Source organism: Erigeron canadensis, chromosome 1, assembly GCF_010389155.1.
Source record: "Erigeron canadensis isolate Cc75 chromosome 1, C_canadensis_v1, whole genome shotgun sequence".
Classification (NCBI taxonomy): Eukaryota; Viridiplantae; Streptophyta; class Magnoliopsida; order Asterales; family Asteraceae; genus Erigeron; species Erigeron canadensis.
Genome location: NC_057761.1, coordinates 41,435,164 through 41,507,252, shown reverse-complemented (window position 1 = coordinate 41,507,252; position 72,089 = coordinate 41,435,164). Strand labels below are relative to the sequence as shown.

The 72,089-nt window shown below is 32.7% G+C and overlaps 6 protein-coding genes and 1 long non-coding RNA gene across 9 annotated transcripts in view; 5 read left to right on the top strand and 2 right to left on the bottom strand.

The window, feature by feature from the left end:
* Positions 1 to 612: 612 nt before the first annotated feature.
* LOC122585652 lies at positions 613 to 7,480 on the top strand. 2 transcript variants are annotated; one of them, XR_006321751.1, is made up of 3 exons: positions 613 to 1,193; positions 1,298 to 1,385; positions 6,559 to 7,480. It is a non-coding gene; the product is annotated as an uncharacterized LOC122585652 (long non-coding RNA). The 2 variants fall into 2 exon arrangements; XR_006321750.1 differs by having other exon boundaries at positions 613 to 1,205.
* A 27,184-nt stretch (positions 7,481 to 34,664) lies between these two features.
* On the top strand, positions 34,665 to 36,263 carry LOC122592624 (plasmodesmata-located protein 6-like). The gene is made up of 3 exons (XM_043764907.1): positions 34,665 to 35,379; positions 35,628 to 35,801; positions 35,990 to 36,263. Exons 1-3 carry the CDS (start codon positions 34,665 to 34,667, stop codon positions 36,226 to 36,228), a joined length of 1,128 nt encoding a protein of 375 aa, XP_043620842.1. The 3' UTR covers positions 36,229 to 36,263.
* Positions 36,264 to 37,017: 754 nt separating this feature from the next.
* LOC122592615 (plasmodesmata-located protein 7-like) lies at positions 37,018 to 37,746 on the top strand. The gene has a single exon (XM_043764894.1). It carries the CDS (start codon positions 37,018 to 37,020, stop codon positions 37,744 to 37,746), a length of 729 nt encoding a protein of 242 aa, XP_043620829.1.
* A 6,919-nt stretch (positions 37,747 to 44,665) lies between these two features.
* On the top strand, positions 44,666 to 47,416 carry LOC122579382 (plasmodesmata-located protein 6-like). Its single transcript, XM_043751553.1, has 3 exons — positions 44,666 to 45,458; positions 45,690 to 45,797; positions 47,093 to 47,416. Exons 1-3 carry the CDS (start codon positions 44,723 to 44,725, stop codon positions 47,101 to 47,103), a joined length of 855 nt encoding a protein of 284 aa, XP_043607488.1. The 5' UTR covers positions 44,666 to 44,722; the 3' UTR covers positions 47,104 to 47,416.
* Positions 47,417 to 58,421: 11,005 nt separating this feature from the next.
* On the bottom strand, positions 58,422 to 59,871 carry LOC122592609 (glutathione S-transferase T3-like). The gene is made up of 2 exons (XM_043764884.1): positions 59,488 to 59,871; positions 58,422 to 59,082 (listed from the first exon to the last, which is right to left on the bottom strand). Exons 1-2 carry the CDS (start codon positions 59,869 to 59,871, stop codon positions 58,606 to 58,608), a joined length of 861 nt encoding a protein of 286 aa, XP_043620819.1. The 3' UTR covers positions 58,422 to 58,605.
* A 1,539-nt stretch (positions 59,872 to 61,410) lies between these two features.
* On the top strand, positions 61,411 to 63,948 carry LOC122579057 (probable inactive receptor kinase At1g48480). The gene is made up of 2 exons (XM_043751149.1): positions 61,411 to 62,937; positions 63,235 to 63,948. The coding sequence occupies exons 1-2, from the start codon at positions 61,665 to 61,667 to the stop codon at positions 63,777 to 63,779; spliced, it is 1,818 nt and encodes a 605-aa protein (XP_043607084.1). The 5' UTR covers positions 61,411 to 61,664; the 3' UTR covers positions 63,780 to 63,948.
* A 5,269-nt stretch (positions 63,949 to 69,217) lies between these two features.
* Positions 69,218 to 72,089, bottom strand: part of LOC122584812 — a 5,164-nt gene continuing 2,292 nt past the window's right edge. For both annotated transcript variants that reach the window (XR_006321600.1, XM_043756874.1), the window contains 2 exons: positions 70,478 to 70,781; positions 69,218 to 69,845 (listed from right to left, as the gene is read on the bottom strand). The gene's annotated coding sequence lies outside the window, so the exon portion shown is untranslated. The remainder of the gene's footprint in view (positions 69,846 to 70,477; positions 70,782 to 72,089) is intronic.

Here is a 72,089-nt window from a genome sequence, read left to right as displayed (position 1 = left end):
TGATCACTCGTTTTGAATTCTCTTGTACTTTGAGGCTTGTACCGGAGGGTTTCATCTTGTGTATTCAGGTGGTGGTTGTAGCGAGGATTGTTTTAGCTTTTGACTTCCCGACTTTGTGTTTTTGATATCTTTAATCAAGGGGTTACATATGGCTCTAAACTTTTTATTTGCTTCTATATTATCAACTTTATTACAACACCTAATCACACGTTTCAGCATCTCTTGTACTTTGAGGGTTGTACTTGAGGTTTGATCTATGGTATTTAGGTAGTTGTTGTAGTAAGAATTGTTTTAGCTTTTACCTCTTATACTTTATGTGTTTTTGACATTTTCTGTATTGGGGAACTTTTCAATTGCTTTTGTATTCCCGTATCAGAACACCTGAACACATGTTTCAACTTCTCTTGTACTTTGAGGCTTGTACTTGAGGGTTAATCATGTGTATGCAGGATGTTCTTGTAGTGGGCATTGCATTTGCTTTTGAATTCCCCTGTTTTATGTGATTTTTTACACTTTTCTTGTTGGGGTGACATATTCTACTGAAATTTTCAATTGCTTTTGAAATCCCCTACTAGAAGAACCGTATGTAGTCAGTCAATCGCTTGTGCAACATTTAAACTAAAGATTTGCAACTCGATATCATCTAGACTTGGTTTTAAAAGAAAAATAAGTCAAACTTGATATAAGGCAAGTTTAGCTTTGTGGTATACAGACAAACATGAGATCAGGTTAAATAGATAGAGTAAAAATGGACTTTTCGATATCATCTAGATTTTAATTTAGTACTACACAAAATCTTCAAAATTTTGATAATGCAAGTGCTTGTTTTGCTATATTAACATGGATTTGGAATTGGTTTCAATAGATCCACACCAGAAATGGATAATTTCATATTATGTCAAATGCATACGGAGTTTTTACCTTCATAGTATTAGTTTGGCATGTCAATTGAGCCACAATATGGATTTCTTGCGCTTTTAACTGGTTATTACTTGCAATTAGCTGATTATAAAGCCCCAGCCCTGGTACAAATTGTTTTTAATCTATTCTATTTCAATGCGAGGTGTATGGACTATTTCAACCTGTATGACAGAGATCAAATGTGAAGCCTCTCTCTTTGCTGATTCATATGGGGGATAACAACTGCCTAGAGTGTTCCTCCTTCCATCAAGATTAGGGCTTTTTTATTCGTTGTATGTATATGGGTATACTCTGTTATTCTTTCATTTGTTATTTGTTATTATATATTTATTTATTCAAATTTATTTTTTTGTATCTAATGTCAACGATTTTGTAGGGTTGTGCTGGCTGAGAAGGTTATCCGTGGCGATCTAAATATCTCATTTCCTTGCAATTGGATGATTGTGCTCAATCAATATTAACAGGTAAATTTTCTGATAAAAAAGTTTTTATTCTTAAAGTCAAGTTATGAATTTCTCTGCTTATGTCTAAGTAGCTCTTGATAATAGATTCATGGTTGTAAATCTCAGTTATCTCGGCCGATATCACTGATATATCGCTTATCGGTGGTCGACCGAGATGATATATTCCCAATATATCCCTGATAAATCCCCGATTTATCGCTTATCGATGGTCGACCGAGACGATACCGAAAAGCGATATTTACAACCTTGAATAGATTGGTGGTATATAAAAATCTCTTAAACTTAGGACTAGTTCATTGAGGAATGAGTTTTTGTGGCTGATTTGTGGTTTTGTGAATTCTTCGTTAGGTTTATGTTTCTTTCATAGTTAAATGGTTGTCTTATTGCTTAGAGTCTTTGGACAGATAAAGTTTTTACTAGTAGTGGCTCTCTTTAGCTACAGTTTTTTGAAGCTTATCATATCACTATAATAGAGGTTGTTGTTGGTTTAGAAAGATCCCTGGCCATCAGTTCCTGTGACTTCCTTGTAACTGGATGGTTGTCGAAGAGCTTCTTTGTTCTACTTGCTTTAGTTACTTTTTATAATTTGCAATTGGAATATCGATTTTGCACAACTATTTTGTAGAGCTTGATTAGGTTATTGATTTACAGGTTATTATTTAAGAAGTTCATGAAAACTGATTATAGGTATCATTATTTTATTGCGATAGTTTGACTAAATACAAGCACCTTTATAACACTATGCATCATGGCTTAATGTAAAATCAATGTTTATGCTTTGTTTGATACATCGTCATCAGAAAGCGTTGCCATAATAGCTCATGACCAGTTTGTCATACCTGGTGTTGATCAATATATAAAGCATGACTGTGGGTTCTATCCTGTGTATCATTATAAGTTGGGTGGTATAGTAATCTGTTATTAGATGGATGTCATCACTCATCATTGTGAGGTAATATAGTTACTTATATGTTCTTGTTTTTAACATATCATTATGTTCATAGGCCTTTCTTAGGTTTATGGTTATTATATAGGCTCTCTTAGTGGGCATATCAAGGGAGCTAGAGTACTTGCTAGATAGGATGTTCTTGTGTCATTCTACAAGTGGGGGGTGACTAGCTTGCTACTAACTTCCGATTATTATATAGGTTCTCATTTGTAGTACTTTATTGTATATAGCGTTTTGTAGGCCTCTGTTTGGTTGATGGTTATATAGGTTTTTCTTAGTGGGCAGATCAAGGGAGCTCAGGTACTAGTTAGATAACATGTTTATGCGGCACTCTCCAAGTGGGTGTTTGGTTTCTTTGGCCAATGGGGTTGGTTTGTTTATATTGTATTACATTTAGTTTTTGTAAGAAAGAGGGGAAGGTCTATGTTCTTTGTTTTGTTGATAGGTTGTTGATGAGCACGGTCCTTGTTGCCATGCGAATGGTATTCCTTACTAAGTTTTGGGTTTATATTTAGAATGTGTAGGACTTGTGTCATCCCTGACCACTGGTACTTAATGTATTATCTAACCTAGTGTAATGTCGGTTAGGTTTCGACCATATGACAGTTGCTTAGACCTTTGCTGTTGTTTGCTTGTTTAAACAAAGGTTAAACTTTAGATCTATTGTGTATTGTTGTGTTATTGGTTTCTTTTATTTCTCTAGAGGCATAAAATCTTGTTACTTTTCATGTTTACATATATATTTGGATACCTTCGTAATACAGCTTCATCAAGATTATGGCTCTAGTTATAATTAGTTGTCTTTATACTGATTAAAAATCCGTGTATATTGTTATATTAGTTTATCTTTCGTTGACATGTTGGCTTGGGTTATGTTGTCACAAGTCACTTGGATCTTTTGAGTCAACAGAGAATGTGTTGTTGATTTGTTTTGCGTTTTTTGGGTTTGCTTGGCAACTAAACTGCAATGATTGGTACTTCTGTGTTTTTTTTTCTCGTAGTCTTTCTGTACATGGGTTTTGTTTCAGTCACGGGTAAGATGTTTCTTTTCCTGTTTTTATGGCAGGTTATGCATGTTGAAATAGGTTGTCTATATTCGTTCATCACACACTTTTTTGTGCTTTAGTTTTATTGGTATTTTAACCGAGACAACGGCTTACCTTAAAAGCTTGGTGACACAGGCGATATGCTTTCATGACGAGTTTCTGTCAATTGCTGTATACCATTGGGTAAAGTTTTCACTTTTTTTTGGATTCACTTTTGAAAACACATGTATATAGCAGGCTACACCGGCACACCTCCCCTGTAAAAGAGGGTTGTTTGTTATCTGTGTGTCACTGTTAGGCTTTTGGTTTCTGATAGTTCTCGATGGGTAGGCAGAGCATGAGGGGCTCTAGTGTTTGTTCGACACAGTATTATTGCCGCATTCTCCCAGCGAGGCAGTGACTAACCTCTCCACTATCTTCAAATTTTGTGGTTATAAATATGGGTTCCTGGTTTCCTTCCCCAGCAGGTATGGTTATTGTTATTGTGTTCATTTTTGCTATTGTTATTGTTGTATTGCTGCCATCCGGGGCCTTATTCTTGACCATCACTCTGTTTTAAACAGTGTAATGTGTAGCGCCATGTTAATTCCTATATTGGTATCTACTATCGTAGTATTGTTTATAGGTGTTAAAGAGAATATTGCTTATTTGGATTTTGTTATTGGATTTCCCATGACCCTTGCTACTATCGGCATTTTTCTCTCTTTTCATGCGGTGAGACACGATTGGATTTATATTTCTTAGAGTAGCATACATAAGGGTTAGGTTTCTGGTATCTTTTAGAGAGGGAACAATCGGATCATCTCCCATTGACTTTTTAAGAAAGGTAAGCTTTTGGCTTGTAATTTGCTTGGGTTATTATCTCTGCCTCTGATGGCGCTCATAGAACATACAAGGATTGGCCTTTTTATGGTGGATATTTCTAGTTGGGTTATAGTCTTCGCTGCAGATTGGCAAGCCATTTGTTATGGTGGATATATTCGGGTTATGGATTCACTGCGTGATGACTAGATGGTTAACCAGGTATCTTTGGTAATAAACTGATTTTAAATGAAATCTATTTTCTATGTGAATAATTCATTGTTTTTGGTCCATAGATGTAACGATAGCCAGCCAAATATCACTCTGATATTTTGGCTTGCGTTCTTTGGTCCGCTATGATGTTCCGAGTTCTGACTATCATGATTAGCAATGTAGGAGTATATATGTGTTAGGAGTTAAACGGTTCTTGATCTCACTTCGAGCATTTCTGTTTAGCTCGATTTTTTGTGTGCTTCTGTAGTTCGGATACCGTTGTGTATCTGTCACGCTTTCTTTGTGATTCTGTGGTTCATTTTGTATGGGTTTTTATTTTGTGCTTTGCCGTTGCAAATTTGCAATGGTGATTTTGGGTGGACTATGTTGTAGATAGATTTGAATTGGCTAACTCGGTTAAATTAGACATAGTTTTGCCAGTTTGCGTATGTATTTACCATTAGTGGTGCTTCTATGGTTTTTTTTTCTAGTCTTAACGGGTCATGCTTTTCTTTTCCTCTCCTTTTTGGCAAGTTCTAAGTCATGCACTATTAGTAGGATGTTCCGTGTACTTCTATTACAGGCTGGTCAGAACCTCCATTTAATCAGTAATCAAACCGAGACTTTTTTTTTTTTTTTCCTTTTTGTGTTTACCTTTAAAGCTTGGTGGCACAAGTGATATACTTTATGACCAGTTTATGTCAATTGTGCACTTTGAATAATGCTTACTTTGCCGATGTAATAAGTTTGCTTAGTAGTCTATCTGTAATGAATTTGTCGCTTTTTCTTTGTTTGGAGGTCATCTTTGACATCTTGCTGTACTTGTTTTTTATCTTGAGGCTGCTGGTTTAGCAAGAAGCTTGTTTTGTGCTGTTTGTTAATCTTCAGAGTGCATGATTAGAACATGTTTCATGGCTACAGAGCTCATTGGCTTTTTACAATTTCAGTCTATATTCAAAGGTAAAATGATTTATTTTCCTGCAGTAGTAATAGAGGTAATCAGTTTGTCAATCTGTTTTTTGCCATCTCTTATTAGCCTTTGCTGAGACGCATTATGTGACATGGTTACATCTTCATGTCAAGATAGAACTCAAAATGATTGGATCATTGTTGGTGATGGTGGTCGGTGGATAACCAACATGTGTCTTTTCTCCTTTGCTTCTATTATGTTCATTTTTTCCCTTCCTTTCTCATCTTCTCTGTGTGTAAATCTTGTATTAACAGGCTATCTTTAATTTTTTGGTTTGTTAAATACATCGGTCCTATAGGATTAAAGGTCCAATGGAGGAAGTACCACATGCTTGGTATCTAAGAATAGCTCCATGGATCTCATCGGAAATGTTTGATGTTTCTTGGCTTTATTTTACTTCTAAAATTTTGTTATCTAGGTACTTTGTTACTCTATTTGAAAGTTGTAGGCTATGGAGTACCTGTGTTAGCAGAATTGCAGAAAGTGTCATTTTCGAACTCTTTGTGTGCTTCTATCTCATCTTTCTCATTATGCTTCTGATATTTTGTTTTTTTTTGTTCACGTAATGTTATCATCTAGTTAATTGTGTTATTATTGGTGGTACATGATTGGCAGAATTATAGTTTGTGTTATTATTCAGCTTTGTTTGCTTGAAACAAGGTGCATGTGCTTCTTTTCCCGGGAGCTATGTATTTGTAGCTTGGGCATTGGCCATGGCTTATATGATAACATAGTTTAGATGACACGTGTGGATTGTGACTTCTTTCTGTATATAATGATTACGTTTCCGATATCTTTTTGAGAAGCAACAACCATATCAAGTCCCTGGTAGGGTGATTGAATGGAGGTATGACTTTGTTAGTTTCGTTTCAGAGTTTTGCTAATAAGACATGCAAGTATTGACCTTTCACAAGACTTGCTTGAGACCATTGCTCTCTTTGATTTTCAAAGCATATCATCTTCAATACCATATAACTGCTTAGTATCTACGACCACCATTTTAAATCTGTAAACAGGAAGATGAATACATCCAATTATAGAGCGGGTATGTTGTGTGATTTTATGCCTTGCAAAAAAACCTAGACTAGGTCTGAATGTATGTGTGTTCAGCACTTCTTTGTTTGTTTCCATGTTGGTAGATTTTTATGGAGTAAACCTTGGTATAGTTTTATGATGTTGTAATGGTGCACACAGGACAATGTAATGCTCTACATGAGTGGCGTGGCTCTGTAGCAGCGCCAAGTGGGTTGGTTTTCTTGCCAGATGCCGGGTGTTTCATTTCTTAATTTGTTGGTATTCATAGGTTTTAACTCTACCTAATGTGTATAGACTCAGTCGGTCCCAAGCTCAGATAAAGCAAGGAGGGTTGGAAGAGGTAAAACACTTTCACTAAAATTTGAATACTTGCTTGTTTCTACTAGTGCAGTTGTTAGTAGCATATAAGTCTGGGTATCGCCTATGTCAACTACAGCATAAGTCACACTAAAGGAGTATAGGGCCCTGCATTATAAGTGGTTGGTTTAGCATGTAAATGTAATCTTGGCTATAAGTCTTCCCAAAAACAATTTGTGAGCAATCAATCAAGACATGGTTGTCATTATTGGCAATGGTTGAAATGGTATGGTTCAATGGGTATAATGGTGGTTTTTTTTCTTTCTTATCATTCGGTTTTTCTCATAACAAGATGCTTGTATATGTTGACTTTTGTAAAAGTATCTGGTGGTTTTGGGCTTTGGCTCCTGGTTTTCTTTTAGCAGGAGTGGTTTCCGGTTTACCTTCATATTTGCATGCCTCCGTAAGTTCAGATGTCGGTTTGTATGTAACACACTTCCTTTTACGATTTTGTGGTTCCTTTTCTTATACTTACATTATTGTGATTTTGCTATTCTGCAGTTGTGTGGGTCTATTATTGTAAGGGTATGTTGGGGTTACATTATTGAAGGAGGGTGCATCTACCCTGTTGTCAGTAGTAGCTTGTGTTCTGATATGCACCTCTTCATTTGTTCCTTTCATTTTGTGTTTTGATATCCTATCTGGCCCATCTTTTTGCTAGTTAGCCTGATCTGTCCATCTTCCAAACCTAATGACTATTAACAACAACTATTCTTTTAAATTTATGTGGATCATGTTGCAAGTAAAAAGACAACAAAACACAAGTTACCATAGCTGCATAGTGTGCCAACAGATTTAATATATTCCATTTGTTGCAGTATCCAGTGCAAGGTATATAGTGCTCTATCATGTTATCTTAGAAATGAAAAATGTGGGTTGAATACTTTGAGTATGTGTAACAGGTTAGACGAGTTTGGTCAAACAAATATCTTTAGCAAAAGTAGAAACATGTTGGTTGGGTTGGGTTGGGTTGGGTTGGATTGGGTTAGGAAGCGGCATTAATAAACTAGGCCGAAATAGCAACAATAAAAGTGACTTGGCTCGTTAATTATTTTTTACTTTAACTTGTATAAATTGTCATGACTATTTTATTTTTATTTTAAGTTAACCTCATAAAACTAATCGAGTAGTGAATTACCTTCTACCCAAAAAGTAGCTTATCAAACATATTATGAAAATATATTCTTTTACCAACAAAATATGTTAGGATAGTTTATGCATCGAGTATACAAGGTTGACCCACTTTCTGTTCATTTTTCACCTTTGTTCAATTTCCATTTAGCCAACTTTTTAGTTTGGAACGTAGCCCAAATCATATATGGTCAAAATTATCAATGTGCTCTATACGAATCAAATACTTATATAACGATAATTATAACTGTCAATGTGCTCTATACAGAATATTTAATGTAACGATAATTATTAAACATAGATTAAAATTCTAGTTCTGTGATTTTTCATCATAAAAAGTTGGTAGAGGATTAGTACCCTCATATTAGGAGACAAAAAATGTTATATGTTAACCTTCTCTTGTGGGCTAACGACGGAGTTAATTGGGGAGTTATGTAGTGGCCAAGAGTGGCCCGATATATTTCTAGTATTATTTTAGTGGATTTATTTAGCTTAAAGGTAATTGGCAATTTTACACTTATGTAATTTCATTTTTTACTTTAATTTTATGCTTAATATCATAAAAACAGTTCAACAACTTTACACTTAAAATCCAAACGTCACTGTTGTGGGCATCATGGATCATTAGTATCACATCCAAAACTTTTGAAAGTTTTAAGTCTACAACACAGCACTATTACTATAATAGTCAACAATATTATGATACAATTTGTATTCTTCTTTTTCTTTGTGGCCATAATCAACATGTTGTTTTTCACTTCACAAACAGTGCCTTATGTGACACTTTTATTTAAATGACAAACAACACGTCTAAAATGCATCTTGCTTATAAATTTATGGAACTTTAATTCTTCGTCCATAAAATATGTTGATATTTCTTTTGAAGCGCCGTAATGTAATGGCAACTTGTAAACAAGAAACAACGCTTCAATTAATTCAATTAAAACCGGGTGTCTAATTAAAGTAAAAGGTTCCCAAGTAGTTTTTTTTTTTTTAAAGTAAAATTCAATTCATTTAAGCCCCGACAACGCCGGCAGCCAATATATACCAATATTTACACAAAAATGAACTTACACCAGTTTTGCCAAGAAACATTCTTATACTTCGTTCTATGCTTAAACCAGAGGTACCCAAGTGTCTTGATACTTTGAATAATTCCAATAGCATTAGAATCGACATTGTTGAAGACTTTGTCATTCCTCGCTCTCCAAATGCACCAGCAGCTAATCCTTATAATGCCCTTGATTGCTGAGACCTAATCTGAATCAAATTGAGACGAAATTTTGTGGTGGCGCTATGACCCCTCCCTGGTTCACATAAAGTTTCTCCATTGGTTTTACAATGGAAGGTGGTATGAGTATTATAAGTTTTGATTAATTTACTATAAAACGGTATAAAGCTTGTATATTATATCATAAAACTTATTTATACCGTATAGCAGGTTTATTCCATTAACAAAACAAGCATTGCTAAAAGGAGACGATGATGGATTTTTTAATGTGTCCGTACCAAATTATTCCATTAACAAAACAAGCATTGCTAAAAGGAGACGATGGATTTTGAGAGGCTCCCCAATGGTTCGTTATTTGGCTCGTTCGACACACAGGGACGAGTCCACACCGTTGGGTGGGACTCGTTCCCCTCTCGTCCGCCTCACTCGTCCGGTGGACTAGTCCCTACAGGGACGAACGTTTCTCCCCAATTTATTTTTTTTGAATGCAACGGATAGTTGCAAGTTTCTAACATTGGCAAAACAGGTCCCTTAATGTCACCTTTGTATCAATTTGGTTCCTAGAAGTGTCACCTTTAGTCCCTTTAACGACTACTTTTTTTGTAAAAATCAAAGACATTTTATTATCAGAACACATTTTATTATCAAACGACATTACATGATTAAAAGACATAATTAAAGAACAAATTACATGATTAAAACACGAAATACATAATAACGTTTCGGTTACTCGTCATCATCTTTGACTGACATCTTCCCGAAGCCACGATTAGCATGTTCGTTCAGCCACCACTTGTCGTGTTGGGGGCATTTGACTTCCCACGTTGATTTGTCTTCTCCGCAGTTGTCGTGGTACGATTCGGCCCAAGTGCATTGGTCACCCAACGTGTGACCAGCCTGAAAAATATCATCGACCACCCTCATGACATTCTTGCTCTCATCCTGCAGAAACAATGAATATGTCTCTTCGTGTTTGGAGACCTTGCGGCCTGGTGCTTGTAATGCCTCAACCTGCTGCTCGCATTGTCGCCTTTTCTCTCGTAGGTAACCGATGACCCTAGAGATCTCAGTTTGAAAGAGGGTGTCCTCTTTGATATCAGCCATGATTCTTGTTTTCATCTCATTTTCGGTCAGACGAGGTCGGTGAACATTCTATTTTGATGATGAGGACACCATTTACTTAGAAAAAGTGAGTGGGTTTGTAGAAGAATGAAACCAAATTGTGCTATGGCTTGATATTTATAGAATGAAACTGAAGTGTAAATATTTTTGAAATTTTGGCCGTTGGAGGGACTGTAAGTGTAAATTATTTTGTTTTTTGAACGTTAGGGGAGCGTCATTTAGTTTACCTATAAATACTGGCCTCTTTGATCAAACATTTCTGATAAAATCACGAACATCTAAATGGCTTCTTCATCAAGACCCCCTATCCAAAAACCACCAATGACTGTCGATCAAGTGGATGACAGTATCATGGCTGATATACTCGACCACGAAATGTTCAAAGACGAGCTTGTTGCAATGGTGTCAAGAACAAATTGATTATATACAAACTGGGTATTGTACCGATCTTGAGAGTCAATACTTTACGTATTTGCAGGGGAAGATCCAGAAGATACAAGTTGTTGTGCAACAACTAGCTTCTGCAGTAATCACCTTGAACCATTTTATCATAGGAGCCAAAGCAGTTTATGCTATGAAGAAATAAATTGTGTAATGTTTTATGTGTGTTTTTGTTTTATTTTTAAATAAGTTGTGCAATGTTTCAAGTACTGTAATGTTTATTTTATAAATAAATTGTGTAATGTTTTTATGTGTGAATAAAGTGTTTTTTATTTGGGTATCTTTTAGTTTGTTATAATTTCATAGGGTTAAAAGTGTAAAGTTTGGATAAATTTGTAGAATTAAATAATTGGTGAGTCCAAGACTAGTCTTTGGTGGATGAGTCCATTGGGTGCATTTTGGGGGGATTAATCATTGGAGTGTTTTTTGCTGATGTGGCGCTGACAGAGACTAGTCTTTGGTGGATTAATGCTTACCATTGAGGAGCCTCTAAGAAACTTTTGAAAGAATACAAGTGCCTCAAAAATGACAAAAAAGAAAGAAAAAAATAAACATCAATAATTTGGATATTTATTCTTGAAAAAGTGTTGGCATACATTATATGCGATAGATCCAAATTTTTCTGCTCTAACTAATTCGACCTTCGTTGCAATATGAATATTATCTTAAAATTAAGGAATCAATATATAAAAAATTATAAAAATGAATGAATATTATAGAATTGAACACGACAAAACCTCATTTATGATTCTTATTCTTTATAATCATGTTTATAATATAATACACTTTTATTTGGACCTAAATAGTTTTATAGGAAACTTTAAAACTTCGATTAACATTATTAGATAATAGTCCGTGCAATACAACATGATCAAATTATATATATATATGGTCAAATTATATATATATATATATATGATTGGTAGAGCATAGAGAGAAAAATAAGTTATTTTTTAATTTTGATCATCTAAATTAATAAACAAATTAATCCTAGCCATTTAAACTAAATGTCAAACTTAACTAATATAAACATTGTATTAATTAATATTGAATGAAATGAAATACTCTACATTGATTAATATACTATTGCGAGTGATTTTAAAGATAGCAAATACGTACATCCCACCTTATCAAAATCATATTTGGAGGCACTTTGCCCACAAATTTTAAAAATGGGTTACATATAAAGTTATCAAAATTGGATTTGTTTTCGGATGGGGGCTCATGAGGCTAAATATTTTCACATGCATAGATTTTATTTTTGAAATTGTATACATTAGTAGAGCATAGAAAAAAATTTTTAATGCAATTTTGATTTTAGTCATTCACATCCATAAACAAATCATAACCTTTGAAACTAAAAGTCAAACTTACCTAAAATGAACATTAAAATTGAAATATTTGAACACAATTACAAAAAATTTACAACTTGATAGAAGGTATATTTTATATTTTAAATTAGATGTTATAATAAGTTTTATACCATTAATATAAGTACACTAATGTAAGTATTTTTTGCATTAATCGCTACGAAGAAAGCCAATATTATAGAACTACTAATGTCACATATTAATTTAGTTATCAAATATTTAGTTTGTTTCAAAAAAAATTGTTTTGAGTGATTATAATAAAAGACATATTTTATGTATGTCATATATTCGTGTAATTTAGAAGTAAAAGTAGAGTAGTTCACTTCCATAAAAGTACAGTATTCAATTTGATCAATACATGAGTTGTCGGGTTGACATGTTAGATAAGTTGATTTATAAATAGTTTTAATGGTGGGTTGGTTATATGTCAAATGAGTCAAATTGGTTGTTTTGGTCAAAAAGGGTTAACGAGTTGATAGGTCAAATGGGTTAGTTTTGGGTTAAGTGTGTTTAATGAGTTGATTTCATGGGTAACTAAGAAAACGTTTTTCGTATTGGCGGATCGATCTGACAACCTAAGAACCCATCCTGGACTGGACCTGAAAAAAATCTAATTGGTGGGCTGACTGGCCCAAAGTACCCAATGGCAAAAAAAATTTAAGGTCGCAGAGGCCTTGACCCCCAGTTTTTTCGCTTTTTAGTGTTATAATCATAATGGGTTAAGGATAAGGGGTTCGGGTTGATGGGTTAAAAATACAAAAACTAAACCCGACTCGATGCCAAAATCGACTTGAAAATTTTAACCAAAACCTGGCAACCCAACAAAGATTATGTTGGCAATGAGTTGGTAGGTTGATTTCAAGACACATGGGTGGGTAGATTGGCGTGTTAAATGGGTTGGTGGGTTAATCTCAGTTTATATGGGTTGGTGGGTTGACGGGTTCGTTTCGTCAAACGGGTTGTGAGTTTTTGTATCACATGAGTTAATGGAGCGATCTATTAAAAAATATTTATATAAATTCGAATATTTTTGGTTGGCGGATTGGCCCCACTATTAACCCAAAAGGTCAATCTGACCTCGGACCAAAAAAATCAAGTTACCGGGTCAAGATCTCACTCAGTTTCAAGCCAAGTTTCGGGTAAGGTCGATTATTGACAAATGGAACTTGAAGATCAGGAAGCCACAACCTTCATGACACCGACAGGTATTTATTGTTATATTGCAATGCCTTTTGGTCTTAAAAATGCAGGTGCAACATATCAAAGGCTAGTGAATATGATGTTCAAAGATCAACTGGGGGATACCATAGAAGTCTATATAGACGATATGGTGGTAAAGTCCAAGAGAGCTGAAGATCACTTAAAGGATCTTGAAGTAGCCTTCAACATCCTAGACAAGTACAATATGAAGTTAAATCCCGCCAAGTGTAATTTTGGAGTTGGAGTTGGAAAATTCATAGGATATATGGTCAACAAAAGAGGAATCAAAGCTAGCCCGGAGCAAATTAAAGCAATATTAAATTTGAAGTCTCCGTCGAATGCTAAAGACATCCAAAGATTAACTGGCAGATTAGCAGCTCTCAACAGATTCATTTCAAGATCCTCAGATAGATGCAAAGAATTTTACGATATTATGAAAAAGAATAAGAAATTCGAATGGGGTGAAAAGCAAGAAGAGGCCTTTCAGGAATTAAAAAAATACTTATCAACCCCTCCGCTGCTGATGAAGCCTGGAGATGGTGAGCCTTTATATCTTTACATGGCAGTATCATCAAATGCAGTAAGCGCAGTTCTTGTAAAGGAATCTGAAGGCATACAGAATCCTGTCTACTACGTAAGTAAAAGTTTAATTGATGCTGAAACCAGGTACTCTCATCTCGAAAAACTCATACTTGCATTAGTCATGACATCTACTAAACTTAGACATTATTTTGAAACGCATAATATACATGTTAGAACAAATTACCCTATAAAATGTGTGCTTAGAAAACCTGAAGTATCAGGAAGAATGGCTAAATGGTCTGTAAAATTAAGTGTCTTTAACTTAGTATATGAACCTAGAAATACTATAAAATCTCAAGCTTTAGCTGATTTTGTGGCTGATTTTAGTACTGACTTACAACAAGAAGTGGACTTAGAAGTTAAAATGCTAGAATAAGCAACTGAAAAATGGATCCTATATACTGATGGTGTTGCTAATGTTAAAGGAATAAGATTAGGTATCGTACTAAAATCGTCACAGGGGGATATCATACCCCAAGCAATAAATTGTCATTTCATAGCTACTAATAATGAAGCATAATACGAAGCTTTAACTTCTGGTATGCAATTGGCTAAAGATATGAATATTAGGAACCTTAAAGTATATGCAGATTCATTACTTTTAGCAAATCATTTTAATGGATCATACGCTGCGAAAGGAGAAAAATTAATGCAATATCTAGATATAGTTAAAAAAATTAGCTGAAAATTTTGACTTATTCGATATAGAACAAGTACCTAGAGAAGAAAATGTTGAAGCTGATGCCTTGGCAAACTTAGGTTCAACATTTAAGATGTCGTCTGCAACTAGTATTCCTATAGTTCATGTTCTATATCCTGCCATAGATAAAGAGTCTCATAAAACTTTAGCTATTCAAGATAGTGAAACTGGAGAATCTGAAAACAATCAAACTTCATGGATGACACCTATAAAGGAATATATAAGCAATGGGACAATTCCTAAGGATGAAAACCCAAAGGCTTTTCGAATGAAAACTGCACATTATTCTATGATAAATGGTATCTTGTATAGAAAGTCTCTTGCAGGACCATATCTTAGGTGTTTAGAGGAACCCGAGATCAAAGAGGTTCTTAAAGATATTCACGAAGGAGAATGTGGGAACCACACAACTGGAAGATCCTTACATTCGAAAATCTTAAGGACTGGTTATTATTGGCCAACCATGAAACAAGATGCTGAAGATTATGCTAGGAAGTGTGATGCTTGTCAAAGACATGGCAACATTCATCATCAACCAGCTGAACCTATGTATCCAGTTTTGTCACCATGGTCATTCATGAAGTGGGGAATGGATATTGTAGGACCAATGACAGAATCTTCAGCGGGGAAGAAATATTTTTTGGCAATGACAAATTATTTTTCAAAATGGATTGAAGCTGAAGCATATTCCAAGATCCAGGAGTCTCATGTTATATCCTTCATCAAAAGGAATATATTGACCAGATTTGGGGTTCCAGTAGAGATAATTTGTGACAATGGTTCACAAATTATTGGAAAGAAAACCACAAATTTCTGTGAAAGATGGGGAATCAAGATGATCACTTCTACCCTTGTTCATCCTCAAGCCAATGGTCAAGCAGAGTCAAGTAATAAAATTATTATGAACAATCTAAAGAAAAGACTGGGACAGGCCAAAGGAAAATGGGGTGAAGAGTTACCATTTGTCTTATGGGCTGATCGCACAACCTCTAAAAATGCAACTGGGCAAACCCCATTTTCGCTTGTTTTTGGAGCAGAAGCAGTATTGCCCACTGAAATGGACTTACCAACTGCTAAGATAAGTCTATTGACTTATGAGAAAAACAAAGAATTAACGTTTGAAAGCTTGGAAGCTCTAGATGAATTACAAGAAAGAACCAGAATAAGAATAGCAGCTTATCAACAACGAATCGCCAAGTCTTATAATAATAAATTTAAGATTAAGACGATTTCAAGTTGGGGATAAGCCTGATGGGAAATTGAACCCGAAATGGGAAGGACCTTATTTGATCGAGGCAGAAGCTGGTAAAGGATCTTATTGGTTACAAGATTTAGAAGGTAAATTAGTTCCAAGAGCTTGGAACGCCATCCACCTTAAATTATATCATGTCTAATTAATTTTGTCTCATTGACAAAATCAGGTATGATTTCTAAATCCTTTTTTATTTATTCATTTATTTATTTGTTTGTTTATTCTTCAAAATGATGATGCTAACTTGAGCGTCGGAGTGGCGTTAGCCAAATGGCTAACGTCAATTTCTAAGGATTTCAATTTGTAGGATCTCAAAGGATATTCAGCATCATACATAGCAACGTGGAACAAGGTCTTCACCTTTTGGCTTTCACGCCAACTTTTGGTTGGGGGTATTCACCCTCTCTTACGATTTGCCCATGTCGCACGTTCATTAATTTCACAGCTGAAGGGTTAAATTTCAAGGTTGTTGAAATTAATTCTACCGATTATCGATGTCACCATCGATCTCCCGAAATGGCTAACCACGCCACCCATTACACAAACACATACGAAAAGGCTAACCACACCTCCCAAGCATGTTCAAGATATTGAGACACCCTCATTATCTTGGACTCCAATGTCCCTACGAGAATATTAAAATTAAGAATTCCCTTCTTAATTTTAATCCCCTCCAAAGATCATATCGGTCCCATTTATATTTTATTGCTACAGGAGTATAGTGGAACTGACAAACAATTAAGACGCTGGATGCTTGAAGATCACAATTTACAAGTGGATCTTAATTACATATCACAAGGTGCTTGTATCTTACCCTATAATTATTACTTTGATTTGATTTGTTACTGTTGATATAGTCAAATAAGTCAAGGGTAATAATTAACTAACATGTGATATCATGCAAACGATTATTTAATTTTCCAATTTTAACCCCATTAACATCATTGATTTTTGGAATCGAAGCAATAAAGATCAAAAGATAAATATTTTTCATTCATAACGAAAATATTTACAAAAGATAAAACTACTTGATAGCAGTTACAATCAAAAGAGTTTAAAAATGGGCTCTAGCCTTTGCATTATATCCTTCATTGCCCATATACATAACTACTCGTCAGAATCAGAAGGCTTCAACTTTTTGGCGACTTTCATATAGACCAGATCTACTTGCGCCGTTTGAAGTTCCTAAAAGTGAGGTTTGGACCGATTAAATCACGATCTAACAACATCTAAGTGTGCGGAATCCACTTAGATTTGTCTTTGAAGTTTCTGTAAAATTATGAACATATAATCACGAATTGAACAAAGAACAAGAGATATAAAACGAATTCCTTTATTAATCAGTCATCTCGATTACAATACAATGATAAATCCATATTGAAAACATCTCAATGATTACGGATTACAATCAAGGAGACGACAATAATAATGAATTACATGGTGGATACGATGTATAGATCTCTACACCGATCCGTTGGACGAAATCTGTTGCAACTAAAATCATCAAAACGAAACCCTAGACCTAGGTGTTCTATATATAGGCTGCTAAACGGGCTAGACTTCAATCTCGTTCGTGGGCTTTAAGCTCCTTCACACGAACTAGCGACTTCGTGCTGACGTCATCACGAAATGATGATGACATCATCACGACCTTGATGAAGCCTTCTCTTCATCACGACCAGCCTCTAGAATTGTATTGCGACGGACAATAAAAGCCTATCAGAAATTGCTTCTACAGTTCTTCCTTGGTTTTTGCCAGTTCTGCTTCTAACTCTCTTATCCTGGAAACTTGAGCTTTTCTTTCATCCAATAGTTGAAAAATATACTGATTTTGGCTTTTGATTTCTTGGTCTTTAATACGCGCAACTTCCATATGTGCAAACCTCATTTGAGAAAAGCACTGTGAGAAACATTTTAAATGAACATTTTTACAAATCGAATATAACGAAAGAAAAAATAATGAAAAATTTATTTTCTTACATAAAGGAGCCTCCTTTCTGACTTCGTAGTGCCCCAATTTACCCTTGGGCTCTCGTGGACTTCAAGGTGTGAATCTCCGTTGCTGATTTCAGACATGTTAATGTTATGAGAATGAATAGAAATGGAGAAAAAGATGAAAACTTTTTTGAGCATAAAAAGATTTATGATTTTTTCTAAAAGAATGGTATGCTTATATAGAAGGGTAAAACGATGGGAATAAACCGTCAAGACTTTTGGTTATCTTATCTCCACGCATCTTATCCTCGGGGTGAATTCAAAAATTAACTCCTTGACTTTGGTCAAAGCGTACTCCGGAAGATTCAAAATTATTTTGAGCAAAGTTATTTTAAACAAAATTGATTTTTTATCAAAATAACTTTGGGGAAAATTGTTATGGGTGAAATTTCAGATTTCATTATCTTGGGACCTCAAGATCATGGACCTTCAAGATCTTGACACACCTTGACGAATTACTAACGATAAACTTCAAGTATTGTTTCTATGAGAATATTATGCAGGTAACTTGATATTTATCACAAGGGAAATATCTCTAACGGTACAAAAGAGATTCAACACATGTCTTATTTGATCAACACGCAAAGAAGACTTAGTCCAGCATCATAATCGGACTTCAAGAGGAATTCAGCATGAGAAGAATATCTTCAAACGGCTACAATATCAGTCAAGATATGCTCCAACGTTCACCAGATGAAGACCAGGAAGATCCCTGTAATTTCGGAAAATTAGTTACTAGGCTGCTCTATATAAACGAGGACCTGATCAATCATAGGATATACAACGTTACACACACTCACATATTTACTTGCTTATTTTCTCTGCTCATACTTGTAAACAACCAACACACTTTTCTTTACTTAGAAAGATCGATCAAGTCGCTCTATCATTGTAACCAATTTACACCATTAATAAAAGAACAAGGCAGGGACGATTGCTTCCTCCCGGGGTTTTTATGCCGGCAATCCATAAAGGATTAAGGGCTTTTCCTCGATAACAAATCTCGGTGTTCTTTGTTCCTTTCTCTTTATTTTTCACATTTATTTACGTTTATCTTTCTTTATCTTGCTTAATCTATCTTATATTTGATTATATAGTTATTTGCGAAATCTTTTGACTACCTTCTTTTGTTTAAATCGACATAATCTTGATTTATCATACTTATTTTAAACGCATCTTTGAATCTAAACCAATTTTACAAACCCTTAACCTCACGAACGAAAGTTTGGTTACATAATTGATCTAAGTCTTCAAGGTTGATTATCTTGGATAATTTTTGACCAAAACAGTGTGGACTTCTCCGAAACACCATAATGATACCATAACGTAGTGTGGACATTCTCCGAAGCACTATAATAACGTAGTGTGAACATTCTCCGAAGCACTATAATGATACAATAACTTAGTGTGGACATTCTCCAAAGCACTATAATGATTTTCCAATTCGTGTGTATATTCTGTGTTTAAAATACCGATGCAGTTATTTTCTACGATCAAGCACTTAGTTCTATAAGAATCACTGTGATCTAGATAACATCTACCCATTAAATTTAAGCAACCTTAAATTTAAGCATTGTTCTACGTAAGGCATGTCTAAGCATGAATGTGAGCAAAGTATGTGCAAGAAAATAATTTGCCAGGAAATCGGTTATAGTCTAAGTTCACTAATGCAACCTAATAGTTCATCTATCGGGGCCACTAATGCAACCTAGTTCGCTATAACCTGGCTCTGATACCAATCTGTCACACCCCCAAAATGCGGAATCGAAGGTGTTAACAATATGCGTAAAGAAATCACACATTATAACAAACAACCTCTAGAATGAGACGTTTTTAGAAAATATTATTGAAATAATTTCATTTATTGATCATAAAAGGATAACTGAGTTCATAACTAGTACAAATGAGATTCTTTTAAACATGATAAAATAAACTAAGGCATCTCGATATATTTTCTTCTAGTATGTAGTTTTGACTCCAAAAGTATGCATCTATCTTATGCGTCATCTAGCTCAAGTACCTGAGAATACACGTTTAAATTACGTCAACATAAAGTTGGTGAGTTCACAGTATTAAAATAAAGATTTACCTTTGGATCACAAGTTTTTGAATATGATATCGCATACATTACGACTATCAAGTATACGAGGTTTATTTCAACCTATAAATTCATGTATCACATTAATATGGTAACAAAGACCAATATTTTTTTATTCACATGCTTATACCTTGGAAACCGAATACCTTAACATCATACGATTTACGTTTATATAATAATAATACCCCTTTTGTGATGCTAAAAATGCTCAACACAACCACGATATATTTCGAATATTAATTATCCATTGCAAGTGTTAGTGCGACTAACCTGGATAGGGGTGTCAACCCAATAGTACTATTTATAATATTCGCGTTGTAAATTTTAGTCGGTCCAAGTTCCATATAGGGGATTTCGAGCCAAAGCATTGTAACAAAAATATAAGCATGGATCATTTTAAACAATTGTGAGCATAAAAACAAAACAGTTGTGTATTCTCAGTCCCAAAAAAATAGTAAATAGGGATCCATGAAACTCACCTTAGCTCGGTGATTGATTAGTAACGTAAAACTGTTGATGATGACAATGATGACGAGCAAGTCAACTAGCAAAAGTACGTATCCCTAAACATAATGTGATTGATTTACTTCTCGGTTTAGACTAAATTTATCTTATAATGTTATTTATTAATACGCTTGTCAACGTAAGAAACTTTGGGTTCTTTTAAAAATCTTTATTTTTAAAATATTTATAAATGATTTCTCATTTTATCTTTATAAAAATCTTTCATAAGTTTTTGTTAAAAATACAACTTATAAGCTATCAATTAGCTTAAGATATGAATGAGAATAAGAAAACATTTGAAAGTATTTCTTTGAATTGATATGAAATATATTCGAAGACGAATACGAGTGTGTATATATTTATATACATATCACGAAGAGATACTTTAAATAGTAGGACTATAATTAATACAAAATGTATTAATCATAGGATGAAGAGATACCTTAAATGGCAAGAAAAACCAATATTATATTTCAAGTTGTGTTAGGGTTGACGTGGGTCATGTAGTATCCCGACGGTGAACCAAATTGCGTTTAGAATGCGAAAGCAAACCGTTTGCGAACTACAATCCGCTCCGTTGGTATACCCCAAAGATGCCCAAGGTCAATGGCAATCATGATTAGAAATATAGTAGGTTAAAAGCGTATCAAGGATATATTTTATCCATAAACCAAACAAATCGAAAATGAGAAAACAATTCACAGATGGTTGATAATAATTATATGAATATTCATTTGATTATACTTTATTGGAAGTATATATAAAAAGGTTCATTAAAAGTGTAAAGCTCGTGCATTTTTATAAAAGTGTCAACAATTCATTATGCATATAAAAGAGATATTTAATATATTTAAATGTAAGTATATATATTAATTGAGTCTAGAAATAATTTGACAAGCATTTCAATACATAACATATAGTTATAGAATTATAAGAAAATATAAGGTTTCATAGAAACACTTACAAGTTTGGAGAATTATAAATTCTAGGATCGAAGTAACGATATAGGAATGAGCTCCAAAGAAGATCTTGAGAGAATCGATTATAGCTTGGACTTGTTTACTTGAAGAATATGGAATAATCCTAACTCCATGTTGCCATTATAACTAGGCTTTGAGAAGCTCTTTGAGAAAACTCACGATAACAACGTCGTGTTTACAAATTGCTACCAACAAATTCAAGACAACATTGGTTGAATTGAAAGCTTGGGATGATGAAAGGTTGTGAAAGATATGCTTGAACTTGAACAAGTATGGATCTTGGAATGATAGAGATTTAAGAAGAAAAGCTTTGATTATGTGAATTAGCAAATTGGAATGAAGACATAAGCTTGTTATTTATAGTAAAAGTTTTGAAAAATGAATGGTAAAAATGAGGAGGGGGGGCCGTAGTTTGTGGTGGTGATAAGGAGGTGATTCATCAAGTTTTTCTAAGGTGGTGATGTAGTGGATTTATGGTGGAAGTATAAGGAAAGTGGTGATGTGTTCAATTTGCTATGGTTTAGAACAAATATCTAGTTTTATAAGTTTATATAATTTGTTTAAGTATATAGAATATTTACTAGCTTTTTATAACTTAAAAGTAATGTTTATAAAAGATGGTGATGTGTTCAAAATGTGGTGAAATGATATAGAAAAGGGTGATGTGTTCAAAACCTAATGGTTTAAGAAATATCTAGTTAATTAATTAATTTAAACCTCCTTACTATTCACGACTTTAAATAAATTTTCTGATTTTTCGAGTGTGTTATTTTATGAATTAAAAATCATCATTGAGTGAAGAAATACTAGAAATTAGGTTTCCCAAAGTCTTAAGTCCATACGAGAAAGACTCACACGAAAAATAAATGTTTTATGATTTTTCACGGAATATAACATTTTTATTTTCTTAGTTGCTCGTCATCATGGTTTTAAATCTTGCTAAAATAGTTCATACAATAGATTGATTACTCATATGATCAACTAGAAAGTTTAAACATGCACTTGCTCACCTAATCATGCCTTAAATAGCTTAAATTATTTTGGAAATTAAGCAAAGAACATCATAATTGATTTCAATTAAGAATCCTGTTGAATGGAATTTTGATGGTTGTCACAATATGCGTCCGGTAAAAACCCCTTTAGAACGGATGAAGGCAACACATGTACCGTATCCACCGGAGAATGAAACTGATTCTTGCCAGAAATGTCGCCGGAGATGCCGCCTTCGTCGTATTCTGGAAAATGGAATTTTAGATTTGAGGAGAGGGTGAGAGAAATGAATGATTGAGATTTGGTCATAGTGGTCCTAATTTAATATTAGTTTTAAAATAATACACCCTTATACATACATATATATATATATATATATATAGAGAGAGAGAGTTTCTTTATTTTGAGAACCATTTTTTTGTAAGAACCATGAGAACTCTTAAATAATTTATTTATTCACATGTTTTTTTTGTTCATTCACATATGAAATGATATAAAAAAGTATGTTGTAGAAGAAACTTTTTTGCAAAACCTTCAAAGTAGCATTTTGTGAACTTGTGAATGAATATGTTCACGTTTTCATTCACATGTAAACAAATGGGTATATATAAGGTTTTGAAAAAAACTTTCTTCTACAACATGTATTTTTATAACGTTTCAAATGTGAATAAATAAAAAAAACATGTGATCTAATACATAATTTAAAGGTTCTCAAGGTTGCTACAAAAAAAATGGGTTCTCAAAATAATGCTCTCATATATATATATATATATAATTATTAAAAGAGTAGTTAACCGGATGATTACAGGGCATCTTCAACTCAAAACTACCTTATAACATTGCCACATAAAATTTAATCTTACATGGCATCTCTATATTTTTTGGCATTATTTATCTATCTTATGTATATCTCAAAAAAAAATATTAAATAAACATATATATAAATTCTATAAAATCATATCAAGTATAAAATAATATTAAATAAAAATAAACACGTGCTATATCTTTGAGAAATTATAGCTTCTTACTTTTTAAATATTTGTAATAATTAGTAGTATTAAAAGAAAAATTATGTTTGCTATGCGTCATGAAGAAAAATACTTCTACTTATAATTAGATCAAATTTTTAGGGAAAGATAACAACGTATTTAATTTTATAAGTATATGTATATATAATAATATAATATAATATAATTTCTTTATTGTTAGAATTTCAATCTTCTAATTAGATAAATGATATCCTTTTAACCCAATAAATCATGTTGTAGCTTAAAATCTTCACAATTTTTTCTACATTACTAATCTGTATAAATCAAAAGAAAGAGCTTGATCAATGTAATGACTCAATACTGTATTGTATATGCATAACCATCTATCTATGTATTTGTGATATTAGATGACACTGTGTGTTTATGAATATAGTTGATTAGGGGGAAATTATTTTAGGATCACTCCTTATTTTAGGACCATTATGACCAAATCTCAATCATTCATTTTTCACCATCTCCGACCACCACCACCACCACCACTACCATGATCATCTCCGACTACCACCATGGTTCTCCGGTGACGGCGACCACCGCCACCACGACTTACACATGTGTAATAAGTTGTATAACTTACACGATGATGATGATGTGTAAGTTACAATTTACACATAGCCCTAATAGTCTTAATTTAAGAGCAGTTGTATTTTTTATTTACATTAATATCTATACGAAGATGATAATTTCGTCAATAGGTTACGTCCCTAGACTCCTTGTACAAGTTTTTCCTTTTGGACCGGTATGACATCTTTTATAGTTCTTTTGTATACTAAAGAAACATCTGTATATTTTGTGGTTGAACATGACAATAAACATAATATATGTATGGACATTGTGATTAATCATGTCATATTACTATTTTACATATTAATTTGCTTTAATGACATTTTTTTCAATAACATGCTTTACAATTTACCTTTCATATATTGTTTTACTTATATTTACTATGCGTATCTACAAAATGAATAATACTGGTAAAAACTTTATTGAACAATTAATTTAAATAGCCGCACATCATGCGGGTAAAATACCTAGTATATATATATATATTAAGATTATCTGTCCATGGACGGGCCTAAAAACTAGTAATGGAAATATAGCCACTCACCTCTCACATTACATTGCTCTGTCATCATCATTATTTGTTTTGATTTTATTTTTTTTATCAACAGTTCAACACTAAGATTTTTTATTATCCCGACATATTGCATGGGTAATAATTGTAAATTAGTACATATATATTGATATATATTAATATATACCAGAAATGGAACCTGCGTGTTGCAGCGGCGAGATGGTGGGGGTGATACGTCTTAGAAGGTGATAAGTCATAAAGTGTGATAGCGAAATGCCTTAGCTGTACGGGCTCCGCCATCGAATTTAAAAATTCATTGAAAGTATATCGAATGATATCTCTAATGAAAAAACATTAAATTTTAAGAACACTCATGCAATTTTTATAATTTATCGATATACGGTTTTTGTGATAAAAGATTTTGAATGAATTAGAGAAATAAAATGATTTATACAGGAGAGAGAAAAAATGAGTTGTTGAGATTTGAGGAGAGCGAGGAAATGAGTAATTAAGATTTAAAGGTACTATAGGTATATTAGGTAGAAATGTTTAAAGAAAAGAGTATTCTTGTCGGTTCAAATCATTTTTTCTTAAAAAAAAAGAAGATATTCCTCCTATATAAGATAATCTAAATATAGATTACTCAGCATTGTGCTAAACCTTTTTGGATGATTTTTTCTTTTAAAAAAAAACATAACTCACTTGAAGCGACACGTATATATATACTAGACAAAGTCGTGGTAAAATCAAATTAAAGGTGTATAATGGGAGTGTAGCTTTGGTCCCCTCAAAAAGGTATTTGAGCATTAACAACTACTATTGATCGTAAGATATATAAAAGTTTAAAAAAAGTGTTTCATATATAAATATATAACTTATGATGTACGTACCATAAAGTGACATTGACTCGCTTTGTTTAGTCCATTCATATAGATAGAAATTTAGCGGATAATAAAATATATAAATGTTTTTTTAACGGCAAACATAGAAATTTAGCTGATAATCTTTAACTTTAAAATTGATTACGATAATAACAACGGGACCCAATCTTTGTAAAAGCGAGATATGTGGGTGGTAAGATATAGATAGTTTTGTCTCCATCTAATTGACTACTAAATTATATATTATAACTTTCATGTTGGGACATTAATGAGTTTTAATTTTATTACATTCTCATTACTACTTATTATAACAAAGCATAACCCTTAGAACCGTTCCATCATTAGAAGACATTATTTTAGATACTAATGTCAAGATTATAATATTATCATATTTTATGATGTCCTATATAATACGACCAGTTAATTATGTTAATTTGAAATTAATATGTTTATTCAATGTATTAAGCAGGAAAATAATCAAAACAAATTTCATCTTTCAAAATAAATGTAATGTAACCTTTAATTACTTTTGATTAAAAAAAAGAAGAAGAAAAAGAAACTAAATCACATATCAATATATTAGAACATATTATATATTCAATGTACTTTTTAGGGGGAAATCATTTTTAAAACCTAATTGGAAACATAGTACATGTCATTTAAAAATTTTTATTGTGTATTTATTTGATTCACAAAAGTTGAAAAAAGCTACAACATATACCAATGGTTGTTTTAAAGTGAACATCAATTGGTCGTTGGAACTGAACATTCATTTTAAATTATTGTTTACGGATTTTTGTCGATTTTCAAATTGAGAATACAAAGGAAAAGAAATGGGAAGTGGGTTCATTTTCATTTTAAATTGACATAAATCTACTCGTTTTAGATAAGAAGACTGTTTGCCAACTAGACATATTATTCCACACAGTTTGATATATTAAATTGATGACATTACAATACAATCTCCCTATATAATTAGATTAAACCCGACTGGCCGAAAATGTAAATTAAAAATATATTAAAAATTATAGTATTATCCATAGTTTATGATATCATACAAACTATAAGATTATGACTGATGCAAATAAAAAGATTATGAATCATGAATATATGTGTGACAACCGTCATCTGACCGTACTTTCCGAAATACTTTTCCAGTCATTTTTAGTTTGTTTCGTTATGTACGTCGTTAGACTCTAAGACTTTATCATGGAATAAATGGATTTGTGTTTATTTCGGACTTTGTGAGCACTTAGACTTTAGAAAAATTGTACGTGGACTCGAGAACAGGAGGAATAATAGTTGTCTTGTGGAAATGCCAAATTAAGTAAAATACTAAAAATTAAATCAATTAAAGATTTAATAAGTAAAAATAGATATGTTTATATCCGTTAGAAAGCTATTGAAAAGTTACAATCAAATATATCAACAAAATGAATTGACGGGTCTCGGGTTTCCTTAAATTGTCGGGTCAAATGACTTATTAGAAGGTCAAAGGGGTGAGGCAAGGGAGTCAAAGACTTAACAAAAACCCTAACCCTAACTTCCCCCCCCCCCCCCCTTCATTCTCACAAACCTTTCTCCCTCTCTTTCTTCTCTTCTCCAGCCGCCCCCTCTTCCCCTCTTCCTCTCAAAAACCGATCGGCAGCCACAAGACCACCACCGAACCACCATCAATCATCATCTTCTTCTTATTTTCTTTTAGTTCTTGGTAAGAATGGCATAAATCAATGCTTGATTCGTTTGTTCTTCATCAAATTCGTGTTCTTCTTTGAAAAATACGCATATTTACGGATATATATATATAAATCCGAACTTTTCTTATCTATTATTGTCTAGATCCGAAAACTTTACCTTTGGTATATTTATAAATCAGTTGTATTATGTTTATATATATATATGATTAAATCCGAATTTTGTTTTATAATATATATTTTTGGTGGAATATATATATACATAAATATATATCCGAAATCCTTTCTTATATATATATATAAATCGGGTCTTCTTCTCCTTCTTCTTTTGAAAATTCTAAAGTTTGTATATATGTGTATATATATATATGCGGTTTTGGTTATGTGAAAATCATTAGATCCGAAAAGTGATCCGAAATCTTGCTATGTTCGAATCTTGAACCGAGAACCCTTGAAATCCATGAAGATTGTACCGAAATCTTTGTATATCCGAGTTGTTAAGCTCGAAATCTTTTGAAATCCGGAAACTATGATCCGAAAACTTTTAGATCCGAATACTTTGAATCCGAAATCCATGTTCTTGTTTAGATTGATGTGTGTTTTGTATTTTCGATTCTTTATAACATGTATGTAAATCGAAAAATGATAAAAATCGTGGGTATATACGAAATCTTGGTCGATTTCGGATAGATCTAGCATAGGTCCGAATTGTATTAGTGATTTTGGTCCTAAAAATGTGTTTAGATCTAACTTTGGGAATCGTTTTCTCACCGGTCAACGCCGGTCAACTCTGGTCAACGGCAATTCTTTGGTCAAAATTATTTTGGGAATTATTGGATTTTTGGTTAAAGTTGGATTAAGATTTGTTTTAGTCAAAATTAAAGTGTTAGTATTTTTGGTAAATTAAGTTTTTGTTTAAAGATTGAATTAAAGAATAATTAAATATATATATATATATATGAATTAATTTAACTATAGTCATATGTATATATATATATACAAAGAATAATTTGAAATGAAAAATTATTAATTATAAGGAGGACTTTGAACAAGCTATATAAATTACACATTCGTATAACGATAGTTAATGACTTATCGGACTTCATATACTTTATAACGACTATATATAAATGCAAAGAATAAAAGACGTTGTAAAGACGATGTACAAATTATATGACCTTCCAGACTTAACATATTTTATAATGACGTTCCATATAAATATATGTTAAGATATAAACATTACGAATGTGACATTATTGAAAGAATCTTTTCATGTGGACAATTTATAAGGACAACAAGACCGAGACATAATGGCATTTCCTAAGACACTAGTATAGGACACACACGAGTACAATTAAATCCAAGTTCATACTGGGTGACTTGTGGACAATGTAGGACTTTTGGACAAATAGTGAGCTTGTTTCAGTGTTTCTGATAGTTCGTGTTCCTGTTCGTTGATATAGGATATTTGTGCTTGTGCTTCTTTCAGGTGCGTTTCGTAGCCCCTTTTTTTACATGTTTTGGGGTGAAAAGTATACTTGTTTTTTTTTAAACAGTTTTGTCGAATTCTGTTTATGTTCAATATTGAGTCTGTGCGTATAGAGTTACTTGTGCCATTTGACGTGCTTTGATCTTGTTGTATGTGTGTGATTATGCGTTTGTTTGTTGTGCTTTGGACGTACTTATTGTATGAGTTAAGACTTCAGACTTTGGACTAAGGCAGGTACCGTAAGGCCGGACTTTGTATGAGTTGATTTTGATTTCCTTTTTGATTTTGATGAAGATCCTCCACCGAAAGAGTATGAATCTTCATCAAAATCAAAAAAGAAATCAAAATCAACTTCACAATCATCTCCTTTCGGGACTATTAACTTAGGGGATTATTAATATGTTTCTAGTATGTTTCTTATATATTTGAAGCTTTGTATTCATGTACTATATATAATAAACTGGTATCTTTATAAAAAAAAAGAAAAAGAAGAAGTCAAAGTCAAACTATTGTGAATTGCGAGTTGCGAGTTGCGAATTGCGATTTTGACATTTCTCGCTTTCTTTTGTTTTTTTGCATTTCTTGTTGCGATTTTTCATTTCTTATTGTAATTTTGGTTTTTTAATGCGATTTTATTGGATATTTTGTGTTAATCCGAAAAAACTTGGCTATTTTGGTACAATCGCAACGAAAATTAGCTATTGTCGCGATTTTCTCTATTTTTATTTTAGTTATTCTTCTTATTATTACGGAGTATTACTATTATTATAACTTTCACATATAAATTGTTTATTTGACATATATCATATGGGGATATCCAATATGCTGTTAACAGCATTTAGTTGATTGTTGTTGCCCTCACATTTTTTTTTTTTTTTTGGGGGGGGGGGGGGGGGGGGGGGGTGATTATTGATTTATCATGTGGCAAACAAGGGGGGAGGGACTTTTGTGAGAGTAGCAGTAATGCTATTAATAGCAATTTATAATGTTATTAACAACATTTTATATTTCCCCATATCATATATTCATAATCTTTTTATTTGCATCTAATCTTATAGTTTGAATGATATCATAAACTATGGATAATACTATAATTTTTAATATATTTTTAATTTATATTTTCGGTCAGTCGGGTTTAATCTAATTATATAGGGAGATTGTATTGTAATGTCATCAATTTAATATATCAAACTATGTGGAATAATATGGGTATGTTTGGCACAAAAGTTTGGAGCTGGGGCTATAGTTAAGGGTTTGGAGCTGGAGCTTGAGGTTGGGGCTAGGGGCTGGGGCTTTTTTTTCAACTCTCTTCCTACGAGCTTTTATTTTAAAGACCTTTTGGGGATTTTAGGAGTTTTTCGGGGCTGGGGCTTTTGATTTCTTATGTATTATCAAACAGGGCTATAATTTTTAAATGAGCTTATTTTTAAAAGCTAAGGGCTTTTAAGCCCTTAAAAGCTCTTAAAATCCCCTTGTCAAACAGACCCTATATCTAGTTGGCAAACAGTCTTCTTATGTAAAACGAGTACATTTATGTCAATTTAAAATGAAAATGAACCCACTTCCCATTTCTTTTCCTTTGTATTCTCAATTTGAAAATCGACAAAAATCCGCAAACAATAATTTAAAGTGAATGTTCAGTTCCAACGACCAATTGATGTTCACTTTAAAACAACCATTGGTATATGTTGTAGCTTTTTTCAACTTTTGTGAATCAAATAAATACACAATAAAAATTTGTAAATGATATGTACTATCTTTCCAATTAGGTTTTAAAAATGATTTCCCCTAAGAAGTACATTGAATATATAATATGTTCTAATATATTGATATGTGATTTAGTTTCTTCTTCTTCTTCTTTTTTTAATCAAAAGTAGTTAAAGGTTGCATTACATTTATTTTGAAAGATGAAATTTGTTTTGATTATTTTCCTGCTTAATACATTGAATAAACATATTAATTTCAAATTAACATAATTAACTGGTCGTATTATATAGGACATCATAAAATATGATAATATTATAATCTTGACATTAGTATCTAAAATAATGTCTTCTAATGATGGAACGGTTCTAAGGGTTATGCTTTGTTATAATAAGTAGTAATGAGAATGTAATAAAATTAAAACTCATTAATGTCCCAACATGAAAGTTATAATATATAATTTAGTAGTCAATTAGGTAGAGACAAAACTATCTATATCTTACCACCCACATATCTCACTTTTACAAAGATTGGGTCCCGTTGTTATTATCGTAGTCAATTTTAAAGGTTATTTTTACATCACTATTTTTCATCCATGGTAAGCAGAGCCGGACGTTGTCACCTCAGTTGTCTTTACGTAGAAACTGTTTTCTTGTATAAACTAATACTAGTGCTCAGGCCTGTCTATTGGACGAGTAGTATCAAGATATATAAATCTTATAATAATTGTGAAACAAAAAGTGTATGACTAATGAATACGAAAGCTAAAGAAGAAACATATGAAAATTAACAACATATAAATATTGATTCCAGTTTACCCTTTTTTTTCCAACTTTAGTTAATTAAAAAAAGAAACAAAAAGTGTATGACCAATATTATCACAATTTAATCAATACGAAAGCTAAAGAAGAAATATGTGAAAATCAACTCCATATAAATATTGATTTCAGATTACCTTTTTTTTTAACTTTTATTAAACAAAAAGAGAAACAAAAAGTGTAGATAGGTAATAATAATAATAATAATAATAATAATAATAATAATAATAATAATAATAATAATAATAAAGATTTTTTTATAAGATTTTTTCATTAAAGGTTGGTCACTTTTTATTAAATAAATATTAAAAAAATAGAGGATTAATAAGGAGTGAGTATTAGGCTAAAGGAGAGGCATTAGGGGTGCTAAGTGTACCCCCAACCCCATCTTTTAGTTATATTATTAGTCCTAGTACTCGTACGATGTACGGTAGTTATATTGTAACGACACCACTCGATTAAAGAAAAACTAAGAATTTTTTTTTTTTTTTACGCATGCATGTGCCACATTTTTGAGGTAAAATCTGAACAGAAGCAAATATGTGCCACATGCTGTATTTCATGTGCCACATATCCTGACTTCAAGTTTTTCATGTGCCACATCCAAATTGTATGTGCCACACAAATGACTAAAATCCGAACAGATCCAAAACTGTGCCACATACATTTTCTGTATGTGCCACATATTTTCGCTGAACAACAAAATGACCCTATATGACACTTGACTCAACTTGCAATCTTTAAGACTCATTTCCAAGCTTTCAAACACTGATTATGGACACAATTTGAACTTAAAAGGTAAAGTAATATCCTTACAAACTTCATTCAACAGAATGTACAAAGATAACAACTCATGGGTACTTTACCCAATTTGCCCCATTATCCAAAACACCATTTTGACTTCAAATTTATCAAGACTAGTTACAAACACCACAATATACAATTTACATATCCATAAGATTCAAAATGCCAAGATTGTACCAAGAGCCATATGAGGTGGGATGCACTAAGTCTCTAACCAAAAGAATACCATTCTTCCGCGAATGGCCAAAAATACCTTCGAGTCAACTAGCACTCCAAAAATCAACACTTCAATTCAACTAGAATTAGTTCCTTCTTCCGGAACCACCTATAAAAGAGTAAACATCTAAAAATATAAGCAAAGGCTTAGTGAATATACTTGCATACATTTACGAATACGAAGGAGGGCATGTACAAGGACTATTACATGTAACCTATGGCATCGTCATGACATATTTACATGCTCACCTTGCACTCTAACAACACATATATGGATCCATATAAGCTAAGCTATCATAACAATTATATCTATCGGGATTCTTAGGCCCGGAGGTTCTTAGGCCTCATAAACTAAGCCCCCCATGGGCTTAACGCCGAACCAATTACCATGCTTGGAACATTCACATCTCATGGTAATTGGCCAAATGTATACATAAAGGTATGCAAATATACTCACCTCCTCCGCAACTTGGAAAATAAAGCTAAAACGATTATGCACAACAAGCTTCAACCTATGATCATCACATAAAATGCATAAGCTTACATTCACAACTTGACTAGTTCAACCTAGTCATACTCAATCACTAGCCTTTCTAAATCCAAAACCCAACCCATTTGTCATTGAGCTTCATTTTCTTTAACAAACACACTAGGTAGTTCAATCTACCATTTTCATCAACAATTCCATGACTAGTCAAAACTCATCTTTTCTCAAGAACTCAAATTTATCACATGCACTCATTATTTTCATAATCAAACATATCATATAACTCAATGACAACTAGGTTAACTAAGGAATTGGGAAAAAATTAACCATAAATCATTTTTCTAGTAAAACCCCCAAATTGGTTCACTCATGAACCCTAATTTTCAAGAGAATTGACAAAGCTAGATTGGGGAAATTCATTACCTCAACAATGGAAGGCAATTACTTGAGATTTTAAATCCACAAATCCTTCCCTTTTTCTTCTCAATTTTCGGCCACCACCCTTCACCACCCAAACCCTAGCTTTTAAATTTACTTGATAGAAATTGATGATGATAATGATTATTATGGATAACCTTTCCTTTGAATTGAATAATTAACCCTTGATTTTGAAAGGAATGGAAGAAGGTTGCATGAAGAAATTTTTGGAAGAACAAAATGAAGTGTAAAGGTGGAAAAAGGAGATGTGGCTGACATTTTCTATGGGTGCCACGACCCATCTCTAAAAAATGTGGGTATTATACCCGCTATCCGCTAAAGTTTCAACTAAATTAACTCCATATCTAAAAATAAAATACTAGGAAATTAATTTAATGCCAAAACTATAAAAAGGGATTAATTTCTTTTACCTTAAAATCTTGAGGTGTTACATATATAAATCGTATCATAAAGAAATTTGAATATACGTTTTTACATGATTCGTGATTATGAAATAAATTAATATTATAATAATAATATAATATAATATAATATAATAATAGTAATAGTAATAGTAAAATTAAGATATACGTACGACATTACCTAAATTAATATTAATACACTAAAAATAAAATATAGTTAATTCATAACTCTTATTCTAATTCTAGTACGATAAGATTAATTAATTAATTTTATACTAATTCTAATCTTATATAAATAAAGTAAGATTGTGATGACATAATATTTTTTTTTTCAAATATTATTTGGTATCATTAGACTTTTTCTTATTAATTATGTATTATTTATCTAATTAATTTATGACATCATCTTTTGAATTTAAATTTTTAGTCCCTTTATTTGAAAGTTTTTAAATCTTTCATGCCCAATGTAATATAAGCCTAATGTATAATAATATTGCTTACTTGCCTTTAAAATATAGACATTTTTACTTACGTTTTTTTTTTATGTTTCATTATAATAATAAACATGTATTTACGAAACTTGTTTAGAAATATCCGGGTTAAACCCGGGATAATTAGCTAGTTATATATCAATTCTAAAAGGTAAATTTTTTTTAATAATTTTATTAGACTAAAAATACACGTGTCGCTTAAATATTGTGCTATGTGTCGAATAAAGACTGTTTTAGTATATTGGTAGATTATTATTATTATTATTATTATTATTATTATTATTATTATTATTATTATTATTATTATTATTATACCACCTAATAACGTACATATATTCTCTTAATTACGAGAATATCCAAATCGTTGCGCAAACTGGAAAATACAACAAAATATCATGGCTTGAATTTATTTATTTATTTAAATTAAATATAGATGGGAAATTAAGAAAATGACTAAATAGACTGGAGAGTTGAATACCGAGAAAGATACTCCCGTATAGGTATATAGCAAAAGATGGCAGGAGACCACTTCTACAAGTCTATGCAAAATGATAAAATTGCAATGGAAGACTCAACTTTTTCTGTAATTGGAAATTGGAAATATATACATATATTGTAAATCTAGTTTACATTAATTCCAGTTGATGAAATATACAATAAAGATTTTTATGCTGTGCGTGTCTGGTTGTCTATATATGTATAATTATATGACACATGTTCCAAACTTATACTTAATTAATAGAGGTTTGAGATTGTTTGTAACTAAAAATGATACAACCTACAACTCTCTTTTTCTCATTCTTTATATCTTATCTGATCATGTTCATCTCCGTCTTATCAATTCCCACTACAAACGACTCTGACATATACGTCCAATGTTCTCAGCTCTATTTTGACTCGATGACTCCTTATGAGTCCAATGTCAACTCACTATTCACCTCCTTAGTTGACTCGTCTTCAATCTACAATTTCAACAAATTTCAAATCTCTTCCCCTCCCGGATATGACTCACAAAACGACGTTGTGTATGGTCTCTTTCAATGTCGAGCCGACCTTAGCTCTTCCAACTGTAAACAGTGTGTGACTAATTCCGTAAGTCAATTAAAGACTAATTGCCCGGTTTCAAAAGGTGGTGGAATACAATTAGACGGATGCTTGGTGAAATACGATAATTCATCATTTTTTGGAGTTGAGGACAACATGGAGGTATTAAAGAGATGTGGGCCTTCAGTTGGTTATAATTCTGAGGTTTTGAACCGCGTAGATGCTGCGTTAGCAAATCTAATCACGGGAAATGGGCAATACTTCCGTTCGTGTGATTTTGGAAGCATACAAGGTGTGGCACAATGCGTACAAGATTTAAGCGCAAGCGATTGTCAAGATTGTCTTTCAGAGGCGTGTGGACGGTTGAGATCAGAGTGCGAGACCTCTACTTGGGGCGACATGTACTTAGGAAAATGTTATATTAGATACATTGATCAAGGTAACCATTAATTTGCTCCCTGACCTTGTCCTAAATTATACGTACTAATTTTCTGTTAGAAAGATATGTGTTTGACTGAATATATAAGCGATTTTTTGCATTTTTATTTAGAAAACACAGTTTAAGTTGAAAGCAAGTTATGACATGCATACATTTTCAAAACGCAGTTTTCAGAAACACCCAAATATACCCCTTTGAATGTATCGATCAATTTTGCATATATAATTAATTATAAATAAATGCAGCAGGTAATGACAATCATCGTGGAAAAAACAACTGTACCTCTAGTTGTAGTAAGAATGGTGAAGGAGGAAACGATAGCAATATATGGAAGGTGATTGGGTATATTTTAGCCGCACTTGCAGGCGGAGGTTTGACCTTATCTGCCACTATTTCCATTAAGAACTGCTGCAACAAACACCGTAAGTTACTATAGCACAATATGTTGCTAGAAATTAATCTATAAAAGAATAAAGTTTAGAAATGTAATGCGTACATACACGTATTACATGTTTTATTTGAAGTATATATATATTTATAGCGCGATCGTTGGTGTGTATATAATGAAACTAATATATATTTCATGTAAATAACTTTTGTGGATGACTAGTACACAAAAAGGTAATAAAAATCAGGATGGAGTTAGAAAGAACCAAGAACCAGGTAAAACAAGTCAAAACTGAAGCAGAATCAGCGACAAAAGAAGCAAAAGAAGCCAAGGAAAAGGCAAATCAAGCTGAGGAGGAAGTGGCAAGGATGAAAAATAATCCATTTTGTGGAAGGCCAATGCCAAACTCCTCTTACTGTCCATTCAAAAGTACCGAATCATGGTGCATCTATGAAGTCTAAGCAATTCATGCATGCATGATATATGTGTAATTAAGTTAGATATTTGAACTTTAAAGTGATCATTATTTAAGAGATCAGTCAAAGCAGATTCAATATATACCTATAGCTTTTACGAGTATATCATTGCAGCGCGAGTTAATTTGATCAGCAAAACTGATTACAGTATATTCTATGTAATCGCTAATAAAAGTTGCTCAACGTTATGTCGTTATCTGTTTTTATTTTATTTTTTCTCTTTTACATTTGAAAAGGAAAACAGCGCGCTTATTGATCAGCAATATTGCTTATACCACTTAATTAACAACATTCCCTTTTTAATTATAAGAGTAGTGCAAATTGGAAAGCTCTACGTACGAAACATCTATCATTAATCGAAGTTATATACAGTAGTTAGATATAAATATATGGGGAAAAAATGACTAAATAGCTAGACACTACTTAACAACGTACGTACATTCCCTCATAAGAATCAACTTGTAGGTCAGATTGGAAAACACTACGAAATTACATCATTAAATTGGTGTTGAATTATTTATCTAGAAAATGACTGAAGAGTTGAATTAATACTGGCTACTGAGAGAGATAGAGAAATATGGTAGGAGACCATTGCTGCCAACAAGTCTTTGCAAATTGATAAATTAAGGGCAGTGCCAAAGAGGTAGTCGACTTTTTCTGTAAATGTTAGTTGGAAATTAATAAGAAATACATACATATATCGTATGTATGTATCAATCTGTGTGTATATATAATCAAAGCTCATGGAAGTTTTGAAATATAGCTGCTTCAAATATGACACAACTTATATCGCCTCTGCTCATCATCCCCTTAATTTTCATCTTATCCCTGATATTACCAATGTGTGCCGGAAACTCCATCATCTACACCGAATGCTCTTCACCATATTACACCCCGACGACACCTTATGAATCAAATCTCAACACATTGCTCACTTCCTTAGTGAACTCTGCATCCGTCACCACCTTCAACAAATTCAAAATCTCCCCACCGGGAAGCTCACAACGTGACGTTGTTTATGGTCTTTACCAATGTCAAAGTGATCTTAGTTGTTCTGATTGTAGAGACTGCGTAGCCAGCTCCGTGAGTCAACTCAGAACAACTTGTCATGTATCGGTTGGTGGATCCATACAATTAGATGGATGTTTTGTTATGTACAATAACACGTTCTTTTTTGGTGTGGAGGACAAAACGGAGGTGTTGAAGATTTGTGGCCCTACAGTTGGTTATAATTCGGACGCTTTGAACCATGTAGATGATGCATTAACGTATCTAGTGACTTGGAACGGTCAATATTTCCGTAAGGGTGGGTTTGGGAGCGTGCAGGGTGTAGCACAATGCATACAAGATTTAAGTGCAAGCCAGTGTGAAGATTGTCTTATATATGCACGCGGACGACTGAGATCACAATGTGAGACATCAAGTTCGGGTGATATGTACTTGGGAAAATGTTATCTTCAATATAAGGATCTTGAGGTTCACCCTATAATCGGTAAACGCTAATATACTATTGAATAATTTTCATTGTTTGCTATATATACTGATTATCATGAATATATATGATTTATTATGTATATTATGAATACTATATGGATCAATGCAGGTAATAATAATGGTAATGGAGACTATAACTATAACGAAGATCATCAATGTTGTGGCTCGAAGAAAGTACCATGGATAATCATTGCTATCATAGTTGGGGTTATTTTGATTATCAGTTTATCCATAATCTTGATCATTTATATAATAAAAGGTACGGAGTAGCACATACTCTTTAAATTTAATTAGGAAGTACGTACAGAATATTTTATATGCAGTCATTAGGGGGGAAGGAGGGAGGGACATTTCTTGCATGACGGAAGAGAAGAGATAGGAGAGAAATTATGAAAAGTAGGTGAAAGGAAACACCCTTATGCAAAACATTCAAAACTAAGTGCTTAAAACATAAAACCATATGTCTATATTTTTCATGTTATATGCGCGAGTAAGTTTGTACATGTTTATCTTATCTTTATTTCTGTTTATGATTTCTTACAGCAAGGAGGAAGAACAGATGCTGTAGATGAGTCTAATTAAGAGAGTGTAATCGTGCATTTATATTATTAAATTTCCCAATTTGTGTTTAGTAAAAGAAAACTGATGGGCCAATATAAAGCAAGTGGAAGTGTGGAACCGTTACCTAAGATTTTTTATGGTCCAAATATAGTATGGCCGTATGGGGAACACCTAAAGAACTCCCTACTACTATATTGTCTTTGACCGATCATTTTATGTGGACCAAAATGTTATTGTACTTAGGGTCAAAGTTTATAATCTTGTATCTCACAAATATCTCCCATTAGAATCTTATTGGTTAATGCTCTGAAAAAGATTCGGAAATAACTACAAATATAAAAAATAAATAAACAAAAAACGTAAAAATAAAAATAAAAAAATAGCACGCTTGTTTTAATTAATTTTATTATTTTTTTGTATTATAGACATCAAACTAGATTATTACCTACGTAATATGCAGGGAACATATATAATTAATGACATGTTAAATTTTTATAATATCAATAGTTGCTAAATATTTAACCAGATTTTTATAGAATTATTTTTTAATATATAATTGTGATAACTTAATATACGCTCCATATTTGTTTTCTAGCTCTTTATTAAGAAGACAGGCTTGACAACCAGTTCGGTTTTCAAAACATTGATTTAATAAAAACGTTATATACCAAAATCCTTATAACCAAATTTTATTCGGAAAAAATCTTATGCAAAAATATAATTCAATAAAAACGTATTACATTTAAAAAATTAAAATATAAAATTAATATTAAAGATAAACAATGATGTAAAATATAAATATATTAGTTTCCATATTATATTATTAAAAATATTTTTTATTAATGTCTACAAACTTAAATAAAGAAATAATAATTATTTAAATTTAATAAAATAAAATTAAATCTATAAAATTTAAATAAGGTATATGACATCAACATTTGATCTAAAAATTCTATACAAAATAATTTAATAAAAACGTATTATATTAAAAAAAAAATTATTGTTAAAACATTAAAAATTAATTTTAAAGATAAAAAATGATGTAAAATATAAAAATATTATTTTCCATGATTATATCATTAAAAACATTAACTATTAATGTCTATAAAATTAAATAAGAAAATTATAATAGATTAGTTTTATTAATCTAAAAAAGTTAAATATATTACATTTAAAAAAATTAAAATATAAAATTATATTAAAGATAAAAAATGATGTAAAATATAAAAATATTAGTTTTCATATTATATTTTTAAAAATATTTTTTTTTAATGTCTACAAACTTAAATAAAGAAATAATAATTATTAAAATTATTAAAATAAAATTAAATCTATAAAAGTTAAATAAGGTATATGACATCATCATTTGATTTAATGACTCTGATTAAAAGTTGACATCCATCTAAGGGTCCATACTTCTCCAATTATAAATTAAAATTTTTCTTTTATATATATTTATTTAGAGATAAACAAAAAATAAAAAACGTTAGAAAGTTTCTTTTGGACTAGGATCTTTCAGTCCACGGCCAGATCTTTTAGGCCCAATATTTAAGTATTGGCCAGGCTCAATTTGCAAAGGCCCTTTTAATCAGATATTAAGCTACCATATGATTTGGTTGGGAGACCCGTCCAACCTTTACATGTACATAAACATGGGTCACTTAATAAACAAACTCTGAAACCCCATACCTAAAATAATGGGTAGTGTTGACACCCTAATCCTACTTAGAAGGCAAGTGTTGCTAGAAATCTTCATAATTTACTCGTGTAGGCATCATGTCTGCATAAGCACTTAAACAAGTTACATAACAAGACTTACATCAATTAACAAATGATAATGTCACCTACGTACTCACCTTATACTAAGTATTAAGTCCACACATAAATTAAAAGGAACACATTATTAGCGTATGAGATTTTAAGACGTACTTAAAAACATAATCCTAGAGTAAAATTTTGATTGTGCCCATTTGAATACCATTATCTTACACCACTGAGTCCTCAAAGAAATGGTGTTCGCCTTGTAGAGCGATCTTGTAACCTATAAAATGGAAACATACAACTTGTTGTTATGCTCCACCAATCGTAAAATTTAGAGAGTGGTCAATGGCTGACGCGGTAAGTTGAGGTAAGAGACAGGTATTGGCTTTAATAAGTAATTGATTATAAATTTGTTTATTGATTTTGACATTTAAGTCCCCGCATTATGTTTAACACATTATTATAGTTGTATACATAACATCAAACATGTTCGGTTCCTATATCCATGGATTAGTAACATATCTTCGAGGGTTATGTTTATCATTTCCCTTAGATTAATTTTGGTCCAATTACTTGACTTGGTTTGTAATAAATATATGACAGTAAATTTAAGATATAAGTTTTCAAGCCAAATATCTTGGAGGACTTGAAGATGATGCAGAAATGACCAGATTTGTTGAATTGAACGTTACCAGTGAGTTGAGCAGATCAACTGAAGTGACCAGAATTTATAAGGGAAAATAAGATTCTGAAATGAAGTTAAATTCTGAGCTGAAGTCCATTTCTGAGCTGGTGCATAATTTTGAGCCCTTGATACCATCTGAGCAAGCCATGCTAATTCTGCCAGCGATAGCCCATTTCAGACAAGTGTTCGCTGAACTAGCTCAGCCTCCAGTTGTAAGTTATAACACTTCTCCAGTGGCAAGAAGCTCCAGATACCACCCTCAGAAAACCATCAGAGAAAGTCTCCACTGAAGTGCTTCAGTCTACTGAAGCTCTCCAGTGACCAGTTCCAGTCTTCAGATGGATGCTCCAGATTTATGTCCTCGGTGGAGGTCCAGATTTCTGCTCTCCAGTTGCCTTAATAAAGTTTGCTTCTGACGCATGCTTATGGGACCCAATAAAGGAATAATGACAGCTGTCAAAGAAGAAGACAAGAAAAGAATTAGTGGCCACATTATTTCTAACGGTATTGTGGGCCCTCTTGCAAAGGAATCTTTCTAGAAACTTATTTTGTCCATTTCCCATTGGCTAATAAATTAGTGGTTGTCCTTTTCACATGACAACTTTTTATTATTTTATTATTATTTCGATAACTCCTAGGAAATAATTTTATCTATAAATAGAGGTTGTATTTCTCATTGTAAGCGTATTATGTTGTTGAATGAAACTAATAGAGCAGTCTCTATTTCTTATCCAAAATCTTCATTTACCTTTATAGATCTTTGATTTTGGTGGTTTGGAGTGATCCCTTTATCTGTATTTGTGGTGGTTCGTTTTTTTTTATCAAATATAGTGGTGAGATCCTAAATCTTCGATTCCTTTATCTGTGTTTGTGGTGGCTAGACCTTTATCAAACATAGTGGTGGGTTGGAGTGTTTCCTTTATCATTGGTTCTGGTGGCTTGGCCTTTACAAATCTTGGTGGTGGATTTTTTTTATCTATCATTTTGTTTATTGTCTTGTCTCTTGTTTATTTCATAAAATCCAAAAAATACCAAAAATATCTAATTCCATTTTGTTTAATTTCCACTGTGCATGAGTTATTACGTATTTTACGCATCAGAAGACCTTTGTGTAATCGTCCTTGACCAATTGATGATACTAATTACGTAAGAGATTTCGTGTTTTTTAGACAAGGTTGGGGAATTCCCTTTCGGTAGCCTATGTCCTCTTGAAGACATAGGTATATATATAAGGACTAAGGTTCCAAAAAATGGTGCAAAACCTAGACTTAACTTTGTCTTGACGTACGTCGACATCAATTATATGATTCTTAATTTAGTCGTAGTGTTGAATAAGAAAATGTATGTGACCAGACAAGTTGATTGTGTGTTGTTTAGCTAGGTCTCTTTTCGTTTTATTTTTTCTCAAGGTTTCGAACATAATCGAGATTTTCCTTTCTGAAAACACGAGGGAATAATATATGTACACATTTTTAAATTTAATAATATGCATCTTTTTCAACATAGGAGAGCCAATTTTGATATACTACTTTACAAGTTGGTAAAAGATGTGTTGTCCGTTGTCATCTTAATAAAATATAATAAAATGTGATAACACCATGAAGTTATGACTAGAATAAAGAGTCAGTAAGAGGCGGCTATATTTGGTTTGCTAGTGATGGTAGTTACTTAATAATTATGGGACCATATGGGATGGCCTTTAGAATGGGGGGCGTTGTCAAATTTTTGGGGCCATTTACTCTGCCATGTTAACTATATTTGTCATAGAATTAAATCATGGTTCATACGGGAAACTTAAAGAGGGTTTTTTATGGTTTCGTCGTTTCTTATACTACTTAAAAGTATTGCTTGCTTTCATATTTTTTTTATATTGTTAAGTATGAAGACATAATTTGTAACTAACCAAAAGGTATCAATTTAAAGTGGTAGGATAAAATTCCATCTGAATACATATAACTTGTAATTCCTTGCTTTTCCCAAAAAATATATGAGAAAGAAGTTAATAAAGAATAATCATGCATGAATTGTCGGAATTAACTTTTTTTATAAGAATAATTTGAATCACCGACGAACCACTATATTATCACAGTGGTACAACCCAAATATATCCCCACCGGGCAACAATGTATATACACCAATTTAAGAAGAAACTCAATAAACTTGAGAAAACTCCTTTGTGCGATTAGAACTCATGAACTTCTGGTTTATAAGCCTTATCCTACCTGCAAGATACTTTTACTCGTTGTTTATTTTATATATGTCAATCATTAGCATACAATAATCTTCTCATAATACACTTATACACATTACACAACATAATTAATGGTTGGTATGTTGCGGACTTGCATGTTTGTCGGTGTATATTGTGACAATTGACTTCAAATCAATACGACTATTTCATGTTTGATCGAGTAATTTAGTGACCAAACTATGTGTTTATGCAGTGGTTAGCGTGGGGTAAGATATGATGGTGGTCGGAAAAATTATATATCGTGACAAGTGGTGGTGTCAAAAACAAAATAGAAGAGTACAAGAAACATCATATATTATAAATTATATTTCCATTAGAGAGATTGCTAGTTCCCTACACTTAATTTCTTATTGTTAATTTATTTAGTCATTGTAAATTCAAAAATTGGAAAAATATAGATGATTACTACATGCATGGGTGATAATTAATTCTAGTATATAAACAGTAAAGTTGATAGATATGATGTGATATTTTATATGAAATGTAAAAATATATATTGACCCAAAAAGAAGATTCTCGTTATCTATAGTAGGTTGTATATTGTAACCTTCGAAATTTAAAATTAGAATTGGACCAAACATAAATTATTACTCGTATTATTTATATATATATATATATGATGATATATGCATATCTTCTTGCAAAGTTACACCTATCAACTGAACTGGTGTTTATTAATTAATACCAATTTAAATCCTTAGAAAATATATAATTGGCTTATGAGTTATGACCATGATAAAATGATAACAATTGTGTCACACTATCACTAGCTACAATATATCAGGTAATAAGTTTAAACAATCACAAATCAAAAGTTATATATATATGCATTCGGTTCACGTTCACCCATAACTTTATAATATTTTTTGCGTGTGTTATTTATAGCCTTAGAGAATTGAATATATAAGAGCTACGATCGAATAACAAAATTCAAAGTTTTATAATAATTAATCACATAATACACAAAACCAAGTGTCGTCGACATCAGCAAGTAAAAAGAGAAAAATGAAATGATGAATTATGCGAGGGGGGGGGGGGGGGGGGGGGGGGGGGGGGGGGGGGGGGGGGGGGGGGGAATCAATTGGGGCTCCCTTCTCTGAGCGAGTATCTCCCGCGAAGCAAACTCTCTGGCAGTGTTCTTTTTCCACATATGTCATATCATTCCAATTATTATTGCCATAAAAGTTACATGAAGATATAAATCGTTTCTTTAAAGACAGATAAAATTTAGGAGACTAATAAATATATCTTTCATTTATTTAGTACTATATATATGTATGCACATAATTAGTCGATACTATTCACAGCATGTTTCTGGGAACGTTTGTTGCATTATTGAAAATTGATTTTTAAGATACATTCATTTGACTATAATAGCAATACTTATACATGAATACTCCAAAATTTGTAAGCAATGTTAGATAATTAATATTTCCTTACATGCACCAGAATCTTGAATAAACAAAAATTAATAACTCCAACCACAGTTTGTTCCTTTATCCAAATGAGTAATTAATGAACCTTTTGCCAAGTAAGCTAGCTTTCGAAAGCAATTAATAAAGTTAATTATACGGTTTATAAAATGAGGAAATATGTGTGTTTCAAGCAATTCTAGAAATAAATACGTGCAAGAAGTCCCGGCCTATACATATATAGATCCTTCACATATATATCACAACTAACTTTCTCTCACTCTCAAAGTTAGAAATAAGTTAGATGCTCTAAAAATGTTACAAAGACTACTACTACCTCTCTTTCTTTCAATATACTCCTTACTACTTTCTATCATCTTCTTCAACCAATCGGTATCCGCCACGAGTCCTTTCATCTATGGCGGATGCTCACAACTTAAGTTCACACCAGGCAGTCCGTACGACTTGAATGTCAACGCGCTATTTACTTCTTTAGTCAACGGGGCCTCTGTTTCTATCTACAACAACGTCAAAATATCCCCTTCGGGTTCTAGTCAAAGTAACGTTGTTTATGGTCTCTTTCAATGCGAAGGAGACCTTAGCAACTCTATTTGTAGAGATTGTGTGGCTAACTCCATCAGTCAGCTCAAGACAATCTGTCCTGAGGCGACTGGTGGGGTCATACAATTTGAAGGATGTTTTGTGAAATACGATAATACATCATTTTTTGGAGTTGAGGACAAGACGGAAGTTTTAAAGAGATGTGGCCCTTCAATTGGTTATAATTCAGATGCTTTGAACCGTCGAGATGGTGAATTGGCTTATTTAACAACTACAAATGGGCAATATTTTCGTCGAGGTGGGTCTGGGAGCGTGCAAGGTGTAGCACAATGTGTTCAAGACTTAAGCGCGAGCGAGTGCCAAGATTGTCTACTAGAGGCGAGTGGACGGTTGAGATCAGAGTGTGAGACATCGACTTGGGGTGATATGTTTTTAGGGAAATGTTATATTCGATACCTTGATCGTCAACACCATCACTCTTCATCAACCGGTAAGAAATACTTCCTTGTCATGTGTTATTTTAACTATTTTTTGCAAGTAATTAACACTTAATTCTATATTATACGGTTTATGGGTCTCAATACTGTTCATGTTTATGACAATATATACAGGTTAATCAAATATAAATAGCCTTATCCGTATTTAACTTTTTATCAAAATTATGTATATAAACTGGGGTTATAAGTACTAATTAATCATTATTTAAAATGCATGCATGCAGATAATGAAGATGTAGATAAAACATTGGCTGTCACAATTGGAGTCATAACTGGGGTTATTTTGCTCATTGTTTTCATATCATCATTAAGCAAGTCTTGTGACAAAAAAGGTACGAGTATATTATTTCCTTTTTCTTAATTTATATGTTCGAAAATTTTCCTTTTTCTTTATGCACACTACAACAATTTTGTATAAGTAGTTTATTTACTTATACAATGATGTGTTTATCTACTTTTAATAATTAAAAAACAACTTGATGGTATCAAAAAATGCATTTTCTTCGAAAGGACTTGACTACTTTGTTTTCACTAAAAATTATTTTTGATATTGACAGTTATCTAATCATTTGGTTCTATTTTTGTTTACACCCACATGGCTAACTAGTTATATATTATTTTTTATCAATTATATGTTGTAACTTAAAAGTACAAGTTTTTTAATTGTCATGACTAATTGCACGTTATTTTAATAATCAACAATTAACTGCTTTGAGCTGATTACGCAACTAAACCTATAAAATAGTAATATTCAATGAGGCAGCATTAGTCAAAGTTTAACTGCTTTCAATTTCTTTACGAAGTATTTGATTACGTTTTGTCTCTTTAGTCTTTTACATATATTCGATCAACAAAATATTTTACATACTTATAATTATCTTTACACAAGAAAAAGTTAATAAACGTTAAAGTTAAAACTTTTAGATAATAGGACAAAGTGTAATAATAAGAGTATTCTATGAGCTAATAATACACGATCGGTTGATAAGTTATCAAGAATACAGTACTAATTTTAACATTATTTTTAATTTGGGTTCGTTCGATTTTACTTGTCTCCAAAAAATTGTCTATTTGATGCTTTATGATATTGTTGTTCAAAATCCGCTACTCATAACAATACGAAAGAAGTATAGTAGTCGAGACATGCTTAGAACGTACATGTACATAGTACATGCCTCGTACGTAACTTAATTGGTGTATCATTTATGCATAAACAAAACCATACCGTTGAAAGAAGAATATACAATAAAAATGGTACTCAAGACCTACTTAGAAAAACTCCACGGGATGAAACCGATGACTTGGCCTCCGTTTGGTGAAGGTTGTCTCGTATCTTGGGTTTCCTGTAGTTGGTGTGAGCTGCTTTTTTTTATAACGTTTTTTGCTTCCTTAACAGTTCAAGTCTTAAAGAAATATTTGGAATTGTGTAGTTTTTTATTTAATTTTAGATAATGTAATTATAATTGTATTGTTTCTAGCATGGGGCATCTAATATCTTATTAAATGCCTCCTATTATTAATATATTTAGCCGTTAAAAAGAAATAGACCAGCTTAGATCATGTCTTGTACATATCTTGGTTCATACAAATATAGCTTATACAAGTAAATTTATTTTGATTTGTGCAGGCGGTAAATAAGTAAATGGTTGTTTGTGTACATATACTACAACTCAAGCTAGCCCAAATCGTGAGCACATATTCCCCAATCGTTTTTGAGAAAGATTCCTGGTGATCCAAAGTGAAACAAGTGGAAGCCCCTAGCTAAGGGTAGAAGGATTCCCCCAAACACTCTCCAACCACTTTTTTACTTTTTCACCAATCATTTTCTAACTATTTTGTGTGGATCAAAATGTAATTTCACTTTATTGTGAATATATATATTTTTGATGATGTATGGAATAGTTGTTACATGTTTGTTGTACCGTTCTAAACCTTTCCTTTGATTCTTTTATATATTTATCTTCATGTAGAGACTGGAAAACAAGATGCGATAGCGATATCTAACTAAATTAAATGCGATTTAATGGTGATAAAGGTTTATTATGATTGGTAAAGACCAAGACACACATCATTTGACTTTGTAGTTAACAACTTATCGATTAAGGCCCACAAACAGTCTCCTTAGAACACGTATGCATGACTAGCTAGAAAAATACTTATAAAAGGAAAAAGAAAATGCAAATGCACAAATACAAGCTGACGTGCATAAAAAAAACTCATAATTTTATATCAAAAACGTATCTTTGAATTGTATGATAAATGTAAAATACCTATATACTACAGCCCTTAGGACCCAAATGAAAATGACATGTTAGATCCATTACTCATTAGTCTTGTTAGCCATTACTTTTGGGCTGATTTTGACCCGAGTAAATTGACCCCAATGATGAAGTTTGAAAAGAAAATCTAAATTTGTAGCCCGAACCTTAAGATCCAGTTTCAGCAACTACAGTTAGCTATAAATTTGGTTCGATTTGGTTCAATTTGCTAGAAATTTTGTACCATTTTTACTATTTCGGTTCGGTTAGCTATAAATTTTGAACCGTTAATTTCGGTTACCCACAAATCGATTACCTCGAAAAAATTGGTTAATTTCGGTTTGATTTTCGGTTAAACATTTATTAAAGTCATGCTAATATAAATTTCAAGTTTTCAATTAGGGAAATGATTAATCTTCTTAACAAAATAGCCTAACAATCCTTCTAACTATTAGATGATTACATGTGGAAAAATCAGGGGGCAAGATTAGAAAAGAGAATTAGTGGATACCACATGTCACTTTCTTAAAGTGTTAAGAGAATTTTTAGACTGTTTTGTTAGGAGGATTAGTCATTTTTCTTTCAATTATAATAGTCAATTTATATTGTCATTAATTAATTAATTTTTTTTATGTATAATAGCCATTTAACTACATTTATTAATTAATATTTTATTTTATAAATAAATATACATTGCATATAATTTTGAAATACTTTTTTCTAATATTATTTATATGCAGTGCAAGTTTCTATCAAAGGGTATCATGATTACTACTTAAAATGTCCTCTATATGATATTACTTATATTTTCTATATTTTTTATAAATATTTTAAACAAAGTTAACAACTTTTCTTAAAAAGATGTTGTATATGTAAGAAATTTATTTAGAATATTCAAAGCTAATCATAGATTGCGAAAGAAAGTTAATAAAATTGTTAGAATTTTAGGCAACAAATATAAAAAATTAGCTAAATAAATATGTAAATGATGTATTCATATAACACATATATGTGTAAATATACATATATATGATTAAATGTAGGCATATATCAAAATTCGGTTCAGTTCAGTTAACCGCGGGTAATGAATATTAATAAGCGTAACTGAACCGTTATACATCGGTTTTTTGGTTTTCGGTTTCAATTTTTCAATTTCGGATCACGCGGTTTAGACCGGTTTTCCGGTTATTTTTTACACCCCTAAGGCCTCGCTTCATATGAAAGTCTGCGCCGGCCTTTTGATTAGTTTTTCACAAAAATAACGTTAAGATTAAAGGCCAGTTTATTAGTAAGGTAACTGATAACTGATAACCAAGACTATTATTCGAGTTTAAGTATATTTAACACATTTAATATCCAAAGTATATTTAACACATTTAATATCCAAGGAGAAACGAATAAGTGTTCTGTGTTCGTGATCACCAAAATATAATTTTGGTGAAGTTTAACACAACAATGTAAATGTTAGCGTACCTTTTCATTCACACTGGTGCATATTTTGTTGTGGGTTTACCAGCAGAATGTCGGACTATATGAGATATGTGTACTGTTATTCAAAGAAAAAGAAAAAAGAAAATATATGAAGCTCTTGTTTTAAGTTGGGCCAATGGGCTAAGCATAAACCTTGAGGCCCAAGTTTGCCTACTCCGGAGTCCAGACCCGCACAAAATGAGAGTAGGATTTCTTTTATTTCTTTGACCCACAAGCCGATTATATGCACCGAATAATTAAGGTTTCAGTTGCAAAACGACTGACTAGCTTTTCTAAACGAGAAGTAAAATATTACTCATGAAAATAAACTAAACACAATATTCAATATTGTCTATTTTGCTCATAAGCTCACGAATTTGTTTTAGAAGACCACGTGAACAATTCCCAGGATGCAGGACAGTCCTAAGTTTTGTGATATGCTCAATCAGGGGGGATTGTCAAAATATGCAACGTTAAAAAAAATTAGCGGAACAACTTATTTAAATTCAACATTGTAAGATTCTGAAGACGTTCATTGTGTTTTTTTTATAAAAAGTATAATTCATAGTTATCCTTATTTACACTCAATTATTTTATCCAATTGGTTGGACATGTTTGTTATTTATAAGCTAAGATTCTAAATTATAGATTTTTTTCGTTGTGAAATACATGATGATAATTGGCAAAAAAGTTTATCGTCTGTTAGAATACTTAGATATACGGTTATGAACTCCAAATATGTAAATTTGAGTAAAACTAAAAAGCAAAACAGTCAACCTGGTTCAATCAGCATATTATTTTTCAACTCTAACAAAGTAACAATTCAGCTGAAATATCAATATTTAAAACATTGTTAAATAGAATTGAGCATATATGAGACATGCAATAAGTTGGATTGTCAGATTCACCTAACATTGCTTGAAATTATAATTTAAATCAACTTTAAATATAAAATTTGTATATATCTTTTCTCGTAATGTGTTTGTGTAATTTAATATGCGTGGTCAATTTTCTAATAATATCTATCAGTCATGTGTAAGATCAAACCTGTATAATATAATTTTCTCAATATAAAGTTATATTCAAACCAACATTAATTTATACATGTTTAGGAAGTAGAAATCGAAGCCAAATTTTAGTGTTGACGCGAACAAAAAGTTGGGCATATTAGCAAGAACAAATAAAAGGCTTATTTAGGCAACAGTCCATTCAGTTATAATGTTATATGTACGTTGTAGAATTTAATTAGAAAATGCGTTGTAAGTAAGGTCATAATGCAATTAAGCATTACGATCAAGTTTTACTTCAAAAGTCCTACCTAGACAGTTAATGCAATAAAAAATAATAATAAAAACAAACAAACAATTGTCTAACATTTAATTTATCAATTTATTCATTATTCAATTTTATACATACTATGCATATCTTTTCAAGGTTCATTTAAAATGTGACGTACATGTATAGTTATGCAAGGTGGTGATCTACCATTATTGTGGCTGGCCAAAGTACTATGCGTCTACCAATCTAAATACGAACAATTTTAACAAGACTTGTAGTCTTGTAGTACTGTTTTTGCTTCCCTATAAATTTTAATAAGAACAATGTTGTATGAATACGAATTCTCTCATTTCTTATTATATTTTTCAATTACTTCAAATTTGACAATTTGTTATTCCTTTTTCACCCTGTTATCTACTTTTTATTTATCAAGGCACTGGGTAACACCACCAGATCAATTGTCAACCCCACCAGGGTATTAGCGGCGACGTCGCCGCTAATAGTGGGACCCCCGACAACCTGCACTGATGACTGACAAACCACGTTTACAAGATGACACGTCACCACTACTAGCGGCGACGTCGCCGCGAATAGTGGGGCCATCCCATACTGACAAACCAGGTTAGTCTCGGGAATGGTATTTGCCATCATTTTATCCTATCAAGAGGATGGAGCACTGTGAAGAGTATGGCAGCCCATCGTTTGGATGTCCGCCCATCGTTTTCAAACAGTATATAATGTATCTTTCGTTTTCAGAACGCATGCAAATTGTATCTTCCCTTTCAAGCATATTGTATCTTTCGTTTTCAGACATAACTTTTTCGTTTTCATAGCCGCTGGCAATTTCGTTTTCATAGCTGTTGGTATATTGACTTATGTTTATATATATATATATATATATATGTTATGAATATAGATATAGATATTATACATAGGGAAAAGTGAGTATGAGGCTGTTGTGCACCCAACTTGGGTGAAAAACTCCTCACATACTAATATTTTAATATTTTAAATAAATACATGGCCCCCCATGATTTTTACCTTTTAAAAAAAAGGTATGTGAGGGGTTTTTCATCCAACTTGGGTGTCTAACAGCCTCATATTCCCTTCCCTCTTATACATATGTGTAAATTATATATATATATATATATATATATATATATATATGAAGGGTTATTTGAGAACTCACAAATAAAAAAGAATCGAGAACAATTCTGTACTACTCATTTTCTTATATTTTCTCTCTCTTCCGTTAAATAAAAAAATTCAACCAAATCATTTAAAATGCTTTATCTCACAAACCGTAAATTGTTAGACGAAACAAAAAGCATGGGTAGTCTTAAAATATCGTCCTCTTTCATTAGAGATCCAATTCGATATAATTTTGACGACTTTTTAATTTTTGTTCTTTTTCCTCTTGTACTTGTGTACCTACACATGTGTAGGATCATTGTTTTCACATGTAAATTAATAAATGAACATATGTACACAACAATGAAGGTCAAGGGCGGGGCCCGTCAATCCATGACGGAGCCATGGTGGCCAAGGACGGAGCCCGTCAGTCCATGGCGGAGCCATAGCGTCTAAGGGCGGAGCCCGTTAGGTAGATCACCCCTCACTGGTCACCCCCTATGACCTATCAACCTCTATGACCTATCACCCTATGACCTATCAACCTCTATGACCTATCACCCTCTATGACCTATCACCCCCACTAACTTTGGTTTATGAATATCCTTAAGGGCGAAGCCCATTCCGAATCATAATTTTTGTTCAACCTACACATGTGTAAGTTATGCGTAACTACCAAAAAGAAAACGAAAATTAAAAAGTCGTCAAAAGTATATAGAATTGAATCTCTAGTGAAAGAGGACGAAATTTTAAGACTACCCATGCTTTTTGTTTCGTCTAACGATTTACTTTTCTTGAATTAGAACATTTTGAATGATTTGGGTGAATTTTATTATTTAAATGAAGAAAGAGAAAGAGAGAAAGAATGTGTAGTCCAGAATGGTTCTTGAGTTCTTTTTTATTTAGGAGTTCTCAAAATAACTCACCCATATATATATATATATATATATATATATATATATATATATATATATATATATAGTATGGACACCATCAATAGTTAATGAACTAGATGTTTACTTGAATTGTTTCAGATGGATAGTTTGGAGGATATTTGGGCAGACCCAGAAAACTTACGTATTGAAGTGCCGGATAATGTGTTTGAGCAACCTGATGCAGACGGTGAATTTGAATGCGAAGCTGGGGACTTTGAAACCGATGAGGTGTTTGGTTCCGTTGAAGAATTAACGGAGTGGGCTCAAAGAACAGCAATGGATTTGGGTTATGTTCTAGTCATACGGCGGACGAACAAAAACTCAAAAGAGGTGGTCAATAAAGTGACACTTATATGTCACCACGGTGGAGCGTGCGATGCAAGGTTAATTGGGCCACCCAAACGGTCCATACGGCGGTGGTGGCATTCCATACGGCGGTTGACCCTCCAATTCTGCCAGCCTCTGTGACCAACCCCTGTCGGTGAACCAAGTTTTTTTGAATTTTGATTTTTTGTCCCTGTAGATCTTCAGGGCATCCTGACAAATCATCTTAGTCACGGCCTCTCGTAAGGGGTGAGTTTCTAGGTGATCTAGATAGGGTTCCAAGTAAAACCGTCTCTGCAATTTTATAGTAATAGTTAGCATCTACCCTATTTTTTTAATGACGTATTTAAATTGTAAAAAATAATGTTTTATACCATAAGCCATCCAGTAAGTCCATCCTTGATGGGCTGGGGCACCTGATCCCACGACTCGTAATTATGTGGGACGATAGCGACATAGGTCCCCAAATAGCTCTTGTACCATTTGGCGTGGTCCCCGATGACCTGCCACCTATAAGATCGTTATTAAGCATAAGAGATATACGGCGTCCGGAATTCTGAAACTCCCGCTCCAGATAACTGTTAACAGTGGCAGTTCTCCCTGTGCTAATACCTGCAAAACAAAATAAAGTAACAAATATATATACATATATAGTATATTTATATGCTTAATACATCAATATATACTTACCACTCGTACGCCTACAGCCCCCATTCGGGATTCCACCCCCAATTTGGAGGGTCATTGCCACCATCTCCGCCGTGAAGGGCAACCATTTTAACCTACATCAGTTATACACAACTTATAAACTAATAAAAACAATCATAAATGTCAAAAAAAGGTGCAAATTAAATTAACATATTTTGGACACAAAATTGTTTTTCAAACTTATTATACCTAAAATGATCACATTTTTGCAACTTATTTTTCAAACCTTCTTTTCTAACATTAATACTAACTTAATAACAACTATATTAACAATTACAATCATACTAACAAGGGGTTTCTAACATAATACTAACAATCATATTAACAATAACCATAAATTTTCTAACAATTATATAACTTTTAACTATAATAATATAACATTTTAAACAATAATTCTAACTACCAATAATTCCTAAAAATCAATTAATTTATAAGAATCATATCATTTCTAACTATAATAACATAATCTTTCTAACAATCATATTCTACAAAGTTTTTACAATCAAACTAACAAACATATATTTCCTAACTATAATACTATAACATTTCTATAATTAATATTTTCTAACATATATTTTCTAACACTTATTTTCTAACATATATTTCCTATAACAAACATATATTTTATAACATTAAACTATAACATTTCTATAACTAATATTTTCTAACACATATTTTCTAACATTTTTTTTCTATAACTAATAATTTCTATAACAAACATATATTTTATAACATTTTTATATATTAAAATAAAAACAACAATTTAAAAGGTAAATGAGTGTTACCTCGTCTGAAAACTGGTTCACCAAAAAAATGAGTAGTTGGAAAATCGGACAAACTGGGTCACCGGAAAAAATTCAATCGCCGGAAAACTGGCTCGCCGGAAATATCGAAAACTGGTTCGCCGGATATCGCCGGAAAAAACGTTCCCCGCAAAACTGATTCGTCGGATAACTTATTCGCCGGAAACAGTCGCCGCTAATACCGCGTCTGAAAATGGAGACCGGGACGCCGGAAAACGTGGGACAAACAAATAGGATTGTTGATAACGAGGATGAGGGGATAGATGGCCGGATTATGCAAATAAAAAGGATATATTGCCTCAAAAAATAGATGAAAGGAAGGAAGAGATGACCGGAGGACTTACGGAGAAGAAAGGAAGAGATGAAGGAAAGGAAGAGATCTGCACGTTTAAAACTATGTAGTTTTCAGTGGGGGGGGGGGGCACTATTAGCGGCGACGCCGCCGCAAATAGTGGGGTCCATTGCACGTGAAACGGTCGCGTTGAATGGCTGCAGTTTGTCAGTGGGACCCACTATTAGCGGCGACGTCGCCGCTAATAGTGGGTGGTGGGGCTACCCTTTTTTTACTTGGTCGTGTTACGCGCTTCGTTTATCAAATGTAGATCTTTTATCTCATTCTTCACCAGACCATTACATTTTATACTATTTGATATTGATGATTTGATTGAGGCTAGTTGGTCAGACTTTTCGACCTTTGAGAGGACCGGAGGCATCCAAAAAAGGGATTTTTTGATGGCAATAGGATTTTGATGACCCAACCATCAACCGTGGCGGATCTTGACCCATTTAACAGGGACCGAAAGTCATGAGACCAAAAAATAACACTAAGAAATATACTCAGAGAGTGCCCCAAAAGTCACGGAATCTATAAATAACACTAAAAAATAATATTTCAGACGCCTAATGAATAAAACTACACTACTGAGTGAAAAAACAGATGAAGAGACCGGGGTCTCCTCAGGCCTAACAAAGCTCCACCCTCGGCCATCAACACCTTTTATTTTTATTTGGAGGGCTGATTAAATAAATTTTACATTTGGGGGAAAATGAGGTTGTTAATTTGTTACTGTGACTCGTAGAAAAAAAATATATAGCCGGAATTAAAGCTAAAAAATAATATTGAAATACGACATCATGAGTTCTCAATGATAGTATCTTAGTGAGTAGAAGAACATTCAACGTAGACGTGGATATTAGAAGTTTAAATTTTGATTTTATGTCCATTTAATCATAATATTCCGTATTACATGATTATATATCTTTAATAATATTGAATAGAAGGAACAGTAAAAAACAAATGACCTGACATATACGAGTATTTAATTTGCGAATCACTAAACAAATAACCTTTTGGAAGAGCTAGTCAGTTTGCGAGGTCGGGGGTTCGAAACCCGCCTCCCCATCCCCTTTTTAGCCTTATCTTTTTTGTTTTGAAATTACTTTTTGCCCCCTTCTAATTTATTATTTCTTCCCCTGTTTGTTTATTTTGTTTCCTATCCCCTTCTATTTGCTATTGTGTTTTAAACCCTCAAGTTTTATATTTTATAGAAAATGACATGTAGTAATTTTGTTGTTATGTGACATTTTCTTTTCTAATAATTTTTTTAAAACTTTTTGTGTAGCTTTGTATTTTATATAATTTATATTTTGTAATATATTGTTTTTATTTTTTTATTTAGAACTTTAGTAATATGTTTGTTTTTTAACATCTATATATGTATATATATTTTTTTTATGTTTTGTATTTTGTAAAATATACTTTATGAATTTTTTTTCTTTTTATAACTTTTGTAATATTTTTGTTTTTTAACATCTTTGTTTACTTTTTGTCTTAGTTTAAATGTTTGATCTTTTGGTTTTCTTCTATTAGCATTTTTTCCATTGTATTTTTTTTTTTTTTTTGAGTAAACATAACTTGGATGTTGTGGTTGTCATATTGTCTCTAAATAAATGTTTAAAAGAAATAGTTATTTAATTTCTTTTTCTTTTTTTAACTTTTGAACAATCATATACGATAACGTAATTGTGGTATTTAGCTTTAAAAAATAATAGACACCCGCAACAAAACGTATAAACCAACGTCGTCCATCGGGCAACACAAACCTTCTAGTTTACATTATTTTATATTGATCATAAAATTATTCGATGAAAAACAAATTATAAAAGAAATTTTGATTATATTTCATAAAGGATCATGTGATTTACTTTAAGTCCTAGTTAGCCTTTTATTCTCAAAAACTTGTATGGCCTACATATTCTTGATATGATATTATGATAGCTCAAGTTATCTCGAACTCAATCTCTTCTTATGAATTTCCCAAATTATTACGAAATCAAATATACAAAACGAAATTCTTTAGGACCTTCTGGCCGTATGTAGCAAGATTCATTCCAAGAAGTTACAGGCATATATGTTAGTTGTTGAATATTTTTCTGTAAAGTAACTTTTTGTTCAACATTAACATGCTAAGTGTTATTTAAATCAAGATATGAGAAAAAAGATACATAGAATAATAATAAAGTATCACAGTCGCTATAGTTTTTGAATTTAAATAATATTAAATGATGTTATTTTAAAATATAAATATAGGTCGTTTTTTTGGCATTTGACATATTGCAATGTGGCCACGAGCCGTATATTTAATTCCTTTTTCAAGGTTTAGCTTTCGGAAAACGATAATATATACGTATACACTAGTATTAATACCCGTACGATGTATGAATTGACTATAAAATCGCTTTAAAATAATTTTTAGCATTGTCATCGCATGTGTAATTGGTTTCTCTAGTTATAACCTAATACATGTATCATAACCGTTTATCATATAAAAGTGAATCAATCTTGTGCTAAATAGCTCATGATTATACGGTGTATGTGTAGGGAAACAAAAATCCGTTAGATACTAAAAAACACAATGACATTTTATGTAAATATAATCATTACTTTACTTTATTAGTATAAGTTTGCCATGTATTTTCTAATAAATGGTTTATATAATTTTAGACTCTCACTATATAAGTATATATACAGAACTTTTTAGGTGATAGCATGAAAACATGCAAAGTGGAACGCAAATTGTGTTGATGATCCGATTACATATTAATTCTATATATTTATATTTAATTATAAATATTGTTGTATTCAAATAAGGAAAATTAGCTTATCAATTGGATAAGATTTTATTAAATAAGTAAGATTTTTTTTAAAAAATAATGACTAAAAGGACACTTGTTGTTTTAATACAGCGTCATGTGTCGTATAAAGAAGACTACAATCCTGTTTTAGTTTATTGGTAGATAGTGAAATAGTCTATACTATTAATTAATATCATTATTTTCTCATTTCAAAAGTGCTTCACTAAACATCTCGCATGATTGATGAATATGTAAACTTGTTAACTGTTGAATTGGTTAGAAAACTTAAAAGACGACCATATCTATACTCTTTTATAAAGATTATCTACCCCCTAAAAATAGAAAGTGTTACACAGTAGTTACGTATGAAATTGTCCTTAATAAGCACCCCTATGGAAAGGGTTATTAGAGATTACCAAATTTGTCCTTAATGGATAATTTACACTCTAAACTCTTATCTTGTTAATTTACATTTAAAATCATTATCTTATAAAATATTTTCACTATTATCTTTACAACAACTTACATCACTCGACACTCATTGTCGATGTTATCAGCACTCGTCACCGATACCATTAAACCGTCATCGCCTGCCGTATATCCTTACGTAAGCAAACATGTAAATCTCCACACTTTTATATGCTATTTATGTTCCATATGCACATAAAACAAGAATAAATAAGTAAAATAAAGAAGCGAGTAGTGCGTGGCGGAGGTTCGCTCATTTAGGGGGGTGGGAGTGGTTTCCCCAACCCCAAAATTCCCCAAATTTCCATATCACCATCTTCCAATAAAAACCCTCCACCTCAAACTTCCTCAATTCACCCCAAATCACCCCAAAACTATGGCGCCACTCACCCCAACCCCAATTTCCAAATCATCATTTTTATTTCCATTTATTTTTACTCTATAAATTTAAAACATAAAAAACATTCATTAATAATTAAAAAAATACATAATAATACTTGGAAAAAAAACAACGAAACTAAAAACAAGTCCAACAGTTATTCGAATGAAAACATTACACGAACAAAACTAAAAAGGGCATTGTCATCCATGTCTTGCGGCAATTTCGCGTTTCTCGCTAAGAACGATTTCCTACATCACGGGATCGGTTATATGAGCATGCGAGTTAGTGAAAAACAAGATGTCCCGCTGTCTTGCGCGCCTCTCATCCGTCTCGTGTTTTTCTTCCAAGTATCTCGTCTTCCTTTTGGCGTACTCGCTAATGTCATCCGCCATAGTTGAAGAGGCGGATGCGGATGCGGATGCCTTCTTTTTCCCCTTTTTTGTTGCCGCTTGCAATGGAGGGTTTGGGTCTTCATTTATGTCGGGAATGAAGTGCCCGGTGCTGGCCGTCTCATATTCTCCAGATTTCCTTTTTGAAGAGTCGCTACGTGAAGGTCCCATGTCTTGGTATATTTGGAAACATTCTTGCTCGGCCCATTTGTCGTGTATCTTCACAACATCCCATGCGGCGTGGTGAGGAAATTCCTTCTTGGTGCGGGTCTTGAAATCCGCCATAGCGACTCTCATAATATCCAAGTCGTTGCACCCGCTTCCCTTGGCTTGTTTCTACAAAAAAAAGAATACCATATTACAAAACTATATAATTATTAACAACTACGAACAAAACTATATAATTATTAACAACTACGAACAAAACTATCTTAACTTTAACAACTACGAACAAAACTATCTTATTTTTAACAACTACGAACAAAACTATATAATTATTAACAACTACGAACAAAACTATATAATTATTAACAACTACGAACAAAACTATATAATTATTAACAACTACGAACAAAACTATATAATTATTAACAACTACGAATAAAACTATATAATTATTAACAACTACGAACAAAACTATATAATTACTAAAAACTAAGCAAAAACTATATAATTATTAAAAACTAAGCAAAAACTAAATAATTACTGAAAACTAAGCAAATACTATATAAGTAAGAGTACCGCTTGATTGTATAGCCCGTTGAAGAGACCCATGGTGGCGTTCATTTGTTTCCACTTTGGCGTTAACCCATGAATGGTCCGTGTGGTCGGGCCGACAAGTGTGGTGTAATGCTCAAGTACACGACGCCAAAAACCATCCGCTTTTTGTTCATTTCCATATTTTTTGCATTCGGAAATTTGAACCCAAACTTGTGCCAAAGCAACCTCTTGTGCCGGCGTCCAATTTTCACGCTTTGTCTTCGTCTTTTTCCCGCAATCTTGGACTTCTTGCACGTCATCATCTTTTTGAACATCGTCTTGTTGGGTTTCCGCTACAATTTCAACTTCTTCGTCATCTTGATGAACATCTTCCTCGATCAGAATAAAATCGTTCATTCTAGCCATGTTTAAGAAATGGGCGTTGGTTTGCGAAGATGGGCTTGAACCGTAGCCAAACATTTGTGGAGATGCCGGTTGTGGATAATAAGCGGATGGAGTTGAAGGTTGAGAAAATTGATATGGTGATGGATTAGAATAAGATTGATTTGGAAGAGGTTGAGAATATTGATATGGAGGAGGTTGAGATGATTGAGAATAAAATTGATTTGGAGGAGGATTATTTGGTGGAGGCATGAATTGATTTGGATGAAAATTGGCATGCATTTATGGATCATTTAGGCGATATTTTGATTTGTTGAAAGGATTTTTTTTGGTTTTCTTTAGATCCATTGGTAATGGGTGTTTATTTTTTATAAAGAAGAAGTGTTTTTTTTTATAAAAGTGGAGGCTTTTGGATTTGAAGTTTGTGTTGTGTAACGTTGTTTAAAAATGGTGTTGGATATATATAGTGAAAAAAAAGATGGGTGAGATTTAAAAAAAAAAAAAAAAAAAAAAAAACAAAAAACGGTAACAACAAGTAGCCGTTGGCTGGGTCCCACGTCCACGTGGCAGCTGCTGGTTGGTTGTTTGACTTCAAGCGGGCCCCCCACGGTTTTCTCTCTCTTCGGTGTTCGAACCCCAAACCGGCTTCACCTTTCCCCACCCCGACCCACCGGCGGCAGTGTTCCCACGCGGGGCCGGGGTTCACCGCGCCTCACCCCGCATCGACTCCCACCCCCCTTAGTAAGAAGGGCCAAAAGTAATGAGTATGAGACTAAAAAATAACACTATGAAATTATGAATAATAAACTAAAAAAAAAAAGTTAATAGGCCGGGTTATGTTGTATGCTATTATAAAAGAATAAAAACTATTAAGTTTTTTTTCCCCTAAACATACCTATTTATGATCATTTCATTTGGTAGAAGTTTTATCATGATATACGTATATGACTTTGATGAGCTTTAAAAAAAGAATTAGATTACTTAAATGGAGTTATGTAAGAAATGAAAACATGATTGTTTATAATACTAGGATGTTACCCACACGTTGTGACGGATACAATTGAAACCACGTTATGATAATTACTGTTAATAGTATTATGTGTTTTTTTTTGGTGTAGAAAACAATAATACTATGTGTTTTATGTGTGTTTGGGAGTAGAAAACAATAATACTATGTGTTTTGTGTGTGTTTTCGTTTCTAAGTTGTGCGTTGTGTGTGTTCAAAAAGTAGGAAATAAGGAGAGTATAAGTGTAATTTTGTCATGTGTAATTTTTAACCTTTAGAAGAGAGTATAGATAATCCAATTTAGAATGTTATGTACTTTCAAAGGCAGCATAGTGTGAAAGTAAAATGCTTTTATAAATAAAAAAGTATGACAGCTGAACGTTTTTAAAAAGCTAACTTTAAAGTGTGTTTTGAGGGTGGATAGAAGATACAATAAATACAAAAGATGTCGTGAAACTTGTTGTAAAGTTAAGGACCAATTAATTAAAAAATGATTTGAATATTTCTTCGAAAGAACATATATGTGCACAAATACCCAACCGGAGGCTTGTAGAAAGTCTCTCTTTCAAACAAGAAACAATCAACATTTAAGTCAATGGTCAACCTACCCGCAATTGCCCATTTCCATATCTCCATGCAGCGTTCTCTTTACGGTGAACAACCAACTAGAAACACAACAAACATTAAAACCACAACCATCATATTTTGATAATAAATTTTTATATACAACTTTCATTACAAAAACAAAAATAGAAACCATCATACTTTGTGTGTATAAATTTAAATTATTCAATTCCAATTTACTCTTTCAATGAAACATATCAATCTCCTCACATCTATCATACTTTGTTTCCTTTGCTCATTCATTTTACAATGGAATTTTGCTTATTCTAACCTGGCGGCCGACAGGGCCGCCTTGATTAAATTTAGCTCTGCCGTACGAGGCAGCACATTCCGTTGGAATGTTACCAGCCCATCCCCATGTAATTGGACCGGGGTGACGTGTGACAACGTCACAAACCGTGTCACTGAACTCCGGCTCCCTGGGGACGGACTATCCGGAGAAATCCCATTAAACTCTATAGGAAACTTAACCCAACTTCAAACGCTTAGCCTCAGGAATAACCGACTCTCCGGAGCAATCCCATCAGACCTAGAGCAATGTTCCGATCTCCGGTATCTTTTCTTAACTAACAATCAATTTTCTGGCGAAATTCCGGCAAGTTTTTATAGGTTGTCTAGTTTAATCCGGTTAGATATATCTAGCAATAGTTTTTCCGGTGAAATCAATCCTAGTTTTAGTAATCTAACACGTCTAACACATCTTTATCTAGAAGAAAATCAATTCACAGGACAAATTCCTGATATAAGCAATAATTTATTGGAATTCAACGTTTCAAGAAACCGGTTAAACGGAAGCATACCAGCCGGGTTTGAAAGATTTCCGGTCAATTCATTCAACGACAACAATTTATGTGGACCCCCTTTAGCTTCTTGTCCAAATGAATCCGAAAGTAGTAAACTTTCTGGTGGGGCTATAGCTGGAATAGCAATCGGGTCAGCTTTCGGGTCGGTTTTGATCATTGCAATCATATTTTTTATATTAAGAAAGTGTAACAAATCAAGAAACTCAAGACAGGCAGTTCAGGATGTAGCATCAACAATACCGGCATCACCCGAAAAGCCACCAGAATATAATTTCAGGAGCCCGGATCATATAATGGCAAGTGAGAATACCGGGTCAGAGGATTCGGGTCGGGTCGAAAATAATAATGATGAGTTGACATTTTTTGAAGAGGGTGGTTTCTTGTTGGACGACTTGTTAAGAGCTTCTGCTGAGGTGTTAGGGAAAGGGATTGTTGGTACCACATATAAGGCATATTTGGACCAAGGTGGTGTTGTCATTGTTAAGAGGCTAAAAAATGTGTGTGTTACTAAAAAGGATTTTACAAAGAGAATTATGGTACTTGGAGATTTGTATCATGAGAATTTGTTGCCTATTAAAGGTTACTATTTTGGGAAAGAAGAAAAGCTTCTTGTGTTTGATTTCATGCCCATTGGAAGCTTGTCTTCAATTTTACATGGTAAGCATCCATCTTAATTCTTGTTATGTTTTGTTTTTATTTTGCCATGGTATTGACTACTCCTACGTATTATTACCAATAAACTATATACACAATTTATGCATATCGTCGCCATGCCTATTCGTGACAATTCTCATTTAAGCAGACAGATGCAATTCCAAATGCGATGAACTAAGATATCTCATTTGGAGTCGCATCTGATTATACCATAGTGGTTTGTAATTGTACTCTATTGTTTTCAATCATAATAGGTTTTTTTCAAGATTTTTGATTAAGTGTTTTTATCAATAATATTAGGGAACATGGAAGAAAAATCTCAGTTGACATTGGAGATTAGAAGTAAAATTGCTTTTGAAGTTGCTAGTGGACTTCAACACCTACATTCTAAAAATCTTTCTCATGGCAACATCAAATCAAACAACATTCTTCTTACACACGGGTTTCAAGCATCCTTATCAGAGGCCGGGTTGATCCAACTTGTGTCATCTTCGACTCCAAGTTTATCTGGATATCGTGCACCTGAGTTGATTGACACACGTGTAGCATCTAAGGACGCAGATGTGTATAGCTTTGGGATATTGATTCTTGAACTGCTAACGGGTAAGGATCCTACTGCATTGTTGAATGAGGAAGGGACTGATCTTCCTTCATGGGTCCAGTCCGTGGACGAGTCTAGGTGGACCAACGATGTATTTGATGTGAATTTGGTATATAGCAAGGACAATGTGGAGATGGTCACCAGATTATTGCATCTTGGCATTCGCTGTGCGTCTCAAGTTCCACGTAGACGAGGTTCTATAACGGAATTGGTGAAACAAATAAGGAAAATATGCAAGTTTTGATTCTCTTGCACTTCTTCTAATGTTTGTACAAGATTTGCAATTTTTTAGATGTATATCTCTGTTGAAGATTGGTAAATTGGATGAAAGAAAGATGATTTTTTTGTTGTTAATGTAAAAAGAAAAATTCATGGATCAAAAATTTGCATTTTAATTGTACACTTTTTCCCTATATTTCTTTGAGCAATACAATTAATGAGAAATTTGGCGAGGAAGTCGAAGGATGCAGAGGGTGGGATAGTCATGATGAAATATGTATTAAAAGGTCATGCCATTAGCCCATTAGAAGCTTACCAAAAACGGCAGTTGCAGACTTGCACTATGAAGTTTTGGGCAAAATGGTTCTAGCATTACAGTTCTTGGTGTCGTCAAGTTCATCTGCGTAGCAGCGTAGTGCCAAGTTTATGGTCCAAATTAAGAATCCAAAGCGAAGACGGTTGCTGGGATAATGCTTTGAATTGTAAGGCAAAGTAAGGCATGTCTTCATAGTTCATACTTCATAGTGAATGTCCTGTCATTGACTAGGCTTTGGTTTATGTAACATATTGTCTCGTTACTAAATTCTTAGTTTCATCACAGACCGACCTGGTCTTTAGCCCAGTTCTATGTTGGCCTGATCCAACCCTCCCAAAGTCCTTTGAAATCCTGGTTGTTTGTTGTGTGTCACTGTGTCTTGTGTCTAACAAAGTAACAAACCATATAGACGACAAGTGCAAAACTGACAAACCATTTGGACAATCCGTATAACTAACTTAATAAGCTAAAGGTTAAGATACTTTACATTGAACAAGAGAAAGTGTCTGCGCGTTGCGACGGTGACATGGTGGGGTGATAGACTGATAGGTCATAGGAGATGATAAGTCATAGAGTGTGATAGTCAAATGCTTTAGCCGTACGGGCTTCGCCCTCAGATTTAAAAATCCGTCGAAAGTATATCGAATGAGATCTCTAATGAAAGAGCATGAAATTTTAAGAACACCCATACAATTTTTATAATTTATCGATAAACGATTTTTGAGATACCGGGTAAAATATTTTGAATGAATTAGAGGAATAAAATGATTTATGGAGAAGGGAGAAAAAAATGAGTGGTTGAGATTTAAGGAGAGAGAAAAAAAATGAGTGGTTGAGATTTATGATTATTATAGGTATATTATGTAGAGATGTTTAAATTAGTGAATAGGGAATATGGAATTTAGTTTTCACTTTTCAGTAAAGTTTTTATATATGAAATGGGTAAATTTGAGAATTTTAAAACTTAGATTGGGTAAATATGATATTAAGTTGTTTAAGTGGGTAAATATGTTATTTTGAAGTTTAGGAAGGGGATATATGAAATTCTCCCCATGTATAATTATATATATACTACTAAATTGTAATGTCAGGTTGTGAGGGGGGAGTACTGTAACTAAAAGTACTCCCCTCAATGCATAAGGTACAAGTTGTTGCACATCCAAAATAAATAACGACTTTAATGACCGTTAAGTGTTGCTTGGCTAATTAACGCTAGTTACAAAAGAGTATTTAACGGAGTTTGTTTTCAAGTTTAAGTTTTTTAACTTTTGCCACCAATCTTTTGCTTTAGTTACTTTTTGCCACATAACTTTTGTTTTTTAAGCTTTTCACATCAAAATTTTATTTCATTCTTATTTTTACCACATAACTTTTACTTTCTAAACTTTCACTTCAGAAACTTTTTCTCACTCCAAATGTTTTTTTCTACTTGTTTTTTAGCACATAACTTTTGGTTTCTAAATTTTGTTATCAAAGTTTCATTTTTTTTACTTTTAACCATAACTTTTATTTTCTTAACTTTTGTCACAAAAATTTTGTTTTTCGGCTTAATGTTTTATAACTTTTGTCACGAGAGTTTTGTTTTTCTCTCGAGGCAACGGCCGAGTAGAAATACTTGTTAATAAAGATCAAAACCTTGTTTCAAAGAAAATATCATAAATGGTCCATGTGGTTGTTTATATTAGCATTTTATCCCTGTGCTTTTTTCGTTGCTAATCGTCCTTTAGTTTTTCATTGTCAGCCGTCCCCGACACTAACATCTGTTAGTTTTTATTTTATTAGTAAGGGTATAGTCGTCAATTTAAGTCTATAACACTCATTATTTCTTCTTCCCCATATTTTTTAAGATCAAACAACAAAATCAAAATATTGCATACATACTCCTAAATCAGTAACACACACATATATAGGATTAGAATAAAATACATCATTTTTAAAATTGAAAAACATTTTTACACTTTTGGATACTTCGATCTAAAAAAAGGGTAATGGAGGGAACCCTAGCCCCGGTACCACAATTGAATACTCATCGACTCAACCCGTATGAGTCATATGATGCCGGTACAATACATCCATCCTAATCCCCACATGATCTGTGCACCCCGAAGGATCGAACCATCGTATTTAAACTTCACATGTGAGTTTAGGCTTCATTAGTAACGGGTACATTAAATGAATTATTTTTTGTGCCAAGCAGAGATCAAACCTAAGAGCTTAAGGTCATCAAATGATTACCTTACCACTTGGCTAACTCCTTGTTGGTTGGATCATTCGATCTATGGTTGTGAAAATTGAGTAATATTTTAGAATATAAGTAAAAAGGCATTATCATTAAGTCTTTCCCACCACCACAATTTTGTTAAACCATTTCCACCAGTAAAAGTTCCTGGGAACCGTAATACTAATAGCAGTTATACATAATTTTGTTAGCCGCATAATTTCCCCATTCTCACTTTTTTCATTTATAATAATATTAACCAAGGAAGTATCATTAAAGCCTAGAGATCAGAATAGACTTTGGAAGAATGTGCTCATGTTAACATTCAGCCCCTTCACCATCCCTTCTAAGTTCTACCTTCACAGCCAAAATCTATCTATTTACACTTTCCTACTACTTCTTTTGACCAGAGGTTCTTATGAAAGCAGTCTCTCTTAATACTGTCTACAGCTCACCTCCCATACCCCGCTTAGGGATTGGGTCTTGTTGTTGTTGTTGTCATTTGGAATAAAAAAAAAAGAGGAAGGGGAAAAAATATTCAGTTACTTGGATTCTAATTGGAATTTTGCTAAAAAAGCATTGTGATTTGGTTTGTAGATGATACATGTTTTTTTTTTTATCTATCTCCTTTGGTCATTGTAGGATTTGTATAGTTTGTGGAGTATGAATTAAAGATATATAATGTATAAAGAGATAAATAGATAGATACAAATGGATAGATAAATACTTTCCAGGATAGATTTTGTTTTTATTATATTATATTTAGTGTTTGGTATAGACGAGTTGCCGGTGATATATTTCATATAAACTTAGATTTTTATGTTTAGTGTGAATTTTTGGGATTATCGATGTTGTAAATCGGTTTATTAAGATTAAGAATTTTGGGGTCTGATAGAAAATACTCAAAAAAGAGTTGACAGGAGTTGGGGAAGACATTTGATTTGAAGATGTGTTCGGATATGGATTCAATGACAGAAAAAAGATGTGCTTGTCGGATCTTGATGGTGGTGGTGGCCAGAAAAAGGAGGAAGAAGGCAGAGCAGGAAGAAGGGTGTTTGTACACGCTAAGTAGTTAATTACTAAAATAGCAGTGTAACGGTCAAGGTCTGCTATATGCTATATTGGTTATAGCGGTGAGATAGCGGTGGTATAGTGGTAATGAAAATATTATGCAAAATCTATATATATATAATACTTAATACTTAATATTTAATAAAAATATCAATTAATACTTTATACTTAATAGAAATAGCAAAAGTCAAGTGTCAATATTTGAAACATTAGTTAAAAATTAGTGCTTCTTTCAAGGTTTGGGCAAAAAAATAAAATAAAAACGCTATAGCACCGCTATTTTACCACTCTTTGGACCGCTATAGCACCGATAGCGATAAAATAGGGCCGCTAAAAGCGGGACCGTTATTTTGGCCGCTATTTTACCTCAGGTCCGTTATCCGCTATAGCACCGTTATAGCGCCGCTATTAACTACACAGTGTACACGTATGATTTTATATCATTTTATCACAAATAGTCGCTACGGTTAGCAAAAAGACGATTATACCCTCACGTGATATGCACGTGAGAGGTTTAAACGCCCAAAATTAACAGCTGTTAGTCAGAGACTACTGGCAATGAAAATAAAAAACCAAGGGACCATTAGCAATGAAAAAAAACCACAGGAGATGAAATGCTAACATGAAAAACCATATGGACCATTTACGATATTTTCTTCTTATTAAGTAACTTGACAGAGACAAGGAAGAGCCTAGCGGGTGTCAAGTGTCCCCAATAGTCACATATGTAATGAATTTTCTCTCATTTGGTTGAAGATTTCTTAATGTTTATATACCTTCAATTATACAAAATATATGGAATTGTTAGGAATCGAAATTTGATGCTTGCCATAAGTTGAAATGTTGAAAACAAAGACATGTGAATATAGTGATGGATCGAATTTATTTAACACATTTATTTTAAATTTACTTTTACAACCTTTTAGTTTCCTAAAAACGTTATTATAACCGTTGCCTTTTCAAGTTTTCTATATGCTAGGAAATAAGTTTCACAATACTATACAACTAACATTATTATTATATAACTAGCACAGTACTCTTGCAATGAGACGGTGATCGTGGCTATGACGGTGTTGTGGTGAGGACGATTGTTGGTGGTGGAGAAGGTGGCGAGTGGTATTAATAATTGATGTAAAATTAGTTTTTGATGTAAAGTGTTAATGAAAATATTTTAAAACATAAAAGATTGATAATAAATTTAATTATTAAAAGTACTTTAGACAATTGTCTCATATAACTTTCAACATGAGGCTATGAACATCGTCCAATGTCACATGACCACTCCTATGAACATATCAGACACTATTATGATCAATAAACATAAGAGGCATCAGTAAGTAATAGAACTTGGTTTTGTTAGGTTTACAGCCAACCTTTATTAAAAGCAATTCTTATAGATTCATCAGCTATGCTTTCAAGTTTCAATATCAGACCAAACTCGGGCACAAGTTTGTGAAGCAACAACGTTGCAAAATCCATTATTTGTCTTCCTCCCTAACAACCATATTTAAATGTACACTGGCAATCTTTCTCCTGCTATTCATTTGGTAAAACCATGTGCACTTTCTAGAAGAGCCGAAAAGAACTCACCAAAAGAATGAAACAAATTGCACATACACATACGCATAATTTAAGAGTATGAGTAGAATAGAACTCCGTTAAAAAAAATAAATGTTAGACGTTAACGTTTTATAGGGAAAAAAAAGTTACTTCTTTTAAGACAAGTATGAGCTCGAGCCAAACCGAATTGAATAATAAATATGTCAGCTATTTCTTTACGAAAAAAGAAACCAATTAGGTGCATTAACTACGTACAGAACTTTGTTTATATAAACAATTGCGACGACTACAAAATTAATGAATAAAAAAGGCCCTATTGTTGAACGTTATCAATTTTGTCGAGTGTTCAAGCCTCAAGACTACAATTGGTAAGTCAGATAATAATTGCTGTTCAAAAAAAAAAAAGTCAGATAATAATTGTGTAATTCTTTGCCTTACCAAAGAAATTAAGAAATAAAAGTACAGAACTATTGAAGCTGGGAGACAGGCTTCTCAACCTACTCCTGAAAGCTGTCATGCCTCATTTGGGTGTCACTTGTTACCAGGCCTTAAAATAGTTTCAACCTTCGGTTCAAGACTGCAGTCTTTGCATGTAAGTTCTTGCCAATATTCGAATTCCCTGATACCAAAATGTAAATATTTGGATCCCCTTAATAAGATCGACTTTTATACATACCCTAATAACATGTTTTCAGGATTGCTTTAGGCTTCAACAAAAATAAACTTTTACAGAGAATACTAGAAACTTTAGCAACATGTTTGAAGTTGAATGGGCCATCTTGAATTGCTAGACTAATCTGTACATCAAACGCCACAGAATCAACAATGAGTTGCATGTTTTCTTATGCCGTTGGTTAATCTTCAAAATCAACGATTGAGCATTTCAAGAGCTTTAAGAACATCATCCATTGTCACGTGATCATTTCCTATGAACATATCAGACAATATTATGATCAATATACATTAAGAGGCATCAATAATTAATGGAAACTCCATCCCTTTTAAAGACTTTACAGTTGATGGGTCTAGTATGTATCATGCTAATGTTGTAATTCTGGAATAGCTTCTGCCTGTCTTTCTGTTCTTTGATCTTTGTATTTGTACTCTTTGGTAACTAACACCTTGCTAGTTCAATTCAGAAAAAGGTGGGAGCACAACTTGTGTCTAGACTCCCATCCAATTATACGTAGAAGACTAGAAGCCTTCTATTATTATTATTATTATTATTATTGGACACGGGTCTAAAATCTAGTTTTTATCTATACTACTACTACTACTATTATTATTATTATTATTATTATTATTATTATTATTATTATTATTATTACTACTACTACTATTATTATTATTAACAATAATAATAATATAATAATAAATAATAAAAGTGTTGGTTTTGATCTTTGTAAAAAAGTGAGGGAGCACAGACGGCTCTCCACTAATTTCTTGCAACTTCTATGGGAATTTAATAAAAGTGTTGTTTTTTTTATTTAAAAATAATAACAATAATAATAATAATAACAATTAATGAAAACTTGGTTTTGTTAAGTTTACAGCCAACCTCTAAACGCAGCATATCTCCTAGATTGATCAGCTACGCCTTTAATATGAGCCCAAACTCGACCAGGAGTTTGTGAAGCAACAAGGTTGCAAATCGCTTCTTTGTCTTCCTCCCTGAGAACCATATTTAAATGCACATGGGCAATTTTTCTCCTGCTAACTTCATCTGGTAAACCCATGTGCACTTTCATGAAGAACTGAAAATAACTCATCAAGGCTGTATCTAGTGTCTCAGGTTTATTAGTGGAAACTATAACCAGTACCATGTATCCATCCTCATTGCAGCTCTCAATCTCCAAGTCAAGCTATCACATTATGAAAAGAATGAAACAGATAGCACATGGAATTAGTATTAAGTTGTAAATTAAGAATATTATACGTTAAAGTTTTAACTTTTAAGGGGAGCAAAAAATTAGCTGGTTTAAGACAAGAATGAGCTGAAGCCAAACGAATAATTAATAAACTGTTATTTGTTGGTATCTTGTCTCTGTCTATGAGCAATCGTATAGCAACAACAGTGTAACTAACATTTATTGATATAAACCGTTAATTTACAGACTTGGGTTACTTGGGTATTTATACATTTCCAACCGGTACATACCAGCCGGTGTGACTTTACAAACCGACAACTATTCTAAGAATCACGTCCCTTCACAATTCTAACTGCCTAACTGACACATTTCTACCATTTCGGTTGTAGACTTTATTTTTAACACTCTAGACCCCTTATCTTATATACATACATATATACTAGATATTTGACTTTCATGGATTGATAAATTAGTATCCCACATTATCAAGGATGTTTCATTTGTTTCTCTTTTAAGAAACGGATAAAACTTTATACTTCTTCGAACTGGAAAGTACACGTTACATAAAAAATCAATGGATTTAATTCTCTTCAGAGACTTCATACTAAGAAGTATTAGAATTAGCACTGGCCATCCGATACAAACAATCAAACGGCTATGCCATCTTCAAACTAAAAACACTAAGAATACGATCCTATTTCTACCAAAAAACCTATAATTTCCAGCCACTAAACAAATAAAATTAAAAGAAAATGCTTCCTTCGCGGCTTGTTCTGGAATAGCTGGAAGCCTAGAATGCAACAAAGTAGAAAGGAAGAGAAAAATCAATTTTTTTTGAGGCTATACCTTGTAAAGCAAAACAGATAGGAAACCTGAGATTCCCAAAAGATTATCGATCCGAAATATTGCTAGAGTTTAGGAGTTGTGTCATGCCAGAGTCAACCGAAACACGCAAAATCCAAGTATTATCCAACCAAACCAGAAACAGTTAGTTAATAGTGCCAAATGTTAGACACTTGACCCCAGCCTGAACATGCTTCGACAAAAGAAAACCAGACCCGCTTATCTAAACATGTTAAATGGGGTAGCTGTTTTTAGGATAGCCAAACTGAAACAACTTCATGGAATGGTAGAGGATAACGTAGCAGAACACTAATCAATTTCGATGTTAACCAATGCTTAAAAAAATTTAACTCTCCCGGAATTTAATTTGATTAAACAACTACATGAGACAAGGGATCAAATTGAACATCTCTCAAAGTGGTGGCCAACGGGGGTCGGGGAAGATGGCAAGGATTAATG

Coding starts and splice junctions, on each gene's coding strand:
- LOC122592624 (XM_043764907.1), top strand. CDS start 34,665: ATGATACAACCTACAACTCTCTTTTTCTCATTCTTTATATCTTATCTG. Junction 35,380..35,627: donor TATTAGATACATTGATCAAG/GTAACCATTAAT, acceptor TAAATGCAGCAG/GTAATGACAATCATCGTGGA. Junction 35,802..35,989: donor GAACTGCTGCAACAAACACC/GTAAGTTACTAT, acceptor GTGGATGACTAG/TACACAAAAAGGTAATAAAA.
- LOC122592615 (XM_043764894.1), top strand. CDS start 37,018: ATGACACAACTTATATCGCCTCTGCTCATCATCCCCTTAATTTTCATC.
- LOC122579382 (XM_043751553.1), top strand. CDS start 44,723: ATGTTACAAAGACTACTACTACCTCTCTTTCTTTCAATATACTCCTTA. Junction 45,459..45,689: donor CCATCACTCTTCATCAACCG/GTAAGAAATACT, acceptor GCATGCATGCAG/ATAATGAAGATGTAGATAAA.
- LOC122592609 (XM_043764884.1), bottom strand. CDS start 59,871: ATGGCTAGAATGAACGATTTTATTCTGATCGAGGAAGATGTTCATCAA. Junction 59,083..59,487: donor ACGGGCTATACAATCAAGCG/GTACTCTTACTT, acceptor TTTTTTTTGTAG/AAACAAGCCAAGGGAAGCGG.
- LOC122579057 (XM_043751149.1), top strand. CDS start 61,665: ATGAAACATATCAATCTCCTCACATCTATCATACTTTGTTTCCTTTGC. Junction 62,938..63,234: donor CTTGTCTTCAATTTTACATG/GTAAGCATCCAT, acceptor CAATAATATTAG/GGAACATGGAAGAAAAATCT.